The sequence below is a fragment of the Phodopus roborovskii genome, unplaced genomic scaffold (assembly GCF_943737965.1).
Source record: "Phodopus roborovskii unplaced genomic scaffold, PHOROB, whole genome shotgun sequence".
Taxonomy (NCBI): domain Eukaryota; kingdom Metazoa; phylum Chordata; class Mammalia; order Rodentia; family Cricetidae; genus Phodopus; species Phodopus roborovskii.
Window position 1 is genome coordinate 5372779 of NW_026126639.1, and position 70799 is coordinate 5443577.

The following is a 70799-nucleotide window of genomic DNA, read 5'->3' on the forward strand; positions in this document are numbered from 1 at the left end:
CCAGTGCTGGGACTAAAGGCGTGTGCCACCAACACCCGGCTCAGACTTGTTTTAAAAATGTTTTCTTAATACTGTTTTGTTCTTCCCTTGCTTAATAAATACTTGATGTTGGCAAGTATATTATAGACAAGCATATAATAATCAAGATACCAAACCTGTATCTATTCATTTATTTAAAATTACATGTGTGTGAGCAAGTGTGGATTTGTGCATGAGTGAGGAGGGCTGACTTACCTGGCATCCCCGGAGCTGAATGGATGCTGGGAGCTGAGCTTGTGTCCTCTGTCTACAAGTGCATCGCACGGTTTAGCTGCTGAGTGAGACTTTCCTCTCGTCACTATGCCTTTGTTTTTTATTGTTTTCCCAAGACAAACTTTCTCTGAGTAGCCTTGGCTGTCCTGGAACTCACTCTGTAGATCAGGCTAGCCTTGAACTCTCAGAGATCTGCCTGCCTCTTCCTCCCCAGTGCTGGAATTAAAGGCGTGTGCCACCACCACAGCCTGTCTTTGTTTTAATGTGTTACCATCTTTTAATATTATACATGCCTTTGAAACAGCCTTTTTAAAAATCATCTTTTTAAATTCTGTGTTTAATAGAAAAAGTTACGCCGATCACAACATGCTCGAAAAGAAACAGAGTTCTTGCGGCTCAAGAGGACCAGACTTGGCCTGGATGACTTTGAGTCCCTGAAGGTTATAGGGAGAGGAGCTTTCGGAGAGGTGAGCTACTTTGTTCTCATTGCCGCTATTGAAAGTAGACGCCCTACGGGGTTTAAACACGGTTCCTAGGCTCCGAGGTCAGGCCAGTTGGTAGCAGTGCTTGCTTAGAATTTGACTCAGCCTCATAGAAACCAGGTGTGATGGCACACCTCTATATATACTTCTAGCATTTGGGAGATGGAGTGGGGAGAATCAGAAGTTCAAAGTCATCCACAGCTACATAATAGCACGTTCATGGCCAGCCTGGGCTGCATGAGATCCCTGCTCCCCAGGTGCACATGTATGCGGGTGTGTGTGTGTGTATGTACACGAGTATGTGGGTGTGTGAGTGTATGTGGGGGTGTGCGCACATGTATGCATGTGCGCGTGTGTGTACATGTGTATGCAGGTGTTGGGTACATGGGAATGTGGGGGTGTGCTTGTATACAGGCGAGTGTGTACACACATGTGTATGCAGGGTGTGTGTGTGTGTGTGCATGTGTACACGTGTATTGTGTGGGTGTATTCAGGTGGTGTGTGTGTGTGTGTGTGTGTGTGTGTGTGTGTGTGTGGATGCAGATGTGCTTTCTTTGGTATTACTGTGGTGAATTCCGAGGTGCAGTAAAGGAAGCTGTTTCCAGGGTCCCAGCACTTACGTTTGCACTCTAGGTGCGGCTGGTCCAGAAGAAAGACACGGGGCACATCTATGCCATGAAGATCCTGAGGAAAGCGGACATGCTTGAAAAAGAGCAGGTGCGTCTCCCCACGTGTGCAGGGCCGAGGGCCTCTGTGAGAGGGCGCAGAGCAGTGTGGATGTTGAAAATTATAAAAAGAAGTCTCGCTTCCTAGAGAGTACACTTGTAGTCTGTTTTAGTGTTGTCAGTTGTTGAGTTCAGATTTCAATCGCTCCAACTTCGCAGCCTCTGTTAGTTTTGTCACGGACCTCAGAAGACATTACTCTCTCCAGGTTCTGTGCATGGGCAACGCGTTCAGTAGGTTTTAGTTTCTGCTGGTTGCTGTCTTGGCTGCCTTCCTTCAAAGTACCACACTCCCTGTCCTTGGCTACTGCAGGAAGAGCAGACACAGGCTCCCGTGAGCACCTCTGCGTCTCCTGTCACAGCAAACGAGAATCTGCTGACTGCAGGCTTAAGGAGAAAAGACAAGATAAACCGCTTCCTCGGTTCTGCGTGTTTAATGAGAGTATGGACGGCTGTGTCTCAGTACTTTCTAAAGCTATAGACTTCCGGCGTTGACTGTTAGGGATGGATAATTGGAAAAAACGGGTCGATTTTCTTTTCAAAACATATTCATCCAGGTGGCTCATATCCGAGCAGAAAGAGACATTTTGGTGGAAGCAGACGGTGCCTGGGTGGTGAAGATGTTCTACAGTTTTCAGGACAAGCGGAATCTCTATCTGATCATGGAATTTCTTCCTGGAGGTAAATTACAGCAGCAGGCAGACCTGAGCTCACGTGCAAATGTGATAAGTTCTTCTGCATGTGCAGTAATAATGCCAAGTAGTTTTACTACTGAATTTTATTGAGTTTTTTTTTTTTTTTTTAATACATAGCCATCATTTTTTCAGTATTTACTTCCAAAATAATGGAAGATGATTCGGCCACAAATCATGTAATTTTGAAGGACTGTTAGGATGACATTTTGTATGGTACCATTTTGTGTTCATTGCAGCCCACTGTAGAGTTAAGGGAAAAGAGCCTGTACCCAGAAAGACAGAATTCTGGTTTCTAGGTGTCCCTGTTCACCCTCTGTTCTGCCCCTGATAACTTCACATGCTCCCCAACAACAGCACTGCATGCACTTTGCGGTTGGTTTGGGGTGTTCTGGGCAAGTCTCACACCAGCAGAGATTAAAGCTGTTGACCCCTGTGGGGGATGTGAGAAATCAGGGCGGATGCAGGAGGAGAGGTGAGCTGCCTCCCCATCTGCAGTACCTTGGTCCTTTGCCTTGTCAGGGGACATGATGACGTTGCTGATGAAGAAGGACACCTTGACAGAAGAAGAGACACAGTTCTACATCTCAGAGACTGTCTTGGCCATCGACGCAATCCACCAGCTGGGCTTCATCCACCGGGACATCAAGCCGGACAACCTTTTACTGGATGCCAAGGCATGTGAGATGTGAGGAGCAGCAGCATCCTTAGGCGGTTCCTGCTGGTTCCCTGGCTGCACACAGCAGCCATGGCTTAGGATGTTTTGGGGCAGCTACGTTTTTTCATAGTCGGTACCCAAGTGACTGTTCTGGAATAACATCATGGGAAATGGCTTAAAAACAAAAGCTCCCTGGTTTCCATTTTTAAAAATCATCCTCAGACATGCGTAGTCTCACATTTTTAGCTGTGTGTGTTTTAAGGATTTTTATAATAATTGCACCAAAGGAGATTATATTAAGGATTTTTTGTTCTCAGGGGTAATGTAACTTGACTTCACTGGAATTTGTTGTTGTTTTAGGGACATGTAAAATTATCTGATTTTGGTTTGTGCACGGGGTTAAAGAAAGCGCACAGGACTGAGTTCTATAGAAACCTCTCGCACAACCCGCCGCCAAGCGACTTCTGTAAGTTTGCATTTTTCCCTTTGGTTGAAGTTCCGTGGCTTGAAACTTTAGTTCTGTGAGGAATTGAGCTCCCTCCTCCCCCCTGTCCCCGTCTCCCCCCCCTCCCCGTCCCCCTCCCCCTGAGCTGCCCGAGCTTTCCACGTAGGTGTGCAGTTTTATGTTTTGTTGGTTTCCCCTCTGATTGCCGTGGCGTCCTGTTGGAATCAGCGTTTCAGAACATGAACTCCAAGCGGAAAGCAGAGACGTGGAAGAAAAACAGGAGGCAGCTGGTGAGTTCTGAAGACGCTGTCCCACGCTGGCCCCACGCTGGCCCCACGCTGTCCCACCCTGTCCCCCACTGGCCCCACGCTGGCCCACGCTGGCCCCGCCTGGGCACTGGGAAGGTGCCCTCCTTAGTAGCTCTACCTCAGCAGGTGGACAGGGACGGGCCCTCCTTGGCTCACCTGTGCTTGACCCGAGGACTTAGGGTCAGCAAAGGTCGACTGAGACAGTGACCCCAGAGTTCATTTTCTGCAGCCAGTGAAGACTAAAGATGGACGCTTGTGGGTGTGAACCGAGCAGCAGCGTGTTGTGAAGGAGGGTGGAGTGGCGTGCGGGTTCCTGAGGGAAAAGGCTGTTGAGGGATGTCAGGGTTGTGGCACACACCAGTTGCTGAGGTGGCCCGTTCTCTGGGCTGTCATGGGCTGAGCCTGTGGAGGACCACACGGCCTCTTCTCCCTGGCCCACCAGGAGCTGGTCATGGGTTCTTCACATGCTGCCCACCCATGTAGTTGGGGTTGAAACCTCTCTCTGTCTCTAACTCCAGCTTCATTAGTTATTGCCAGTCACTGCCGGGCACTTGACCAGCCTGCTGCCCTCCACTTCCAGGGATTACACGAAGGTGTTTGTTCCCACAGCCACAGAAAAGAAAGGCAGTTATGCTTGGTGAAGTGTCTGCGGGGTGGGGCCTGAGACAGGCGTGGTTTTCTTGGAGCTGTCTCCACCTAAACTGTAAGTTAGAAACAAGCAGAAAGGAGAGCAGTAAAGCCCAGCTAACATTCCCGGAGGAGAGGTCTCCTGGGGCCGCCACCACCAACACCAGCCTTTCTTTCAGATCCTAAGTCTCTTTACCAGGCCCTTGGCTATCGCATAACCAGCTGCAAGCTCTGGTTCTCTCTAGTGTCTCTGATTTGGCTGTTTGCACTTGGGTGGCTTCTGCAATAGCGCCCCCGTTGAGAGCTGCTGACTGAGAATGATTTTGTAGGATTTGATGTGGATTGAGGAGGAAGGTGCACAGAGCTCCTGACATAAGGCGCCAGAGTTAAGTTCTGAGGAGGGCAGCCTGCAGAGCGTGCCTTCTTGTTTCAGCCTCACATCAAGCTGTAGGTTCTCCTACCTGGATCTCTGGTGAGGAGATAGGCCGACGCTCAGAGAGCAGCTCACACGAGTAGTGAGCAGCAGTCAGGCCCGCTGGATGCAGCCTTTTCCTCTTGCAGTGGGCGAAGGGCCTCTCCTCGGCCCAGCATCCTGTGTCCTATGCGCAGTGCCTGGCTCCGCACACGTCACTCAGTCTTACGTGTAACACACAGCGTCACCAGCAAGGGAGAGCTTGTCCTGTGTCCAGCGTTCCCTCCTGTCCTAATCCACACTCAGATTTTGTTTAAGAGGTCGGAGTGCCAGTTTGACAGGCTGCTCCTTTGTAGGCATACTCCACAGTCGGAACGCCAGACTACATTGCTCCGGAAGTCTTCATGCAGACCGGCTACAACAAGCTGTGTGACTGGTGGTCCTTGGGAGTGATCATGTATGAAATGCTAATAGGTGGGTCCTGTTTACATGGATGATACATACCCCTGTCGGGGCCATTGTTAGAACACACTACAGCTGTTAACAGACAAAAATAGCAGAGCTTTGGAATCTATTCTCCCATTCTTCAGTGCTACTGATAAATAAACTGCCCAGGGACCCTGTGACTGCCTTTATCAAATTGCAAATGCAGGGTTCGGATAAGAGGAAGCAGGGCCCTAACCCCCATGGACTTCACTAGTAATTTTATAGTAAACCAGTTCCCATAGTAAGCTGGGGCTTCAGAACTGTGGTTCTTTGGTCCCTTGTGGCATGGACTTGTAGATAATTTCTGTTTCCCTGACACCCAGGCTTCCCACCTTTCTGCTCCGAGACACCTCAGGAGACATACAGAAAAGTTATGAGCTGGAAGGAGACGCTGGTGTTTCCTCCAGAAGTGCCGGTCTCTGAGAGAGCCAAGGACTTGATTCTCAGGTTAGTGAGACAGGAGCTGGTGTCTGCAGGGAGAATGCTGCAGATCTTGTCAGTTTTAAAAAAGGATTTGCAAAATTCAAACTTAAAAAAAAAAAGATTTTATTTATTTTTATGTGTAGGTGTGTGTGTGTACCACTTGCTCGTGGAAGCTAGAAGAACCCTTGGAACTCTACTTACAGGCAGTTGTGAGCCTCCTAGTGTGGGTGCTAGGGATTGAACTCAGGTCCTCTGCAAAAGCAGCAAGTACTTTTAACTACCGATTTCTCCTTCCCTACAAAATGCAAATGCTTTAAAAGAAGTTTGTGGGAAAATGGGGTTGAGACGAGAGAAGAGGTCTTATTGGACATACTGGTGCGATTAGCAAAGTGTCAGGTCTGTTAGACTTCAGGGACTCTGTGTGTCAGAGACAAAAGGAGGGTGTATATATTAGAAGCAGAAGCCCCTGCCGTGAGTCTCAGGCATCCAAGCAGAGGACGGCGGGAGGAGGTGGCTCAGTACTTCTGTGAGGGGAGGAAAAGTTATCATAACGAGCCTTTTTCCGTCCCTCTGGCCAGCTCCCAAATAATGACGGAGAGACTCCTCGTTAATGAAAGCTCAGCCTGTAGCTTAGGCTTGTTCCTAACCAGTCCTCATAACTGAAATTGACCCATTTTTATTCATCTGTGTTCTGTCCTGTGGTGTTACCTCTCTTCCTTTGACCAGCAATTTTATTTCTAGGAAGTTAATAGGTCATATCACCATGTAGTAGCAAAGAGTTAGGCGTGTTTCTTGTGTTGTTTTAGTTGTGAAAAACTGGAACTTACCTAAGTCTTCAGCAGCAGCGATGGATGTAACACTCCGATGTCTCCACACACGGGTCTCAAAAAATTACCTTCACAGGAAATACTGAACAGCATTGGGGAGTTTTCTTAGTATATTAAGTGAAAAAAGTCTTAAACTGGTCACTACCAGGCGAGCAGCGCTAGCATATTATTATTACAGGGGATGAAAAGAAGTCACTGCGGTGTCTGGGGATCCGAGTACTAGGGCTGTGGGTGATTTGTACTTCCCCGTGCTTCCCCGATGAACTCAATAACTAAATTCAGACGCTTTCTAAAAACACTCGAAGAGATACGTTAGAGCGCTGTAAGTGAAAATGTGGCTGATAATTGGTTTCCCTTTCTAGATTTTGTACTGACTCTGACAACAGAATTGGGAATGGTGGTGTGGAAGAGATCAAAGGTCAACCCTTCTTTGAGGGTGTGGACTGGGGGCACATAAGGTACGTCCTGAGGCCGGGCTCCTGGATCGGTGGTTAGTGCACCTCTGAGTCTTGTAGACCGGAAGTTCTCAACCTGTGGGTCACGGCCCGTTTGCGGGGTTGAACAACCTTTTCACAGGGGTCGCCTAAGGCCATGGGCAAACACGTTCATAACAGCAGCAAAATTTACCATTTTGAAGTCGCAATGAAAATAGTTTTATGGCTGGGCACACAGCATGAGGAAGCGTAGGTATTAAAGGGTCACAGCGATAGGAAGGCTGGAGCCTGGCTGCCTAAGCTCACGTGCTAGTTAGGGACAGGAGAGGCTGGGTCACAGAGGCCAAGGTTGTGGCTCTTTCCACTCTGTTGAGTCTTAACTCGGCTTCCCGAATCATCATGCCTGGGTGTAGAAAGTCTAGATAGGACACCATGGACAAGATGTTGTTAAGAGCTTACCTCAGGGTGAGATGAGAAATGTATGGTATATACTCTTGAAAGTCCTGGGCACGCAGTGCCTCTAGGGAAGGCACATACTTAATTACTTAATTTAACACTTAATTAAATACTTAATTACATAACTTAAGTAAGTAACCCTTAAGTTAAGAATAATTATTGTATGGACATGGACAGTGTGTGCTTTTTCATAACGTGGTAGGCTTAGCACCTCATAGATCCTTTAAAAATTTGTTGAAAAAAGTAAATAAAAGCTGATAAGGGGCCTTGGGGTGATTTAGCAGCAAAAGCTTGAACATCTGGGTTCAACCTGCAGTCCGCATGGTAGGAGGAGATATGACCTCTACAGTTGTGTGTGTGTGTGTGTGTGTGTGTGTGTGTGTGTGTGTGTGTATGTGTATAACCTAAGTTTTAAATATAATTTAAAATTTTTAAGTGGTAGAGCCAAATGTTGATGATGCACGCCTTTAGTCCCAACACTTAGGAGGCAGAGGCAGGCAGATCTCTGTGAGTTCAAGACCAACCTGGTATACAGAGCGAGTTCCAGGACAGGCTCCAAAGCTACAGAGAAACCCTGCCTCGAAAAACAAAACAACAACAACAAAAAAAAAAAATGTTTAAAATGATAGTTTCTTTTAACTGTTTCCATAGTTAAATGTATTTACTATAATGAGGCATTTTTTGTGGAGGTGTTTTTTTAAACTAACCTCTCTGATTCTCTTAAATTTTGTATGACTGACAAGTTTGTCCCTCCCTCTTTTGCAGATAGACGTCTGTGTTCACTAACCCTCACTAGAACTGTAGCCCTGACTCACTTAGGTCGATCTCATTGTCTCCCACACACTCACTCACTATCACCATAAATCTCCGTACGGTGCCTTCTCTGAGCCAGGCTGCTGACACACACCCTTAGTCCTGGCACTCGGGAGGCAGGTAGATCGCTGGGTTCAAGGCCAGCCTGGTCTACAGAGCGAGTTCCAGGACAGCCAAGGCTACACAGTGGAACCCTGTCTCAAAAAACTGATAACGATGACAACATCAACCAAAAAAAAAAAAACAAAAAACAAAAAAACACCAAAATTCCTTCTCTCCTAATTTTCCTTTCATTGGGTCTTGTTTGTTCACCTAAAAAGAGAAAGTCCTTATCTCAGTGGCAGAGTATTTGCCCAGCTGTTGTTCAGCCTGCAATCCTGTGGGGGGACGGAGCATGGGAAAGTCTTCATGCAAACGGGTACAGCTTTCAAGTAAATGAAAACACTATAGTGGAAAATCACTCAGCCATCTTGGCACCCTCTTAGCTGTGTTCAGGTGCATAGCAGGCCTCTCCTGTCCCCTGCAGTGGTGGGCAGGGCTTTCAAGAATGGCTTGGTGGACAGTGAAGAGTTAAGGAAACTTACCTTTTCCAGGGAAAGGCCGGCAGCCATCCCTATAGAAATCAAGAGCATTGATGACACCTCAAACTTTGATGACTTCCCTGAGTCTGACATCTTACAGCCAGGTAAGATGGGTCCACAGCAGAGCCCACATGCCAGTCACCTGCGAGGTGACAGACATAAGTGCTAGCCAGGTCCCTCTGCCCTTCGTTAACTCTTCTCTCTCTCTCTAGCGCCGAACACCACAGAGCCCGGCTACAAATCCAAAGACTGGGTTTTCCTCAATTACACCTATAAAAGGTTTGAAGGGCTGACGCAGCGCGGCTCCATCCCCACATACATGAAAGCTGGGAAGTTATGAGTGGCGGTCACAGTCACCCACCGCCAAAACTCAGGTAGCGGCATCTCCAGGCTGGACATTCCCGAGGACGCTGGCGCTCCCCCGCCGGAGGGACTTCCACAGGGTCGGATTCTGAGAATACTACGGGGAATGTTCGGCTTTCCTTCCTTTTTTTTTTTTTTTTTTTTTAAATATTTTATTATTTGCATTAACTTTATCATACAAAGGTACTGGACGTCCCCTCCTATCTGCACGGTCTGCGCGCATGCTGAGGCCCATCCTGCACACGTGCGGAGCTGCCAACCGCAACACTAATCCAGCCAGAGCTGCATAGCACCGACCGCGCCGTGGCAGCCCACGGTCCTCACCCTTGGGGTCCCTGCTTCGCTGCACAGCTCGTGGGTCTTGAATCAGTAAAAAAAAAAAAAAAAAAAAAAAAAAAAAAAAAGCCATGTGTAGCCGCTGTTAGAACCCTCGCCCTGTCGGTTTGGACACTGTAGGCTCTACGTGAAGACAGTCTCTGTGACAGTCCTGAGGAGCTGACTTCAGCGTTACGAATTTCCCGTAAGAGAGGGGAGGTGGGCTTCTGCTTCTGCCAGGGTGAGGACATGTCTCGCCTTCTTCACTCCAGCATCTTCCAAGGCTGACTTCGCTGAGAAGTAGGGACGGCTGCTTTTTTAGACACACAGAGAGGTGTACCACTGTGTTTGAGCAAATGTCACTTATTTTTCTTGTGACACAAGGACTCCTTTTATAGTAAGAGGACAGGCATTATTTTAACTGGGTGATGGTGAGTTGCGTTTCAGAAATGGCCATGAAAGCTGCTTGTAGAGCCTAGTGTATTTTTATTAAACTATTTTTTTTTAAATGTCGAACTTCTGATCATGGAGGACAGCGTGTGATTGATTCCCTCTGACTTTCTGCGAACTTGGTATGTGTCGCTGCTGGTAGGTAGCGTTGTGTTGTCGTCCGCTAAACCAAAGACCCAGAACATGGCAGGGAGTGGAATTCCGCTTTCCAGAGGGTGCTGCACCCCGCATGCACGACAGACCTCTGAAGAGGCCAGCCCTGTTCATGGTTGGCTCATCACTGTGTCAAAGCCCCCCTCCTGCCCCCCAGTGGAGTAAAAGGAAGCTGACGGCAGGAACCGGCAGGAACCGTCAGCATCTGATTCTGGGGCAGGAACCGTCAGCGTCTGATTCCCTGAGTGGTTCCCTGATGGTTACATCTTTTCTTGCTCAAAGTTTTAATTCTAAAACAACTTTCATCTCCTAAGTCGTAGTTGAGAAGTAACTTCTCAGAAAATGGTGAATATTTATCATCAGTGATGGAGGATGGAATGAGGATTTATTGGGGGGGGGGAATAAATGTCTCTCCTGAGGAGACTGCAGATTTCCTGAAGCTTTTTTGTTTTAACATTGCTGCTGGACAGCCCCTCTTTCATCGAGGCCTTGGGCTCTTGAAGTATGTTGGTGAATCGCTGGGTCTGGGGAATACCAACCACCTGTCAGCCTCCTGGCTCAACCGTAGCCTGTGACTGAGAGTTGGAGCAAGCATCTCACTGATGACTTTAATGAGCTGCCTTAATTTATACGGGGTGTGTGAGCTTCTCCAGCTCACCTGTTTCAATGCAGCAGGGCGCCCCCCCCACACACACCCCGCTGTGGAATGGGACTTTACTAGAGTGGGGTGACCAGGTTCAGGGTCAGTGTGGAGGTCTTGCTGCATTCTCTAGCTCGGGTACAGTGTCTACCTAACGGATGACCGCGTTGCCAAGCTCAGGTGAGCAGCGTAGATTGAGAGAAGTGTAAAGAAGCATTCCCCAGTTCATACCTCGCGGTGTAACCTCCCTGCTGTAATCGGGAGGAGGCGCTGAGGCGCAGGCTTCCTGGTAGTGGAGGGTGTTTGGGAAGTTTGCTTTGCTGGATTTAACACAAGATTCCGTAGTAACTAAAGACTGTGCCTTGCCTGCCCCTCGGAAGCTAAAAATATGAGTCGTGGTGCAAATTAAGCAAATAATTTGCAAAGATTCCACGAGACTCACTTTTTCCCATTATATATCCCCCGTATCTTGGGGGGGGATTGTGTAATTTAAGTGACAAAGGCCTGTCTAATCACTGGGCATAGCGACAGACATTTTCTCTGGTCTCTATTTTGAATCAAAGTTTTACCATAAGCTATGTGATTTGGGTTTTTCTAAGAGTATAGAAAGTGTGTATAATCCAAATGTATTTCCTGTTTTAATTTCAGTCTCTTTCATTAAAACCTTTGTGTTAAAGCAGTTTTTAACAGTTACGTCTGCAGATGTGTGAAACTCTAGGCTGTCCAGAAGCAGTGGCCACTTAGCCATAGATCAGCTGTTAGTTTAGTGGCAATGCCAGCTGTGGGATATTAAAAATATTCTTTGGTTCCTCAGGCTTAAGATAGGGATCATTTATTCCTGTAACAGCATAGCTTTTTAACACATGCATAACTTTGTACAAGCTGTACATTTTTAAGTATTTTGAAGCATATTTTGGTGTTTTGGTGTGGAAGACCTTAGGAAGTCTTTGCTGTCAGGAGTTACTTGAGGGTTAGAAAAGAGTCCCGGGCGGGCCACCTGATACATCCTCTCTTTGAATTGTTAAAACCTGGAAAATTCTAAAGCAAGTGTGCTGCTATGATGACAGTTATTTCTCATTTTATTTCAAATCCATTTTCTCTGTAGAAGTGCACTTATTTCTGAAAAATCTTATGGAGCCAGCACTTAATAAATATAAGACATTTGGCACTACTAGAAATATTTTAGGTTTTTATTACAAAATATGAGCAGACAATGCTGCTTTAAAAGGAAGAAATAAATAAAAGTGTATTGTAGTTATTTTTTTAAAGCAGTATCATTCAGCAGTTGTCCAGAACTGTCCAGCTTCAGAGTTTTGAAGGCTGTTGGGCAGCAAGAAATCATAGTGAGACTAAGAACCATGTTTCTGAGCGCTCTGCTGTGGGATTTCTGTCTGTCTTTCCTTTTTTCTGTTTTTGGTTTTTGTTTGGTTGGTTGGTTTTGGCTTTTTGGTGTTTTGTTTTGGTTTTGGTTTGGTTTCTTGTTCGCAGATTGGTGTTATCCAAAACTAAAATACTATTTTGTGAATGAAATTACCAAATAGCTCTTACACCCGAAGTTCACATCACGAGAAGGTTAAGTATTTGGAGTTTGAATTGTATTACATTTAAACAATCAAGACAGCTGAATAAGTCTGTTTTAAGTTGCTCAGGTCCGTGTCTGAAAACATGCACCTTTGTAAGTTGTCATTTGTAGGGACTTGCGGGGCGTGGATCTGATATGCAGCCCCTCCAGTGAGTCAGAACGTGAGTGTATCACCTGAAGATCCTCATGAGTTCAGAGTTAAAATGTGGAAGCCCACAAAGAGCCAGGCGGAATCCCCTGTGCCCCAGGCAGCCCCACTCCAGCCTGGCTGAGATCCACGGTCCCCAGCACACACCATTTCAGGGATGCTGTTGTGAGAACTTCCGGAACACAGGAGGTCGGGATTTGAGGAGAGCAAACGTGCAGACTCTCTCTGACAAGTGTCCAGTGAGACAGTGTTGCTTTGTCCTCGGTCAGAGAGAGCCTGATGGCTCAGACTTAACCAGTCCTCATACAACTTCAAGGCTCAAGTTTTTAAGAGAAGCTGGGGTTGCTGAAAGACACCTGAGCAGTCAAGAGCGGGCGTCGCTCTCACAGAGGACCCATGCCAGGTGGCTCACAGCTACCCGTAAACTCCAGGGGATCGGGTGACTGGCATCTGCAGGAACACACACACATAATTAAACATAATAAAATCTCTTTGCTGGAAGGTGCCGCCATGTGTTACTTACTGGCTGTGATCTGTTAATTAACTGGTACCTGGCCTGGCGGGTTGACTTAGGATTCATGTTCTAGTACCAGGGTGGACCTCATTACACATCCATGGGTACCCGAGACCAAATTGGTGTTCTTCTAAGGATCTAAAATGTGCTATAGACATCTGCAAGCCAGGTCTGGATCCACGGTGAGACTCCAAGGAGAGGAGTCTGTCAGGGCCAGTGAGCTGCAGGCCAGGCCTGGCCCACCTGCAAGGCTGGAGCCCTGACAACCGCTGTGCTGGGCTGCTCAGATCCCAGGGGAGTCCCCGAAGTGGATCATTTCCTCTTGTGCATGTGCGTTCCCAGCCGCTGTCCTCAGAGATGCATTCCCTCTAAAATGTTTATGAAGAAATACAGAGTTCCACGCTTAATTCCTAACCCAGCCAGGGTGGGTGTTCCAACTACTCTTGACTCAGGTACTGTGTCTACATTAGGAAGGAGGGTATTCACTAACCTTTTCACTGAAACATCTGTGGTCCCTTCCCTAGGGTGAAACTTAACAGGAGACGCCGACTGCTTGGGGCCTAGCTTTGACTGTAGGTGGTCTTGCTGGTAGAGTATCGTCTTGAGCAAAACTGGAAGTTTCCACTTTAGGAGGGACCAGAACACCGTGGCTGATTTCAGAGTGTCCAAACCCTGGAAAAGTATTAATTATTTGGAATTTGGATGCACACATCTCTCTCTCTGTCTCTGTCCCTCCCTCTCTCTATCTCCCTCTCACACACATAGCCCTTTATGACGACTCCCTCATTCTTTCAAAAGAAAAACTTTACATTTGTATGTGTGGGTTTGTATGTCCCCAGAGAGCAGAAGAGGTCTTCAGGAGTTCACAGGTAGTTGTGAACCTGCCCAGAGTGAGTGCCGGGCCCTAACTCTGTCCTCAGGAAGAGCAGGGTTTGCTCTTAACCACTGAGCCCTATCACAAGCCACATTGCCTTGCTCTTGCCGACCATGGCTTTCTCCGGACTTTAATGTTCTTTTGCTTAGAGAAATCATCTCCCCTTCCCCTACCCACCACCTAGACGTAGTAAATTTACGTTTTCAACGAAGCACTGCATCCTGGTGTAGGGTGTTCGGCAGCCAGGGCTTACTTGAAAGAACTCGGTAGTGTTAGTGTGTCTCCCTAAGAACAGAACCAGACTCTTCTGACTGGGTTTGGGGCTACTCTCCAGAGTGTGTGATTTGTCGCTTGTTGGTTATCGTGAGAACACTATAGAATGTAAGAGGGTGTGTGCAGATGGTCGGAAGCACAGGGAGCCCCGCACAGGATAAGCGCTGGGCTGCTCGACTTTGTACCCACCACCACCAGTTTCAAGGTGTTTTGGCTTTTAATAAAAACAACTCCAAAACATTGAAAGACAGAATGAAGCTTTGCCGAAGTTGCTTAGGTTAGCAAGCAATTCAGGGTGTGCACTACCCAACAGGACTCCCTAAACATACCCTTTAAAGGGGTCTTCCTCCAATCCCTCTGTACCCTCCAGTTCTCTCCTCTGCCTTGAGCGATCGGACCACTCTTCACTCCCAATGTCTTCTCTGCCACAACCTCTGCCTTTGGTCAAACCCAAGCCCATGGTTTTATCCCAGAAGCCCACAGTGGGTCTGTGTCTGTCGGTCTAGACGCGCAGAGGAATTGTGCCCCCATTCCCCATACTGTCCTCTGGACCCACTGCACAAGCCCAGGAGTCCCCAGGGTTCCTTCCAGGACTGCCGCTGGAGGCAGAAGGGAAAGGTCGTTTTAGGTGTTATCAACCTCTTCAACCTCTTTTAAGAGCTCAAAATCGGGTATTTGTTATTTTTACGAACCTTGGGAAGTATCTTAGGCAAAATTAACCATGCTGTTGCTTGAAGGCAGTTGTTGGGAAAGGTCCCAAACATGGTTGTAGAGTGGACTCCTCCTTCCCAGGTGGGCAAATAAATACTGGCTCTGCCTTGGAAGCTGCTCTTAACGGGATTTTTAGCAAGGAGGCGAAATTACTGCCCCCTAGAGGTGAACAAGGGTTCCTGCCACACAAGGCCGTTCTTGGGCTCTGAGCTGGGAACCAACAAGTGTTGACCAGAAAGTCAACCAGAAAGAACGAGCCGGGATTCTGTGTATTTGGGTTTCAAGTCTATTTTCTCAAACATTTTCTAAGGAGAGAGTTAAGGGATTCTCTTGGCTAGAAATGAGAAATCACGTTTCTGTCTTTAAGACAGGATCTCACGCAGCCCTGGCTCGCCCTGAACTCACTCTACAGCTGAGCAAGGGAGACCTTGAGCTGCTGATCACCCAGCTTTCAACTCTCCAGCACCGGGACTGTGTATATGCACCGTCACTATGGCTCTATGGGGTTCTGAAGATCAAACCGCATCCCCAGCTCTCCCTACACCCCTCAGCTTCTGTGGATTGAAGTGAGACAGCCTCAGCCCAGGCTGACCTCCAGAAGGACTTGCAGCCTAGGTAGCATAGACCACCACCACATAATCCTCCTACCCCTACCTCCCAAGTGCCAGGATTACAGGTGTGAACCCCAGCGAGGCTTTTACAGAATGAACCCCGTCTAGAAAGAAAGTAAAGCTTGCAGGCAACCCCAATTGGTGGGGGTGGGGCACTAGGCAGAGAGCGGCCACCCCAAGGAACCCCGCCTTGCCTAGGCCCTCAGCTGCCTGCTTCCTGGGGGAGAGGGGGATGGCTGCATTCTTTGTTTTCAGGCGCCAGGTGAAACGAACCTTCATTTGAAGGAAGTGAGGCCTGTGCTCACTCACAGGCAAGCCCCTTGGGCGCCATGCAGGGTACGAACTCTTGAGGAGACCTGACCTGCGACCTCCTTCCTGTTGTCTATGAAGGACCTTGCCAAAATACTCATTTAAAAAAGAAGAAGAAGGAAACTTGGAGTATACTCACTGCACATGGTTTCCTAAGGACATTGTCATCCAAGTATGTAAATTACTTGGATCACACTCTGTCATCCCTCTGCTATCAGTTCCCTTTGACCCTGTAGGCCGTTTGCTGTCTCTACACACATGCCGAGAAATGTAGGGTCCACGATATTTTTCTCAGTTAACCCAGACTTGATTTGCTCAATACGATTAGGGTCCAGTGGGGTCGTACTGTGCATAGAAACCACATTTCCCCTTTCATCTGCTGACAGTCACAGGTTGGTGGCAAAGCTCGTCTATATGAGGGTTACAGTACACGCGTGTCTCTGTGCTGTGTTCACTCGGCGGTAGCTGGGTCATCTAGATGCTTCTCTATGCTGAGGTCCACAGTGGCTGGGCTGGTTAGCTTCCCACCAGAAGTGCATTGTCCACATCCTCAATGTTTTCTGCTCTAACCCAGCTGGAATGTCTAAATTTGCATTTGTGAACACTTTTTCATGTTTTATGGCCATTTGTACCTCGTCTTTTGAAAGCTGACTATTCATTTCTTTAGTCAACTTATTGGCTTGACTTTAAAATCATGTGTTTGTGTGCTTTGCCTGCATGTAGTTATGTGTACATCTGGAACCTGTGGAGGTCATGGATCTCCCTGACCCTGGAGTTCTGGTTGTAAACCTCCCTGTGGGTGCTGGGAACCGAACCTGAGTCCATGGCAAGAGTCTCGGGTGCTCTTAACCACTGAGCCACCCCTCTAGCCCCTTGATGAGGTATTTTTTGTTTGTTTGTGTTTGCTTTTCATTTCTTGGCGTTTGGTCTTCAGGATTCTTTATGTGTGTAAATATGAAACCTGTCAGATGTTTAGTTAGTAAAGATTTCCTCCCATTCTTCAGTGTTCATGTTGATTGAGCCTCTCCCCCACTGAGCAAACAGGAATGAACAGGAAGTTCTTTCAGCTACTGCGGTGGCTGAGGGAGTGGCTGGATGACAGGGGTTAAAAACGGCCATTGGGGCTCTGAGAGAGGTTTTGATGGGTGGGTGTCTTTGTGTGTGACAGGCGCTGAAGCTCGGGAACCAGCTCGCACAGCGTGGTAACTAACAAGGGCCGCACCTTCTGCCCTCTGGACCCAACTGTAAGAGTCTGGGACTGCGACCTTGGAGATCCAGGTGGCTCGAGCCAAACCTTGGCGTTGTCACTATTGCGGCTTTACCTGGGCAAACTACCCAAGGAACCCACCTGGCGCCCAGTGGGCTGGAGCCAGTCCGTGCGTTCTGAGGGTACTGCCGTAGGATGGAGGGAGGTCTAGAGCTCCACGGAGCCTTGATGGCATGCGTCCCTAACTGTTGCAGGAGTCCCCGAGACAGCTGTCGACACCCACACCCGAACGCCCACAGCTAGGCGCTTGCCTAGAGCCAGAAAAGGGCCGGGCCCATGGGCGTGTCTTCCATGCACCACGCCGGGGTCTCCCCTGCCCACCTCTTGCAAGCCTTTCCGCGGCCTCCCGGGGCGTGCCGGCTGCAGCCTGTGGGCTCGGGCTGTCGGCTGAGGCTCCGCCTGTGCGGGTGCCTGGTCCCGCCCCGGGCGGCGAGGGCTGCCAGGGCTGCGGTGGCCGAGTCCGCGCCCCGCTCCGGGTGCGCCCGGATCGCACGGGGAGTCGCGCGGCTGCGGGGCGCGCGATGACGGCAGCCAGGGCCGAGGCGCCAGGTGAGTGAGTGGCTTGCGGGGACCGCGACGCCGCCGGGGGTCCCCGATGGCGAGCCAGGACCCCACCCATTGCGGGAGGACCCTGATGGCGAAGCCAGGACCCCACCCCAGGCTGGGGGCTCCCGCACGTCTCCGCCGGGCTCTCATCTGAACGCAGCGCAGGTGCAGCGCTTCGGGGGCTGAGTCCCGCCCGGGTGTGGGGTCGGGTCCCGGCCGCGCCCTGAAGAGGGTGAGCGCGGAGCCCGGCGTCTGCGTGTTCTGCAGCCCGCGGCTCGGGTTTGCTCCTCCCTGGAGGGAGCGGTAATCTCGTCACAGCCTCGGTAGTGAGGCGAGCAGTGGACTTGCAGGGGTGGTGGTGGTGGGGGAACAGCTCCTTATCTTCCGGGGCCAGGGGTCGAACCCAGGACTCCAGGCCGGCGCCGGCGCCTGCTCCTTTTCGTTCTGAGTCTTGCTGGGAAGTTTTGCCTAGTTTGTCCTCAATTGCTCTCAGCGGTAAAACTTGGAGGTGTCTTCTCTGGAACACTGCGGACAATACTTCACAGAGGATAATCGTAAAAAGCTGTTCTTTAAGGAAGGTGGGAGGTAGAGGGGGAAAATAAGTAAAAAACAGGCACAGAAGTCAGGACGGAGTTATTTTGATCGCCTGGCTGACTGATTTCTTGCTGTGTAGTCCTCGGCTGGCCTGGAGCTTGCTGGAAGACCATCTTAACCTGGACTTGCATCCCAAGTGCTGGCTGCAGGCTTGTCTCAACACGACCGGTGTAAATTTAATAAACCGTGGGGATGTCTGTGTGTGGCTTTTCAGAGGCTTTGTGTGATCCCTCCCACTCCGAGCTCTGCCTCACTCTCCTCTGGGAGCCTTGGTTTCCTCTCTGTAAAATGGGGCTAATACAGCCTCGATGGTCGATGGTGGCAGCTGTCAGGATTAACAAGCCCAAGTCCCGGGGTGGGGGGCCGGGGAGTGGGGGTGGTGTCTCCGAGAGCATTAAGTAACCACACCTTTTAGTTTAAGGACATTTGTGCATTCATTCCACTACGCAAGAGTCATCTAAGTGTGTCGACAGATGGGCTAACACTACGCAAATCTGGGCTTGTTTGGTTACAAGAAAGTGAAAATTGGTAACTAAAACCCCAAACGAAACGTATCAGACACCAGGGCCCATGCTATTTTTACCTGCATTAGGAACTGGGTGTTCACTGGGAAACAAAAAGTCTAAAATATACTGCTGCTGGGACAGTAGGACAATCCAAGTTTGGCTTACGTTGTATGAAAGAATAAAACAAACCTTACAACCACAGGGCTGTTTTGAAGGTGTCCACAAAAAGTGAGGTAGCACAAACACAATTGCTTGCTGACTTGTCATGAGCCCAGATTAAGCCTGATTGCCCAGCAGCTGTGCGTCTTCCCGGAATGGTTCCCGAACCCTTGGAGCTAGGGAGAGGGCCCACAACTGTAGTGGCTTAAATTTGTGCTTGTGACTCACAAACCCAAACTGGTGTCCCATTCTGCTTTGCATAAGCAGCTCTTCCTGGCCCCGTGGCCTAGGCAGTTTCTTCCAGGAATGCCTGACATGAGCTAATCCAGGATGGGCTTGGGAAAGCTGCAGTTTCTTTTATGCATGGGATCTAGGTCATTAGTCAGCGCCAGAACCCACGCAGCAATATCCAGGACTCGGTGTTAGCCTGCATGGCCCAAGGGAAGATGGGCATCTGCCTGCCTGCCCTGCAAGGTTCCACTCTGCTTCCAGCTTCTAGCGTCCCCTGTGGAGGATGGGGCAATGGGAGCCTGCATCATGGGACCTCTGGGGTTGGGTGAGATGCAGGTGCTTGGTAAGGGCTGGAGAGAAGGCCCACATGTGAAGAGTGCCTGAGTTCAGTTCCCAGAACTCACGCAGTGGCTCACAGCCACCCTTAACCCCAGATCCAGGCGGTTTGACGCTCTCTTCTGGCTTCTGTGTCTCGGAGGGCGCACATGTGGTGCAGACACCTCCGTACAGGCAAAACACTCGGACACAAAACTCACACACAGTCTTGCAGAATATGTCGGGGTATTTTTTTCAGGGTTTGTATGTGTGTGTGTGTGTGTGTCTGTGTTTGTCTGTGTGTTTGTCTGTCTGTCTGTCTGTCTGTCTGTCTGTCTGTCTGCCTGCCTGCCTGTGTGTTTGGTGCTGTGGATCAAACCCCGGACCTTGTGGCTGCCAAGCTCATGTCTTACCACCCCTCCACTCCCAAGGCCTGGGGGATCTCACCAGACTCTGGAATCCTGGGCCACAAACTTCTTTTTTTTTTTTTCCCCGTGTATGTTTGCGGTAGAGATCTGTTTATGGAAAACCTTTGTTTACCAGCTGTGTGATTTTGGCTAAATTATTTGTTTCTCCGAGCTCCAGTCTCCTTATTTATAAAGCTGGGCTACAGATCCCTGACTCTGCAGGTGGTGGCGGTTGCGGAGTAATTGACTACAAACTCGCGGAGGATTCCAGCTTCCACACGTGCTTATTTTCCTTTTTCCTCATGGCCTTTTCCCAGGAAGTGGTCCCTACCACAGACGCCCTTCCTCATTCCTGTCTTCACATTGCAGCCTCCCCCGCCCCGCCCCCTCTGGGGGCAGCCTTTCTGCCGGCCACAAGTGTGTTGGTCTCATGCTGGTCCAAGGAGGGCAGTGGTCGCCTGTTCCACTGTAGCTCTTAAATGAATGAGACTTAAGATGTCCACAGGGCTGGTTCCCTCTCAACCGACCCATCAAGTGTGCACAAACGGTGAAAGCCAGAGTTCTGCCTAGAGAGCGCAGTTTTGGCCTCCGTCTGGCTGGACGTTTACATTCCTGACTCTTCTCCTTCCAAAAGTGTCGTGGTACAGAAGTGACTCAGAAGCAGGCTTAATCTGGCTCTCAGTCTGAGGGGACACAGCCCACCCCAGTGGAGAAGGCAGACAGGAAGTGTGACCTGGCAAGGCCCCACCTCCAAGGGGAACAGTGCCACCACCTGGGGATCAAGTGCTCAAACACGTGAACCTGTGGGGACATTTCACGTCCCAACCCCAGCAGAAACGGGCTGTGTGAGACCTGACAGTGTGTTAACAAGCAAAATCAACAGGGCTGACCACCGAGAAAGAGCCCCCCTGTCAAACGGGGGCGGCACTGTCTAATTTATGAAGAGGGGACACTCTAATACCCGTGGGTGGGTCTCGCAGAGGGGACAGACAGAACAGGAACAAAAACGGAAAATGGCGGGCAGGCTGGCGGGGGGCTGGAGGACGGGGCGGTCTATTCTTTGCTTTGAGTAGAATGTGGAGAAGGAAGGCCAGCTTTGCTGAGGTCGCCTTGCTGTGAGCAGTTAAGACTTCCCCTGCCAGGAGGAAGTTAACCCAGAAAGCCCTCTGGAGGGGCAGAGATTTCCAGCATTAAAGGCACAGGCATCTTTTATTTTGTGGTTCCTGGTTGGCAACAGCTTTCTCATCACTGTGGAATGGGGTGAGCTGGACCTGATGCCGAGGGAGAGGGCCGGAAAACAGAGGAAAGCCCTTGCACACACACAGGACGGGCTGGCCTCCCTCGCACACACACAGGGCGGGCTGGCCTCCCTCGCACACACACAGGGTGGGCGGGCCTCCCTCGCACACACACAGGGCGGGCTGGCCTCGCCTCCCTTGCACAGGCATCTTCCTCTCGTTTTCTTTTTTTCTGAAAAAGCAGCTACATACGTCTTTCAAGCTACTTCACACTCGGTCTTTCCGAAAGCATTCTCGGAACTATTAGTTTGTCCCCGTGACAGGCTTTTGGGAAGCAGGTGCCTGCCCCTCCCTGTCTGTCCACGTCGGGGGTCACACTGGCTCACTGCTGTCACCATGCCTGCCTTTCTTGTGTGGTTCTGGGGCCTGGGCACATGCTGGGAAAAGCAGAAAAACAAAAACACACATGGCACTCAAAGACCCTTCCCATGGCGCTCTGTGCGGCAGAGCTGGGACCCTCAGCCTTGACTTCTATAAACCAGGCGCCCGGGCCTTCAGGGTATGCTCCTGTGTGGGAACCCCCATCTGTGGTCAGGCCAGAGGCTCTGGGCTCACCGGTTACTTCAGAGCTGTGGCTGTGGTGCTACAATTGCATCTGTACTCTTAGCGTTCAAGAGGCAGGGGAATTACTACAAGTTTGAGTCTAAGCTAGGTGAGTTCAGAGGCTACTCTGGGCTACACAGAGATACCCTTTCTCAAACAGGAAACAACCCCAAATTCCCCTAGTATTTATGAACAAAATCACCATAGGCATCCCAACTCATCTTCATTTCGTAGATTTCGTAGTAGAAGGCTGTTCAGGACCCTGCATTACTATGCTCGGAGAAATGTCCAAGCCATGTGTGTCTTTCATAGGAATACAGATCTGGGAGCTGGAGATGACTCAGTCAATAACATGCTTGTAAGCGTGAGCACCTGAGTTTGATCCCAGAACTCACGGGGAGAAAGCCAGGTCTGACGGAGGATGCTGAGGATGTAGAAACAGAATTCCCAGGGCTTAGTCAACCAGCCTAGCAAACTCAGCAAGTTCCAGGACAGGGCCACTGTCTCAAGAAGAGGCGTTGTCACTCGAGGACACCTGAGGTTGTCCTCCGGCCTCCGCACACAGAAGAATCTGAGCACATATTATAAGATAGACATGGATTCCCACCCCATTTCTTCTTATTCAAAACCATATCACTACATTTCTCAGGCTGTCCTGGAACTCAGGATGTAGCCCGGCTCGGCTTTGAACTCCAGATCCTCCTGACGCAACCTCCCGGATACTATGACTACAGGCGTCCACATCTGGCGGTTCAGGTGTTTGAAGCTAGTATTCGATAGATGCAGTTGACGTTGACTGAACACTTGGGACAGAAGATGGTTGGGGCTGGAGGGATGCTCTGATGAAGTATTAGGCATGGCAACTCTGCCCTGGGTCAGCCCTCACTCTATACCAGCTCCTTGTTTGGAGATTTAAACTTCCTGTCTGAGTTTACATGGCAGCCAAAGGCCAGTTACACTTGTGTTACCATGGAGACAAATGGGGCCCACGCTCTAGCAGGCTCCCACGGCTTTAACTGGTCTCCCAGGCAACCACACTGACTTAGAGAGAAGAGGGACCAGACCCAGATTTTGCCTTGTGCCATGGCACTTCAGGGTTCCTTGGACATTAGCACTTAACGCTTCTTCAAAGGGTTTGCACTTTTCTTCTTTAAAATTTAAACTCGCTTATTTATTTTGTTGCTACGGACCGAAGAATCGTGCAGTGAGAGCTCAGCTGACAAAGCATTCGCTTTATGAACAGTCTCTGTCCTTACCGTAAATTCCCTGTGAAGCCATGGCGCTCCCTTCCTATGGTGGGATTCATCCCCAAAACTCCAGCAGTGCATCGATCATTTACCGGGCGCATTTCCCACTATGCATTGGTGTATTGGATGACTCCCCTTAGCAATGTGTGATCTTGGCAAGAAAGAAATCACAGTCAATACCCTTAACTCTCTCAACCAGGTCTTTGCATAAACTTAGAAGCCTGCCCCCTGCAGTTATCTTCCTCGGCAGACAGTTGGTCAGTGTGAGTGTCCAGGCAAAGAGACCTCTGTTGAGACATTCACAGACGCCCAAGGACAAGGATTACGGCATGTCTAAGTTGTCTAGCCATAGCTGTCAGAGAGACAGAGAACAAGAGTGTCCTGGATTCTCCCTGTCAGCAGATAGGGATGCGCTGTCCCAAGCCGACCTCGCATTGACCTTCAAGCATAGCTGTTCTTCACTTGCCAGTCTGCTAACATAGATCTGTGTCTTCAGGTTGTCACTGGGCACTGTGCCCTCCCTGTCTGCTAACATAGATCTGTGTCTTCAGGTTGTCACTGGGCACTGTGCCCTCCCTGTCTGCCAACATAGATCTGTGTCTTCAGGTTGTCATTGGGCACTGTGCCCTCCCTGTCTGATCTTGGTTTTGCTCCTATGGCCTTGGATCCTTGTGTTGCCATGGCAAAATGGCTCAGCTCCTTATTGCTTGCTCTAGGAATGCACTTTTGGCCAATGAGAGAAATTTCTTGATCACCTCAAGGCTCCTGAAGGTGAAGAGTTTTTAGAATAAGAAGCACGGAGAGGTTGGAAGCAGGACAGGATTATTAAAGTAGAAACGGAAAAATAAAGAACACAGGAAACAAAGAGCTCGCCCCTCAGACCGTGTGTGAGGTTACTGCAGACATCTTTCACCTCCTCCTTCCCTTCTGAGAAGCCTTTCACCTCTGGAACCCGGGGTAGGGGCCGGGGCGGGCCTCATGGCCCTCGCATTTTGTGTGTGCACACTTGTGTGCGTGCACACGTGCCATGGCACACTTGCGGAGGTCAGAGGATGACTTCCAAGAGTAGAGTTTCTCCCTCCACCGATGACCCCAGGGATCAAACTCAGATCTCAGGCTGCTGCTGCTGCTGATTTTACCCGCTGGGCCATCTGTGTGGTCCTTATCACTTCCTTCACAGTCACCACAGTTACCTCTGGGGCACGTGACAGGAAACGAGGGGGCGTCAAATGCTGTGGGGCCAAGCTATTTAGGGAAAGATTAGGAAATGATTTGTTATTGATTTCTCTAGGAGCTGACAGTAATTTTAGATTCTGGGCATCACTGTTACCGTAGTAACGGTGGTATTAAGGATGTAAATGATAGGGTTGTTTTATTGCTTTTAAAATATTTATCAGGCTGGGTTTGGAATTGAGCAGGCTGAGGCCGGATGATTTCACGTTCATGGTCAAGGTCAAGTTTTGCTATACATAAGATCCCATCTGCAAACAAAACAAAACCACAGAACATTCCCACTGTTTCGAGGTGGTGTAGGTTTCGTCTTCATCTTTTTTTCAGGGTCCTTCGTATTTTCATAATGGTTGACCATTTTGAAAAGGCATGCAAACGTTTTTATGAGCACTGATGAGTCCCGCTCCTGCCTGTGAAGTTTAACTAGAGTAGTCCTTCATGGGTTCTGTTCTGAACTCGGCGTGGCTCTGGGGCCTGTTTCGCTGTAACTATCCCAATGCCCGCAATGGCCTTCTGTCTACTCAGAGCCCGAGGGCGCTGTATTTGTGGGGTTGGGTTTCTCATGTCAAGTAGTGGCTCTCATCTAACTCTGAGAGCGGTCCTAGGCCTTTAAAACAAACCCCGCTGAAGCTGACCTGCAAGCCAGGGTCTCACCAGGTCTGGGTCAGGCTGGAGGACTTCTCTGACCTTCTGAGGAATGCTTTGTCCTGGGGTTAGGTGGGATGCTTTTTCTAAAAGTCATCATCAGAGAGATGTCCTCTGGGCTTGCGTCACTCTGACTAGATTCTGAATCACAGCTCAGCGGTTTCTCGTGGCTCAGTCCCGCAGTCGTCAGTTTGCCCCTGCGTCTCCCCTTTGGGAACACTGAGTGCATCAGTCTCGGGTTCTCATGGGGAGCTCTGAACACCTTCCGCGCTGTAGCTCACCGACTCCACAGTAGCTGCTTAAGGACAGCGCTGTTTTATTCTGCATTCCAGATGCTGAGAACTCAGGCTCCTTGCCTACGGGGAGGCTGCCAGGTCGAGGCTTGAACCCAGGCCAACTGGCCTCCAGAACTTGTGACCTTTTAGCCTGGCCTTCGATTACATTCCTTCAACACCCACACTGCTTCCAACGGCACCATTTCTGTGACACGCTGATGTCCAAAATGGAGCCGGTCTGTTGGGAGGGTGGAGGGCTGGCCTCCACGGCTTCGGGGGATTCTGAACTATTCCCGGAGGAGTTGAGTGGTGTTGGGCAGGGCAAGTGTCAGTACACAGTCAGAGGAGCAAAGGTGTGGGAGGCTTCTCACAGTGATGGGCGGGGAGCTGGACCAGTCCGGAGCCTGCTGGGCGGAGTGAGCACAGGCAGGCTGGGGTCTCGGCTGCTGCTGTCCACTGGTAGGTTCTTCTCCAGGGAAGTCTCAGGCCCTTCGATGGATTAGATCAGGCCCTTCCAGTCTATCCTCGCCGATGGTGCACTGGTGGTGGAGATTTGTCGCATCTACAAAGGCTATTGTTTGACTGTGTCGTTGAGAACTGTGGCCAAGCCGAGCACACACAGCAGAACAAACACAGTCACTGTGAGTTTTCCCATTTCTCTTTGCCGGTCTCTTGGGTGTCAGAAGCAGTGAGCACCGTGGGTTGATTGATGAGAGACTTAGAGAAAGAAAGCGATGTTACCAGGATCATCTAAGCCTACCTCGGGAAGGCTGAGTTACAAAACAAAAGCAGAATTTCGCTAAAGGTGTGCTTGGGGTGGAGGAGTGCACCGAGCTTAGGATTGCCGAGGAAAGGTTTCTGTGAAGACTGTTCGCCAACATGCCACCAGTTGGGTCCCCTTCCTGGAACAAACAGTTAGGCACGGCTATAGGCCACTGCCCAGGACAGTAGGTGTGGCCTCCCTTGAAGTACTTGGCCAAGTCCAGGTTTGTCTTTGACAGGACTGGCTCCTAAGTGGCTTGCACACCACGCTGGTGGTGTAGGAGGATGGGAGGCCCCGATCAATGAGAGATGACATCGGGTCAGAAGGTTTTGCTGCACTGTTCTGGCCACATCGTTTGCCTTCATGACACCCAGAACCAAAGACGCTGGGTAACCCCGTGACCTCACTCCCTCCCATTTGACCTTGTCCCCAGGACGTGACAGTTGCATTTGGCTCACGTGCATTGCCTGATTTTGACTTTTCCTTTGGTCCTGTGGCTTAACCAAGGATGCTAGAGGGTCTGGTCCCAAAGTCAGTTGTCAGGTGTGATTTCCTGTAGCCCAGGCTATCCTCAAACTTGTGATTTCCCTGCTGCTGTCTTCCGAGAGCTGGGGTTAGACGTGTTCGAGTTACTCTCAGCCATTGTTGCTGTTTCCCAGCGTCACTTAACTTCCTCCACGCTGGACTGGCTGCTCCTGCACTGTGTGCTCTCCAGACTCTTGTTCTAGTGTCTTGTACAGTCAGGTAATGACAATAAACTTTCAAACATGGATGGACACACCATTCAAAAATGGATGGGCACATGATTCAAACATGGATGGACACACATAATTCAAACATGGATGAACACATGATTCAAACATGGATGAACACACACCATTTAAACATGGATGGACATACATGATTCAAATATGGATGGGCACACACCATTCAAACATGGATGGACACACATGATTCAAACATGGATGGACACACACAATTCATACATGGATGGACAATTTGGATTCCCTGTCGTCTAAATTGCGTGATATGATAATGCATAAGATGGAAGTTAATGTCTGAAACATGTCTTCTTGTGCTTTCTCACTCACAGGTAAAGGGCTGATAGAGAGCCAGAGCCTTGCTCTCATGGGTTCAAGTCACATGAGCCCAGGGACAAAACTCAGGGCTCCTGGACCTGTCAACTCTCTTGTAATGGAGTTTCCAAGGAAACGCAAAGGAAGTGATTCCGAGTCGGCCCAGTGAGTGCACATTGTTTCTAACCCCATGAAATCCATCAGTCGGCAAAAGGGGCCATGCTCACACCATCATTTCTAAGTCTATGGCAGTGTGGCAGCTGGCCACCACCCACCACTACCTGTCACTGCCCCTGCCTTCCAGGGCTCGTGATGATGGACGTCCGGGGGAGAGGGGGTCCGTTAGAATCTGAGGGAGATGATGGCACATAATCAGTGTCACTATGCAATGCTCACTCACGGTCACATCCAGCTACCCTCCTTCCTCACCGGGAGCAAAACGTTCAGCAATGCTTCACTCAGTTCACAGTCGCAGAACAAGCAGGCCTTGGTGGTCGCCGGTCAGCTTAATCTTACGAAGCTCTTGTTTCCATGCTTACTAAGCCAGGAGGATGATGAAGACGATGGTGAGACCATGATTCCCCATGTTACTCGATTGTCTGTTTTTGTGTTGCTGGAGACAAATCCAGGACCCCAAGTGTGCTAGGCAAGATTTGCGTTTTTGAGCCACACCCCAGATCCTCACCAGACGATCCTAGGCAGGTGCCCTAAACACTGAGCCACACTCCAGCTTGCACCCCCCCCCACACCCTTATGCATCTTGTGTCCTAAAATATTCTTTAATTATGCCCCCAAAGCTAGGCTTATGTCGTAACATTGTTTGGGACAAATCGTAGCATGGCACTGTATGTGAATGGGAAAGTTGGGAACCAGTTTCCCACCATACCTGAGAGGAGAATGCAAATAAGCTTCCTGGGTCTGTTTAAGTCAGTTCTCAGCAGGCTTCTCCAGGTTTGATCCCCAGGACAATGGCACTGGCGTGATTCAACCGTATGCCTCAAAGGACTTTCCAGGCCAATTGTGCGTGACTGGGAGATTTCTTCCTGAGTTAACTGTCTGTATTCTGCACCCCTCTCCCATTAACGAAGGACAGCTGGCCAAGGACAGTCACCTTCATCTTGAGTTATCAGTTGATAACAAGTAGTAGTTCCTACTAGGTTGTTTTTTGTTTTTGTTTTTGTTTTTTTTTTTTTTTTTGTTTTTTTGTTTTTTTTTTTTTTTTTTTTTTTTGCATGTGTGTGGTTATTTTGTTGTTTTTTAATCTTCTTTTGCTTTTTGAGACACAGTTTCTGTGTATAACACTACTTAGGCTCCATAATTCAAGGAGGGTTCTCCTTCCTCCCTTAAGCCTTTCTAAGAATAGTCTCATAGACATGCCTGGAGATGTGTCTCCTAGGTGATTCCAAATCCTGCCAGGTGGATGCGAGATTTAACATCCCAGGGGTGGCCCAAGGCCTCCTTCCTTCCGGGTCAGAATTCATGCATGACAGACACAATGGTGGAAAACTTTCCCAGAACCCTTTAACGCCCTTCTTTGAACAAGAATAGAAGTAGCAGCACCCAGTGGCGGCAGGCCGGGTATCCCTGCAATGTGAAGAGGGTGTGGCGTGGGTGTGGCATGTGCAGGAAGCAGGCTTTGCTCCCTGTGTCCCTTGGAGTTTCGCCCTGGCCTGGTTCTCCTTTGCTCCTATCCTGTTTCAAACTGCGGTTCTTGCTAAGTGCTGGATATGTGTGCTATCTCTCTCAGGGCGAGAGAGCCAGCCCGTGGGCATATGAACAGCTCCGTTCCCTTAGCCCCAGACTGTTTAATACTTGTCAAGGAAGCCCCGTGAGAACAGTCGCTTTCTGTGGCACTGATGGCTTTGGGTGGATAGCGGATCCCTTCAAAGGGACTTCAACCAAGAGCCTATGCTCCTTGCTGTGTAGTTATTCAACATTTACTAAGATCCTACTATGTGGGACTCAAGAGATAAATCAGCAGTTAAAAACACTTGTTGCTCTTTCAGAGAACCCAAGTTTGGGTCCCAGCACCCACAAATGACTCACAACTACCTGTATCTCCAGCTCTAAAGAATCTGATACTGTCTTCTGGCCTCCATGGGTGTCCCCTCCAACACACACACACACACACACACACACACACACACAGAGAGAGAGAGAGAGACACACACACACACACACACACAGAGAAACTCTAAAGATTCTGATACTGTCTTCTGCCCTCCATGGGTGCCCGCTCCAAGCACATACACAATACACAGACACAAATAATCTTTCAAAACAGATTTATGTCTATGAGTGTTCGCCTACATGTATGTATGTGCACCACATGTGTGCAGTTTCCACAGAAGCCAGAAGGGGGTGTAAGATCTCCCAGAACTGGAGTCACGAGCAGTTTTGAGTCACCTGTGGGTGTTAAAAGCTAAACTCCAGTCCTCTCCAAGAACAGAAATGCCATTAACCACTGAGCCATTTCTCTGGCCCTCAAAAAACAAACAAGGAACCAAACTACCATGTGACGCCTGGTAGAATATGCCTGAGAATCAGATGAGACACATTGCGTTTAAAAAGGAGAGCAACATGGAATGGGTGAGGATTGTTGAACAGCGATTACGGAAGTGTGGATAGCTCAGACCAGCTGAAGAAAGCACTGGAAGGAAGTTGGATTTAAAAGGCGTTGGAAGCAGTGCAGGACCCCTGTGTGAGGCTGATGGTGGCTGAACGAGAGGAGACATGATTGTGGAATATTATAAAAGCTAGACTCTCCTGAGCTTCATGACTGTTTGACCCTGAGGAAAACAATGGTTGAGAATGAATCGCCCTGTGCTGCCCACCAAGGCCACCACACAGAGTGGAGGAGACCAGAGGGGGCAGATGTGGGAATGCCTTTGGTCTGGAATTCCTTTAGGTGCAGGTTTCCCGGGCAGAGCTGCTTCCAAAGGCTGGAGTATGACAGATGTTTTGGTAGAACATAGCCAGGGAGCCACGTGGAGCCTTAGGAAGGTGCTGTGCACGTGGGAGACAGGCACCGAGCAGGGGATTATGAAGACTCCGATATTTAAGGAGAAGGGAAGCTGGGCCAATTGTCTAAGGTGCTGAGCTGAGTAAGGAGAGCCAATGAGGATGAGGGGCAGGAGGGATCACTGAAGCCAGGCGTGAAGGAAGACGTCCAACCAGCAGATGCCCAGGGGGTAGAGACCTCACAAGCCTGGCAACCTACCCTAGTCCCAGCCTCAGAACCCATGAAAATGAAACAAGGCCTGACTGCACAGGGCGTCATCTGAACTCTGTGTGCGGCGGCGGCGTGCACCCCAGTGGTGATGGTGATGGTGGTGGTGGTGGTGATGATGGTGATGGTGGTGATGATGGTGATGCTGGTGATGATGGTGGTGGTGATGGTGGTGGTGGTGATGATGATGGTAATGATGGTGGTGGTGATGGTGATGATGGTGGTGATGGTGGTGGTGGTGGTGATGGTGATGGTGATGATGGTGATGGTGATGATGGTGGTGATGATGGTGATGGTGGTGATGGTGGTGGTGATGATGGTGGTGATGGTGGTGATGATGATGGTGGTGGTGGTGATGGTGGTGGTGGTGATGATGGTGGTGGTGGTGGTGATGATGGTGGTGGTGGTGATGATGGTGGTGGTGATGGTAATGATGATGGTAATGATGGTGGTGATGATGGTGATGGTGGTGATGGTGATGATGGTAATGATGGTGGTGATGATGGTGATGGTGGTGGTGGTGATGGTGGTGGTGGTGATGATGGTGGTGGTGATGGTAATGATGGTGGTGATGGTGATGGTGGTGATGGTGATTGTGATGATGGTGATCGTGATGATGGTGGTGTTGATGATGACAACGATGTTGATAGTCATCATAAATAAAATAAAAATTGTGAAAACCTTACTGGGGTAGTGGGCAGAAGTGGAGGCTCTCCTTGGCTTGTGCTTTGGAGAGAAGGTCTGGGTGCACAGCTCAGGCTAGTCTTGAACTTGCAGTGGTTTTCCTGCACCAGTCTCCAGAGTGCGGGGATTACAGGCTTGAGCCACCATGATTTAAATATGGAGAAGCTTCAGTGGAGACTACGTGCTTTCAGAGAACCAATTGGAAATGGAAGACTCAGGGTCAAAAACCACAGCAACAAAACCAGAGTCAGTGCTGTGTCTTTCAGATAAGGGCCGCAGAATTTTCTAGACACAGTCCGGAGCTGGATGGGAATGAAGTAAGGGTGGCAGCTAGGCGAGTGTCGGATCATTTCTAATGAGAAGAGGCCACTCACGGTCCCATAGGGGAGGGAGGAAACCACAGCCCTCAGACCTCACATGTCTTAGCTCAGGAAGCTCATGGTCAAAGCCATTGGACGTGGCGGAGGTAAGATGATTTTACGAGCATTTCCCCCAGAAGCTCCAGTTTCTCACGTAAATGCAGTTGCAGTAGGAGCATCCTGAATGCAATGCCATGGGTCCCACACCCTAAGTGCCTCTGGGCAATGGGGTGAATATTAGCCAACAAGATTCTTCCTCCCTCCCAGGGAAGCTCACAGCCAGACAGAAAAACGGCGGAGAGACAAGATGAACTATCTGATTCAGGAGCTGTCATCTATGATCCCTCCACTCAGTCCCGCTGCCCGAAAACTGGACAAGCTCAGCGTCCTGAGGAGGGCGGTACAGTACTTGAGGTCTCTGAGAGGTAAGTAAGCATGAGAGATGCCCCAGGCTGGACTCCATCTCTACATCAGAGAGCTCTGTTACTCTGTGGTTGGTCCTGGCTGTGGTATGTCTGTCCACCTTACCATGCCCACGCAGAATTGTACCCATTGTCTTCACATGAGAAGATAGGCTGTCAGACACCAAAAATCCCAACATGGATGTGTGGACCAGCGGATTAGGAGGTCAAGGCCATCCTTGGCTACAAATGGAGTTCAAGGCCAGCCTGGGCTACACGAGACCTTGTCTCAAAGCAAAGTATAAAACAGATGTACACCTTGTGGTTCCTGCTTAGATCTCTGCCTTTAAAGCCAAGCCCAGAGCAAGGGTTTCAGAGAACAGGGTGTTTGTTCTGTGGGCTCTGGCCACAACCCTGCCAGGCTGGGGTTGCTGGAGAGAGCAGAGCCCTCTGGTATTTCCTTTTCTGTGCTTGGAGATCTGCGTTCCATCAGTCTGTTGAGAAATAAGAGTCCCTTTTACCCACTCTCCAGGCTGCCACCAGTCTGTTGAGAAATATGAGTCCCTTTTACCCACTCCCCAGACTTGCATACGTTACTTGGTTTCCCTTGAGTCTTTAGCAATGAAAACTTTCAGGCTCTACCAGGGTCATTTGAGTCCATCCCAGAGATTACCCAAGGACCTTCATATTAGCCTTGTCCCAGGGGGATGTGTAGTCAGCTAATTCAACACACATGAATTGAACATCGGCTACAAACCTATTCTCTACTAAAGAGAAAGAGGGAGGGAGGGAGAGAGAGAGAGAGAGAGAGAGAGAGAGAGAGAGAGAGAGAGAGGGAGAGAATGAGGCAAGGTCTCTGCCCTCTGGATGTCTCCGCTGACAAGTGGGTAGACCCACAACGAGGTCATTGTCACCTGGTGTGGGGACAGTGAGGTGGCTCAGCAGGAAAAGGTGATCGATTGTCACCAAGCCTGACAACCTGAGTTTGGTCCCTGAGACCTACATGGTGAAGGAGAGAACTGACCCCACCCCCCACCATGCACAAATAAATCAATGTTTTGAAACACAACAATAAAACCCCCTCGTGTGGTATGTGTCCCAGCAGAGGTGTGCGCTGGGAGGAACGATGGGAGCTGAGCAGGACAGACGCTCTCTAAATCCATCACCACTTCCTGGAGCTGATGTATCTGGTGCCATAGCCCCTTCTCAGCCATCATGTGGCCAGCTTCTTGTCCACACAGCCTGGCCAAGCCTGGGGCAGAAAGTACATTAGTGAGGTTCTGTACTCCAGTGTGCCCAGTACAGCACGGTCGTACTGGTTCTGCAAAACCTTAGACACTGTGTGGGTTGTGTTATAGATGCCACAGTCAGAGGGCGGCCCGTGGATTGTGTTATAGACATGGCAGTCAGAGGGCGGCCCGTGGATTGTGTTATAGACATGGCAGTCAGAGGGCGGCCCGTGGATTGTCTTGTTTGGGTCCACAAAGAATTTCTCTAAGGGATGATGAGATATTTTCGGCCTTACTGTTCCAGCTGTTAGTTATTTGCAAACTAAGGGAGCCAAAATCAAATCCCCTATCCCCACTCCGTGCCTGGTAGAAAGTTAGTCAAGGGCTGGAATGGCACAAAAGTGTTTGCCCCACACAAACGTTTTAAACGCTTCTTTAGTTTGGTTTTGTGTCATTGAGACAGGGTTTGAACTCAATGTAGCAATGTAACCTTCTGCTTCTCCTGTCTCCATGTCGTGAGTGCTAAGCTGATGCATGTGCCCTATACCCAGCTATAATAGCTTATTGTCATCAGCATCATTATTGCCCTATACCCAGCTCTAACAGCTTATTGTCATCAGCATCACTGTTGTCCTATACCCAGCTATAATAGCTTATTGTCATCAGTATCATTATTGCCCTATACCCAGCTATAATAGCTTATTGTCATCAGTATCATTATTGCCCTATACCCAGCTCTAACAGCTTATTGTCATCAGCATCATTATTGCCCTATACCCAGCTATAATAGCTTATTGTCATCAGCATCATTATTGCCCTATACCCAGCTATAATAGCTTATTGTCATCAGTATCATTATTGCCCTATACCCAGCTCTAACAGCTTATTGTCATCAGCATCATTATTGCCCTATACCCAGCTCTAACAGCTTATTGTCATCAGCATCATTATTGCCCTATACCCAGCTATAATAGCTTATTGTCATCAGCATCATTATTGCCCTATACCCAGCTATAATAGCTTATTGTCATCAGTATCATTATTGCCCTATACCCAGCTCTAACAGCTTATTGTCATCAGCATCATTTTTGCCCTATACCCAGCTCTAACAGCTTATTGTCATCAGCATCATTATTGCCCTATACCCAGCTATAATAGCTTAATGTCATCAGCATCACTGTTGTCCTATACCCAGCTATAATAGCTTATTGTCATCAGTATCATTATTGCCCTATACCCAGCTATAATAGCTTAATGTCATCAGCATCACTGTTGTCCTATACTCAGATCAATGTCATCAGCATCACTGTTCTTCTGTACCCAACTCTAATAGCTTAATGTCATCAGCATCACTATTACTTTTCAATACAGGGGTTCTCTCTGTAGCCCTGGCTGTCCTGAAACTAGATTTGTAGATCAGGCTGGCCTTGAATTCACAGAGATCTGCCTGCCTCTGCCTCTGGAGTAGTGGGATGAAAGGCGTGTGCCACCACTGCCTGGCTTCACATTGTTTTTTTTAAGTCTTTTAGTGTTTGTGAAGAGTTCCAGAATTTTCCCCTTTAGAGTAATTTACTTGAGTTTTAATAAACTAAGAAATTATCAAATATGGGTATGGTTACACTCTCTGTGTATTTGAATATTAAAATGAATAGGTTTAGTGGTTCACATCTGTAATCTCCTTATTCTGCAGTGTGAAGCAGGATTGCCATGAGTTCATGGCCAGCCTGGGCTGTAGAGAGAGTCTGGCTGGGGATGTAGGTCAGTTGGTAGAGTGCTTGCTTAGAACACGTGATGCTCTGGGTTGGATTCTCAGCACACATAAACTGGGCATGGTGGCACACACCTGTAATCCAAACTCCTGGGAAGTGGGGGCAGGAAGATCAGGAGTTCGAGGTCATCCTGGGCTACATAGTGAGGTCAAGGCCAGTCCAGAATACATGAAACCCTATTTAACAAAGGGGGGGGGGAGAAGGAGGGAGGGAGGGGAAGGGAGGAAGAGAGGAAAGGAAGAAGGAAGGGGAAGGGAGGAAGGGAGCGAGAGAGGGAGAGAGGGAGGGAAAGAGGGAGGGAGGGGAAAGATGGACGAATCCCAAGAGTCAGCCTGAGGTGTTACAAACCCCACTGTCAAGGTAATATCAGCACCAGCTCATGGACAGCGTTCACCGAGCAATTACTGAATTTCTCTGTTTTCAGTAACTTTAGTTTATTTGATTCTAGGCATGACAGAGTCTTTTTTAGGAGAAAATTCTAGACCTTCATTTATTCAGGATAAGGAACTCAATCACTTAATCCTCAAGGTGAGTGGCTGCACCTGGATTTGGATGGGAGTGGAGGTGGCCAGGGTGGGGATGGGGTGGGGTGGGGTGAGGGTGGGGTGGCCAGGGTGGGGGTGGGGTGGGGTGGGGTGGGGTGGGGTGAGGGTGGGGTGGCCAGGGTGGGGGTGGGGTGGGGTGGGGTGGGGTGAGGGTGGGGTGGCCAGGGTGGGGGTGGGGGTGGGGTGGGGTGGGGTGGGCGGGTGTTCAGGTCTTCAGGTCACCTCTTTCGTAGCCATCAGAGTCTGTGTCTCACATTTCCTCAAAGTAGGCATTGAAGATAATGAAATGTCCTTATGAATGAATAATGCCTCATTAGTTTGGGAAGAGCAATGGACACTTCCCAAAGGAAGTCTCCATTGCAGACCCCTCACGCCTCCTCAGGGCCACCCTGGAGTCCAGTTCTTAGACCTCTGTCATCTGAAGACTAGGCGACGATTCATTCAGAGCTCTGCTGCTCTGGCCTCATCCTCTCACAGGCCGGGCTTTGCAGACCCCACAGCAGAAAATTTGTGCTTGATTGACGGTCTTGTCACGTGCTGTGACATTGGTACATGTTGTTGACTTTTCTTTCTCTTCCCCCCCTCCCCCCCCCGCCGAGACAGAGTTTCTCTATAACTCTGGCTGTCCTGGAACTCAGTTTGTAGACCAGGCTGGACTCAAACCTAAAGATCTGCCTGCCTCTGCCTCCCCAGTGCTGGGACTAAAGATGTGCACCACCACTGCCCAGAGCATTTTTCTTTAACTTAAAAAAAAAAAAAAAAAAAAAAAAAAAAAAAAAAACCTTACTGTTTTATTTTAACTTAATCTTTAAGATTTACTTTTTATTTGTGCATATGTGTTTGTGTCCCCCTGTCTCTGTGTGTCTGTGTGTGTGTGTCTGTGCCTGTGTGTGCGCACGTGTGTGTGTGTGTGTGTGTGTGTGTGTGTTTGGGGTGAGGGTGCCTTGGAGGACAGACAGATCTCTTGGAGCACAGGTTATAGGCAGTTTGAATCACCTGATGAAGATGCTGGAAACAGCTGAACTGTATCTCCAGCTCCTGGAGAGTTAATTTAAAACATGTTATTAAGCTGATCTCTGTGTGTGTGTGGGGGGGGGAATGTATGTCCTGGCATGTGTGTGTGCATGTGTGCATAGATCACACAACAGCTGGTCAGACTTGATCTCTCCATCCATTTTGTGGGTCCCAGGATTCATGCATGTGTGTGTAGATCAGAGAACAGCTTGGCAGCAATTGTCTGTCCTCAATGCCATCTCACTGGCCCTGAACAGTGAGTTTTGTGGATATGGAGTGATCTTTAGGTTGGATAATCATGCCCAGTGATTTGGAGGCCACTGATCATGGAGGGTTTTCCTCCTTATTACTCCCTGTTTCTCCCCCAGTACATGTCTGCCCGTCTCTTCTCCTGTTTGTTGTGAGTCCCAGCACTGGGAAGGTAACTCAGTTGGCAGAGTTCTTGTCTAGCAAAACCTTGGGCTTGCGGCCCCAGCTCTGCACAAACCAGGTGTGGTGGTGAAAGCTTGGAGTCCCAGCACTTGGGGTGGAAAAGGCAGGAGGATTTGGAATCCAAAGTCTTCCTAGACTATATAGCAAGTTTGAGTCCAGCCTAAACCACACAACGACTATTACAGAAGAGAGAGGGGCTGCTCTGTAGAACGCCACACTTGCCCCCCTGTCCAGCCATCCCTTTCTGGGCAAGTGGCTTACCTGAGGGATTTGCTGGCTGAGCAGGATGGAAATACAGGCTATATTAAAAGATTTAAAATGTATTTTAATAGGTGGCATTATAATTCAAAAAGAATAGAAAGGGTTCGTACCAAGAGTGTCCATCCTGGAGAGATGGCTTAGAGGTTAAAAACACTGGCTGCTCTTCCAGAGGCTCCAGGTTCAATTCCCAGCACCAGCCTCCTGGCTTACACTCATCTGTAACTCCAGTTCCAGGGGATCGATGTCCTCTTTGCCTCCATGGATACTGGGCACGTATTTGGTGCACAGGCGTAGATGCACCGCCCCCCCCCCACACACACACACAGTCAACCCTTCCACTCAGCTTCCACAGCATGGGCCATAGCAGCTGCTGCTAGTGATGTGTCTTTGGGGGTCTTTACGGGACCCCCAAACCAAATATTCTGTAGCTAAAATTTTCATATCAACAACTTTAGAATTGAATCTGACATCCTCTATACATCGTATAAAAACTTTAGACTGAAATCTGCCAGCTACCTTAACAGCTGTATTTTAATGCCGCCGTGATTTCCTCAACAGCCAACCCGGTTTTGGTTTTGTTTTAATCCTAGACGGCGGAAGGCTTCCTGTTTGTGGTTGGGTGTGAAAGAGGGCGGATTCTCTTCGTATCTAAGTCCATCTCCAAAACCCTGCAGTATGATCAGGTATCAAACCACGGCGGTGTTCTGATTGTTTTTGTTTTTTGTTTTTTTGTTTTTTTTGTTTTTTTTTTTTTAACAAATCCTAACCTGAAGCTGTGTCTGGGCCCTCCCTTCTCTTTACCACTAAGTCAGAGCTTGGAGAGAGATGGAGGACAGTGAACTCTTATGGCCGCCACCTGTGTCTCCTTCAGACACTAAGAGATGATGTCATTTCCTGAGCCTTAGCTTTGTCCACTGTCAAGATTGGTCTGCAGTCAGGATGAAATGACCAAATAAGATGTCACGCTGGAGCTTCTTGAAAGTGTTGGTCCCTTCCAATAGGGACACCACCGCTCATTACTAAGTTATAGGCATTGAATAAGAGCTGTGGTCCTACTGCTAATGACACAGCAAAGCCACATTGATCGTGTAGCCAGCCACACCCCTCTTGCTTCAGGAGGCTACTCGGAAGCTGCCCCCAAAGCCAGCCTGCAGAGCACAGCTTTGATAGCAATGCCTCCCGCTGGCTTCGCTGCTGCCAATTTTAGGTTAGCAGCTAATGAGACAAATGATAGAAAGGGAAGTCAGAGCCTCTATGAGGGAGGCTTGGGACCTAAGAACCCCAAGCTGGAGACAGCTGGAACACAAATGGTGTCGGGACAGATGAAAGTGGAAAATACCATCACACTCACACTCACATACCTACACACACACTCACACACCTACACACACCTACACACACATTCACACTCTCACACACCTACACACACACTCACACACCTACACACACCTACACACACACATTCACACTCTCACACACATACACATACACTCACACACCTACTCACACCTACACACACATTCACACTCTCACACACATACACACACACTCACACACCTACTCACACCTACACACACACATTCACACTCTCACACACATACACACACACACTCACACACACACATTCAGGAATGCATGGACACACCCACACACAAACACACATATTCAGAAAATGAGATCTAAATCCTAATGCCTTAGAAACAATTCTGAGTAACAAGATTTAAAGGAAAATCAGAAACCAGTGTTTGTATGTGTGTTTGTATGTGGTTTATTTGTAGCTATCCTGATATGGTTTCAAGTGCATTTTTAAATTTTTATTTTACGTATATGAATGTTTTGCCTGTGTGTGTGTGTGTCCGTGCACCACATGTGCGCGCGCGCGCGCACACACACACACACACACACACACACACACACACACACACAGAGGCAGGGAGGGTGTCAGATCCGCTGGGACTGGAGTACAGACAGCTGTGAGCCGCTCTGTGAGTCCTGAGTCTTCTGGAAGAGCCTGTGCATCTTAACGACTGGACAGTTTCTCCAGCCTCAGGGTGCATTTTTGTTTATTTCACAAATGTCACCCAGAAGCACAAGTTAAAGTTCCTTGGCGTGATGCATGCATATTTAATCATAAGGAAAACCCACCTCTTGGGGTTGGAATGCGGCTGAATGGTTGAGCACCCTCCTGACACACACAAGGCCCTGGGTTTGATCCCCAGCACTGGGGGACCAAAAAAAAAAAAAAAAAAACCAAATCAACCTCTAACAAGGAACGGGTATCTATCTTTCTATCTTACGTGTGTGAAGAGATGTCTGAACGTGACGAAGCTGAGGTTAAGTGTGTCTGCTTTCTTAACAGGGCAGCTTGGTGGGACGGAATTTGTTTGACTTTTTACACCCCAAAGATGTCGCCAAAGTAAAGGAACAGCTGTCTTGTGATGTTTCACCTGCAGACACCAAAAGTAAGTTCTCCCTCCAGGGTGCTCAGCTCCGCCCGGGTGCATTTCTGTAGATGAGATGAGATGTTGGCCAAAGCAACCTAAGAGAAAGGGTTTTTGTTCTTAAGTTTACTCTTTCAGAGGGATAGAGTCAGTCATGGTGGCAGGGACAGGAAACAGGAAATAAAGAGAGGAATAGAGGAGGGAATAGAGGGAGAGGGAGAGAGAGAATTCCTTTACAGACATATACAATAAGTATATTCATATGAAGTTGATGTGTGGGAATCTATGATTGCTTATAGTTTTCAATCCAAATGAAACATTTATAAGCCAATATTATTTGAGGTTAAAAAGTTCCTGGAGTTTTATTCTCTTCTGTATACGGCCCAGACTTTTCTCATATGAAAGATCGCACACAATTGGGCTTGGGAAGTACACATGTATTCATTATTCAGATATATCTGACTTGAGAAAATGCTTAGTGCCAAGCAATTATTTATCACATAGAAACAGTGACTTAGGGGCCAGAGAGAGGGCTCGGCAGTTAAGAGCACTTGCGGCTCTTGCAGAGGACCCAGGTTCTGTTCCCAGCACCCAGTGCCACTCACGCTTAACTGTAACTCCAGCTCCAGAGGGTCTGATGTCCTCTCTTGACCTCCATGGGCGTGCACAGGCATGCACATGGTGCACATACATCCACTCGGGTAAACACACATACATAAAATAAAAATAAAAAATTTTAAACATTAAAGGAAGAAAATGACCTAGTTAGTTTTTATTTTTTTTTAATTTTTGGTTTGTATTTGCTTGCTTGCTTGTTTGAGACAGGGTTTCACTATGTAGCTTTTGCTGGTCTGGAGCTCCTTAGTAGACCAGGCTGGCCCTTGAACTCACAGAGATCCTCCTGCCTCTGCCTCTGCCTCCCAGGTGCTGGAATTAAAAGCATGTGTCAATACATCTTGGCCTGGCCAGATTTTTGGTACACTCTACAATCCCAGCATTTAGAGAGGTGAATCATGAAGTCAAGGCTAGCCTGGGCTAGAAAGTAAGAACCTTCCTCAAAAGCAAAACAAACAAACAAAAAAACCAACTATGGAATAGTCGTGGGCTAAGCTGGGGACCATTGTTGCGCTTGAGTTTTTCTCATTTTTAAATTTCGTTTCAATTAAACCGTATTGTCTGCTCCCTCGAGAAAATATTAAGGTAAATCGCAAGTGCTTTGAATTGTTGGGTGTGGTGGTGTATGCCTCCAATTACAGCACTCTAAAGGAGGAGTAAGTTGGGAATGCTGAAGTTCAAGGCCAGCCCGGCTGACACTGCTGGGCCCTGTCTCAAAAAGGAAACCCCGCCAAGCAAGCACTAGCTGCATAGTAAGATGGTGTTCGGGAGCATTAGAAGGGGCTGAAGGTGTAGCTCAGCAGTGAGAGCGATTGCTGCTCTCCTAGAGGACCTGGGTTTGTCCCCGGCACCCACCCCAGGCAGCTCACGTCCATCTGAGACTCTGGCTCCAGGAGGTCTGGTGTCCTCTTCTGGATTTCTCAGGCATCTCTCCCTCCCCTCCCCCTCCCTTTCTCTCTCCCTCCCTCTCTCTCTCTCTCTCTCTCTCTCACACACACACACACACACACACACACAAAGATTATTCTCTTTTTTTGTTTTCTCTTGTTTGAGACAGGGTTTCTCCACATAGCCCTGGCTGTCCTGGAACTCACTCTGTAAACCAGGCTGGCCTTGAACTCGGGGAGATCCATCTGCCTTTGCCTCCAGAGTGTTGGGATTACAGGCTTGCACTGTGGTTGCTCTTTTTTGAAAGGAGGGAAGAAGCGAGAGCGGGAGGAGGTGGGTTTTAAGCTCGTCCGTCCGTGATTCTTGTTCTCATTCCCGCTGCTGCGGAAGCCTCTCTGCAGGGTTATAGCCAAGGCCACCCCGGGCGACCAAGCGTGCATTCTGGCTCCAGACGGTCTTTCTTCTTTAGAATGAAGAGCTGTAAAATCCCCGTCAAAGAAGAGCTTCGATGCTCACCCTGCTCAAAGAAGAAAGGTGGGACTCCTAGGAGAGCCGGTGATCAGAGCCTGGTGTGAAGCACAGGTCCTAATTAGTTTCTCTGGAAGAACATGTTGTAAATTCAAGGCAAGAAATAGGACGCAAAGCATCTGAGCGAGACTGTTTTAAACCGGGATTGTTCGTGCTGGCTCATTCTGCTGCCTGGGTTTCCATGATCCCACTGAACCTGTAGCAGAAAGAGACTAAGTTCGATTTGGGGCCAGATCCAGTGGCCTCGAACCTCAGCACTCAGAAAACAGAGGCAGGTGGATCTCTGTAAGGTCAAGGCTAGCCAGGGCTACATAGCGAGACCCTATCTCAAAAATAAAATAAAATAAAAACTCAGATGACAACAGAGTTCCATCTCTGTTTTAAAGTTTGTTTCTGTTTTTGTTGGATCTCACTTTGTAGCCCTGTCTGTCTAGGGACTCACTTGGTAGATCAGGTTGGCCTCAAACTCACACAGATCTGTAACACACACACACACACACACACACACACACACACACACACACACTAAAAGACCCGGAGATAGATATTGGGGTTCAAGCTTCAAGCTGAATACCAGAAAAGCAAAGCAGCTGGCCACTAGCTCTCACCTCTAGCTCAGGCTGAAAGGGCTGATCCTGTCTCCATGAGCTCTCACCAAAACCCAGACTGTAACTTCTCCTCTGCTGAGTCCTGACACTGACTCACATTCCTTCATGAGTCCTGGGATTAAAGGTGTGAGCTATGATTCTCTTTTAGACTGATTCACTCTTATGTAGATCTGGGTGTCCTTGGACTCACAGAGATCTGTCCATCTCTTAACCCTGAGTCCTAGGATTAAAGGTGTGTAGCACCACCGCCTCCTAGCTTCTGGCTGCCGGGATAAAAGGTGTGTGCCTGGCTTCTATGGCTTGTGGCTGACTTTGCTTTCTGAATCTGCAGTCAAGCTTTAATAAATCATAAGTAATATGTCATCACAGAGATCCACTTGCTTCTGCCTCCTGAGTGTTGGGATTAAAGATGCGTGCTAATGTGCCCTGCCCCATAGTAATTTTTAAATCTTAGTTTTTAAGTGTGTAAGTGTGTGTGTGTGTGTGTGTGTGTGTGTGTGTGTGTGTGTGTGTATTTAATTTTTAAAGAATTCTTAAGTTAACATAGAAGGTACCTGGTGTCATTGTGAGCATCTTTATTCGTGCATACATTATATGTTGGTCGTTTCCCATTGGCTGCTCTCTTCCTTATGCCCCTCCCCATCCTCGGTTCCTCCCTCCCTCCTGTCAGCCCTCTTGAGCATCCTTATCACCGGCCACCTCCCCCCCCACCCCCCGCCGCCCCCAGCCCCATGCAGACACACAGTTTTTAGTTCTCGTTAACTGACTTATTGGCTCATCCCATTGTGACCAGCAAAGATACAGGATATGATCTAATTATGCACGAATTTGTTAAGACTCGTTTTGTGTCCCAACACACAGTCTGAGAGAGACAATTCCCCATGCGACTGAGAGACGAAAAGACGGTGAGCTGCACCAACGCTCAGAGGCCGAGCTCTGGAGCCGGTCTGTCTGCCCTGGACGTACTGAGACTGTAGCCCCTGTCTGCTCCCGAAGACAGAGCAGAGGCTGTGAGAGCTCCTCACAGAACGATTAAGGTTAAATGAGTCTCACACAGTCACAGCCCTAAGACCGCCTGGCGCATGGCTCACCCTCTTCATGTCTGGCCTGCTGCTAACTGTAACCCTTAGGGCAACCTACAGCATTTCCTGTTAAAAGAAAAACAAAGGTTTCTTTGTAAAGGTTTAGTGTTGGGGACCCACAAGACGGTGTGATGGTGAAGGCATTTGTGGCACAAGCCCAGTGATAATCCCACATAAAGATGGAGAGAACCAACTTCTCAACGCTGTTCTCTGAGCTCCGCACGCAGGCTACTGCACATGCCCACACACGTGTATCATACACACGGTATAGTGACGATGAAATCCATTGTCCTATCAGGCTTCCTGAATAATGCCAATTTAAGACATGGCTGCTCTCGTCTTCTGTAGGTCCAATCGCAACCGAATGTTTCAAATGACTTGTCTTGGGTTTTTCTCTTTCTAACATTTAAGTCACCCTTCTCCTAAGCCCGTGTGGTAGTTCCTTGTTTTCGTAAACTTTTCTCGTGTTTGAGCGTATGAATGTCTTTACATTTTGGTGGTCTGGTTTGACAAGCTGTTGCACAGGAATTAATTGCTTAGAATTTTTTCTGAAAAGTCAAGGTTTGAGTCTTTTTTAAAATAGCTTTATTATTATTTTATTATTGTGTTTCTAAATGCTCATCAAATGTTTCTGCGGTCCTGCAATGACCATCACAAACAACAGTAAGAATTTTTTTTTTTTTCATAATAGACAGACATGGTGGTGCGGGCCTGAAACTGCTCGGAAGGTTGAGGCAATAGTTTCAGGAGTTAGGAGATAGCCTATTATACTACATAGGGAGCTGGGGGCTAGCCTGAACTACAGGATGAATTTGTCTCAAAAAAAAAAAAAAAAAAAAAAAAAAAAAAAAAAAAGAAAGAAAGAAAGAAAGAAAGAAAGAGGAATTGGCATTCATGGTTGTCTAAGTGTATTTCTGTGACTCTTCATCAGACCACAGGAAATTCTACACCGTCCATTGCACCGGATACTTAAGAAGCTGGCCTTCGAGTGTCGTTGGCGTGGAGAGCGAGAGGGACGGTGAGAAAGGTCCTCTCACCTGCCTTGTAGCCATGGGACGGTTACACCCATACGCTGTCCCTCGGAAGAGCGGCAAGGTCAAAGTGAGGCCAACCGAGTTTGTGACCCGCTTTGCCATGAATGGAAAATTCGTCTACGTGGACCAAAGGTAGGCAACCCAGGCTGTGGTGATGAGCAGCCCGACCCTGGGGCAGTTGAGGCTGTCCGAGGTGTGGCTCCGTAGCTCTACTGGATTTTCCTTCTAGTTGGGGATGGAGAATAGGAAGGGTACTGTAAGTGACATAAGGAGCTGGTGGTTGCTTTTGGTCAAACTGGAGGACAAACTTGCAAGAGTGCCTCTCAGCCGTGGTGCCGAGGCTGGGCCTGCCCCATGGCCTCGGTGTTGGCTGTCCCCTTGTAAGGACGTCAGCCGGACTTCATGGGGCCTCACCTGAGTGGCCTGTTTTGCAGCTCCGGTCTGTGGCTGGGGAGGATGAGGCAGCCCACAGGAGCCCAGGGTCCCCCCAGGCTGCCGACCCAAACCCTCACCTGTGCTGGACTTGCTCGACCCCGGGAGCCATCACCTTCAGCAAGTGCCATGCTTATTTTTCTGTTTCAAAACCAGGGCAACGGCAATTCTAGGATACCTGCCTCAGGAACTTTTGGGAACCTCGTGTTATGAATATTTCCATCAAGATGACCACAGTAATTTGACTGACAAGCACAAAGCAGGTGGGTATCACATCGAGAGGGTGACTTAAAATGACAACTTCAGCCAGGGGTGATGACTCGCACCCAAACTCTCAGGACTTGAGAGATAGCAGTAGAAGGATCAGGAGTTCCAGGCTAGATGCCCTGGGGCTGCATCTCAAGTCCCTGTCTAAATAAATAAATAAATGAATGATGACAGTGTCAACTCTCAATTTCCCGTTCCTTATGAAACCCAAAACTGGAGTTGATACTCAAGGCATTGGTTTTTGGTTTGGTGTTTGCTTTTGGCCTCGGATTCAGTATGGGCCCCCAGATCCAGCAGCTACCCTCTCCTCAGCTTCCCGAGGGCCGGGTGGGATTCCAGGCAGGAACTATGACACCTGGCTCGAAGGCCTTTTCATTCTAAAGGCTGCTCTGCTGATGGTTCTTTTCTTGTGAAGTTCTGCAGAGTAAGGAGAAAATACTTACAGACTCGTACAAATTCAGAGTGAAGGATGGCTCCTTTGTAACTCTGAAGAGCCAGTGGTTCAGCTTCACTAACCCTTGGACCAAAGAGCTGGAGTACATCGTGTCCGTCAACACGCTGGTTTTGTGAGTAGTCGTCTTCTTAAGACCTTTGTCCTGATTTCAAGTGAGTGTTTCTGCTTTTCTTCAGAAGCCACTAAAACTGCATGGTCTTCTGCTGTGTGGCAACTCAGTTTTGGGATGGGTGCCAGGAGTCAGCACAGAGGCCAGAATCCTTTAGGCTTCTCCCATCCCCATCCCCAAAGTGTGTCATCGTTAGTTACAAGCCCTGGGACAATGTAAAGTCATGTAAATGGCCGTTGTATCAGATCGTTCAGGAATAATGACAAGAAAAAGGTCCCTATGTGTTTGGGAAAGATGCAGGTTTTTCTCCTCAAGAATTTTTTGGTCCACAGTTAGTGACTGAACAGTCAAAGCCGGAGTCTGTGGTGGCCAATGGTGTCTGAGAATTTCCTTTACTTTTCATTGATGCTAGTTGCTCAAGATAAGCTGAAAGTTTGCCCTTTGTAATCTACCCCTTTGTGCTTGATAACGTGTCTGGTGGTAAAGTTAGGTATGGTTTGCTCACCTGTGATCCTGGCGCCCCAGAAGTGGAGACAGGGGGATGAGAAACTCCAAGTCATTCTTGGCTGTGGAGGGAGTTTGAGGCCAGCCTAGACTACGTGAGAACTTGTCTTAAAACCACAGCAACAACAAACCTCCCCAAAACAAAACAGAAGACGAAGGAGCCACTGATTCAGTGGCAGAGTATTTGCCTAACACGTGCACGGTCCTGGGTTCAGTCTTCCCAGCACAGGTGGGGGAAGGTGAGGCCAGGCACACATTTCGTGTCAGTACTAAATAAAAAGAGGTAGGCAGATCTCTGACTTTGGGGTCGACCTGGTCTACGTAGCATGGGCAAGTCAGCCAGGGCTACATAGAGAAGACCCTGTCTTGAAACAAAAACAAAACAAAAAAGAGAAAAGAAAGATGTATGTTCTATGCCTGTGTGCCAGGCGCACGGATGTAAGGGCCACTGCTGTGGGATGCTTTGATCACCCTCTAACACTGCCAACAAAGTAGACTTTGAGTCAGAGGGCAGAGCTAGCTACCAGCTGACCAAAGTTAGCCATAGAGACTTTGGAGGACCCAGGACATATAGAGAGACACAGGAAGTGGTAGGGAGGGAGGAAAGGGGAGTCACTGGTCATTTCTGTGCTGTTTCTCTCATCAGTCAGGTTCTTACCCCGATATCTGACTCTGAGTTTTTGTGGATAGAGAATAATTACATAAACACTTCACGTCACACCAGTTCTGTTCGCTTATCTGTAAGGTTTAGTTTAAACATCCCTAGGAGGCGAGTGTGCCCGAGTTCCCTGTCAGCCATCCCGATACAGCTGTGGACCTTAGCACTAGACTGGGAACCGAGCTCCGTCACTGTGAGATGGATTTGGCACAGATCCCAATCTTAGCCGATGGCGTGAACAGTAAAATGTCAATGAGTAGAAACTGGCAGATAGAACACGCGAACCCGTGCAGATGCATTCATGAGTTTCGCCCACCTCAGGGGTCACCTGTGCTGTCTCTGACTTCCAGGGAGCGCAGTGAGACCAGAGCGCCGTCTATGCTTCGCTGCAGCTGGTCCTCGGAAGGTAAGCCGGTGCTTCAGGTCGGGTTGCAGCTTAGATGCATCATCCAGCACGTGTTGTATGAAGATGTGGTTTTCTGTCTAAGAGAGATTTCCAGGGGAGGTTAGGTTATTTATACACTTGTACATATACATCATACAAACATATATACACATACACACAAACACATACATACACATGTATCATACATGCACACATATCATATTATATATAAACATATACACACAAACACACATGCATATATACATATACATACACACATTATACATACATACAAATATATACAACAACATACACACACATCCACATCCACATGTCATACACATATACACATGTACACATGTACATACATACACACATACACATATCATACACACATTATACACACATTATACACACATATAAAATATATACATGAACATACATACACATATACACATACATGCATCATGCACATACACACATGTACACACATACATGCATATCATATACATACATGCATATATAGACACATACACACACACACACACACACACACAAACCCAAAAACCCAAGGGTCTGAGAGAGAGCTCAGCGGGTAAAGGTTCTTGCCTCCAAGTCTGACAACCTGAGATCAGTTTCCAGGACCAACATGGTAGGGCGAGAACAGACTCACACACATGGTCCTCTGACCTCCAAGTATGTGTGAAGGGTGGGTACAGCCAGCCACATACATCATTTACACACAAAACAACGAATAAGAGACTATGTTGAGCGGGCACGTGGATCCCATAAGAAACTTTCAGGAACACCCCACTATTCCCCTGAGTTGTCACAGTACGTGGCTCACACCTCCACCATAGTGTAACATGCTACCACGCATAAGCAGGTGTCCACAAGACTGATTTCCCCTGGGTGGAGTCCCTCATGAGCAGGACTGGTGTCTTCCCATGCTCTCCCTGCAGCTGGCATCCGTGTTCATTACATGCCACTAGACAGGCGAGGGACAGTCATGGAGGGTGTGTCTTTGCATCTCCCTCCCCCTCTCTCTCTCTCTCTCTCACACACACACCATGAGGATGTGCTCATGTATTTTATGCAAAATATTTCTTTAAGTATCTGCATATGGTGGTGACACATGCATGTAATCTGGGAGGCAGAGTGTGGAAGATTAGGAATAATCCTCCTCAGCTACCTGAGATCCTCCAGGAGGCAGATCTGTGAGTTCTAGGCCAGCCTGGTCTACAGAGTGAGTTCCAGGACAGCCAGGGTTGTTACCCAGAGAAACCATATGGCAAACAAACAAACAAACCAAACCCCTGTGGCTAGAGAGGTGGCTTGATGGTTAAGAGCACTGGCTGCCGTTGCACCAGACCTGAATTTGGTTCTCAGCATCCACGTGGTGGCTCAGAACTGCCTGTAACCCTTGGCACTGTATGTGTTCAATACACCTACATACATGCGAGCAAACGTTCATACACATAGACTAAAACAAAAATAAACAACAGCACAAAAGGAACCATGAGCTATAATGGCATCTGGCTCTGCTGTAAAGGTCAAAAGGAAAAAGACCACGCTGAAGGCCGTGGGGGGTGGCTGCGCCCTTGGTGGCTCCTGTGCGTCCATGATTGCTACTAAGGTGTCTCCAGCACTGGGAGTTATGTCAGGAAAGATGAAGCGCTTTCCTGCATCTGAAGGCGTGGCCAATCTATTTCTTTCCAGGAGAAAGTAGGACATTATTTAGAAAGAAAGGAAGCCACTGACTGTGTATGTGTACCCTTTAACAGCCTCGACTGAATTTTCTGCTGTGCTGTTGCCTAGATTCATCCAGACAGTCCTGTGTCAGTGTGCCTGGCATATCCACGGGGACCGTACTTGGTGCCGGGAGCATTGGAACAGATATTGCAAACGAGGTTCTCAGTCTACAGAGGTAAAAGTCTTCTCATTGCAAATATTCTCACGTAGATGGCTGTCTTAGTTACAAACCAGTACACAGATCAGTTGCTCGTGTGTGTGTGTGTGTGTGTGTGTGTGTGTGTGTGTGTGTGTGTGTACGTGTGTGTAAGCATTCGGGAGGGTGGGGTAGAGGGTGGGTGGGTATGTGCATATGAGTGTCACACCTACAGGAACATCAGATACCTTGGAACCAGAGTCACAAGCAGTTGGGGGCCACCCACATAAGGACTTTTATAGTCTTAATTTGCCAAGTTATTTCTAAACATCACACCAAATACAGAATTCAGGAAGAAAGAATTGATTAATGTGATTGCATAAAAGTTTAAAAATTGAAGCATAAGCATAAGTTAAAAACATAAACTGGAAAATGTGTGTATTTTGTATAATAACAGACCATCTTTAACTCATAAAGAAGTTTACATCATAAATGTATTAAAATATATAAATTTTATATAGCTATATGTAACTTCATGTATAGCATAAAGAAGAGTTATTCAGAACTTTGTAGATGTCTGGAGAGATGGCTCAGCAGTTAAGGGCACTCACTGCTCTTGTAGAGAACCCATGTTCAGTTCCCAGCACCCACATAGTGGCTCACAAAGGTCTGTAATTCCAGTTCTAGGAGATACAGCTCCCTCTTCTGGCTGCAGAGGGCACTGCACACATGTGATACACATACATGCACACAGGCAAACATGACTAACCATAAAATTAAAATGAATAAAAGCAATTTCTTATACTGACCAAATTATATTGAGGCTAAATAGTGGACATGAGGAGAAAAGTGTAAGAGAAATAGCCAAGAAAATTTAAACTTATTCATTTCCACTAATATTTAAATATATTCACACATAATTAAGCCATGGGTTAGGTATTTTTTTTCACTTAAGATTATCAAAGATTTGAAAGTTTGATCATCTTTGGGCACAGTGTAAACAAACAAACAAACAGATCCCCAATTCTTTCCAAAATATGAATTAGTGGAATAACCTTGGACAAGATGCATAAAAATAGAAGAGTAAACCAGATGTGGTTGGGCATATCCGTCCTCCCAGGACTCAGGCAAGATCATCCTCCTGAGTTAGAGACCCCTGGTGCTGCACTCAGACCTTACCTTTAAAACAAAATGTACTTAGGTGCCGTGTAGTGGTGCAAGCCGTTAATCCCAGCGCTTGAGAAGTAGAGGCAAGAGACAGTCTAGTCAGCCAGCGCAACAAAGTATATTTAATCTGAGGCTCAGAACAAGCTGTCTCAGCCAACTGTGCAAGAATGAGGCTTGACGTTGTTGCTGAAGTGGGGCCTTACACAGCTAAGAAATTCAATTCCCTCTAATGCGTCCATGTAGTAGAATGCTCTGCATGTATGGTAGGGTCAGGAGTGATGGCTCAGCAGTCAGCAGGGCCCGAGTTCAAATCCCAGCACTCACATGGCAGCTCACCACCATTTAAGCCTCCAGTCTTGGGGTATCTGCTGCCCTCTTCCGGGATCCAAAGGTACCAGGCGGGCACGTGGTGAACAGACATACATACAGGGAGTCATTCATACACACTAATATGTACAGTATACGGAAAAGGGTATAGAAATGGAGAAATAGAAAAAAGGGTAGTGTGTGTGAGCCCGCACCTTGCTTGTTATATTTCCCTCTATTGAAGGTTTGCAACCAGGGGTCGAGGTAATGGTGATCTGCTTGTGTGTCTTACTTTTTAAAACATTACAGCCTGACTACTTGTTTTGTGTATGTGCATGTGTGAGGGTGAGTGTGTGTCTGCGTGTCACAGCGTGTGTCAGGATCAGAGGACGACTTGAGGAAGTCGGTTCTCCTGTGAGTTCCGGGATCAAACTCCGGTCATCAGGCCTAATGACTGGAGCCTGTGCCAACTTAACCATCTCTCTTGCCTGCATTTCACTTTGTAAACAAAATAAAATGCCATAAAAGCATTTGCTACCTTAAAACACACGGGGGCTAAGAACATTTGCTGATCATCCAGAGGACCTGGCTTTATTCCCCCCAACCACACCGGAAGCCCACAGCCATCTGTAACTCCAGCTCCAGGAAACCTGACACCCTCTTCTGGCCTCTGCAGGCACCCGAACACACATGTGCACACACACATACACACAACATAAATAAAAACAAAATCTTAAATTGCACAGCTCAGCAACACTTGGTGCGTCGTGGTCCTCGCTCTCGGGAGGCATCTTCCTTTAACGGTCCCCCTCGCTGCCTGCTGTCTCACAGCCACAGCCACCTCCTATCTCTTCCCATTTCCCATTTCTTTCCATGGTTTCACCACACCACAGTCAAAATAACTCTGGTACCTAAGAGACTTACCTGGCTGTGAAGACGAGGTATTCCAGTCTGGAGTTCCTTGCCGTAGTTTATCTGTCAGTCATGTGTGATGCATTCAGAAGAGGAACATTCCTTCTGAAGTCCTGTCAGAGGGATAAGCATCTCTTGTCTGCCTTCTCAGGTTACACTCCTCATCCCCAGAAGATTTAAATCCTTCAGAAATGGAGAGAGATAACCACCGTGTGAACTGCGGGACTGCCGGCGTGCCCGTAAGTGAAGTAAATGTTCATTGGTCATTACTTCCTTTGAGGAAGAGGCCAGTCTATAAAAATAAATGGGCCATTCTGCTGACTTGGGAACCTGAAGAGGCAGTATACAGGTCAGTGGTCACAGGAGCTATGGTTAGAAGAACGCAGAAGGACTCCAGGTTGTGACTCTGATACCTAGTCTCTGTAACATTGGGTTTGGAATTTGAACTCTGAATTTGTGAGGCAGGTATGGTAATACCATCCCCTGGATGAATATGAGAATTAGGTAATGGAATATAAATCAAAAACACCTTTTGAGATGGGGGTCCCATGTAGCCCAGGCTGACCCCAAACTCACTGTGTAGCTGAGGTTGACCTCAAACTCCCGAATTTCCTGCCTCCACCGCCCAGGTGCTGGGATTACAGGCATGCACCACCACATCAAATAGAACCAAAACCCCTTCAAATGGTGGTTGGCATGCCTCTGAGCGCTCAGTGGGTAGTAGCTGTTATGATTGCCACGGATTCTGCACTCAAGTGGTTTGAAAGAGATTTAAGTAAAATAAACCATGAAGTAAATGCTGGAGGCCATGTGTTTACACCGACAGACTCCAGCTAAAGGAAATGCCTGTTGCACCTGTAACAATCACTCCCATGGGCTGGTGGTACACACCTTTCACCCCGCGGCTTTAGAGGTGGAATAAAGGGTAACTTCAAAGCTAGCTATGCAACTTAGTGAGACCCTGTCTCAAAATAAAAAGTTTTAAAAGTTAAAAATGTAAAGGGATGGATGCAGAGCTTAGTAGTAGAGCTGGTACCTGACATATGGAAAGACCTGTTTGGTTCCTGTAATCGGGAACGCTACACCTTGTGCTATCTGGAAGTCCAAAATAGGTTACAATCCTAGCAAATGCCATGAAGTGTGGAGTCAGCTCTGTGCTCTGAGAATATAGGAGGAAGAGGACGTGTGACCAGGGGGAGCAGGGGCCTAAAAGTACAAAAGCACATGATACTTGTATGAAAATATAACTATTTATTTATTTCTTTATTCACACATTTAGTGAATAAAGTGATCCCATAGGAACGGACATATAAGTCATTGTAATAAAATCTTCCAGCCTCTGCATATGCATAGCTGTGCACGCATGCATGTCACACACACACAAACATGCACACATGTGTGCACACATGTGCACGCACACACACAAACATGTACACATGTGCACACATACTCATACACACACAAACGTACACATGTGCACACATACTCATACACACACAAACATGCACACATGTGCACACACACAAACATGCACACATGTGCACACACACTCACACTCAGATCTCAGCTTTGCAGTGGGTGCCTGGTTTGCAATCTGCTGGCAGTAGCCAATGGCTCTCTGCTCTTTTCGCTAAGGAAGGTGCATGGGCTGTGCAGGCTGTGCAGACGGGGTGACCTCAGGAACTGCCGACGGAGGTTCTGGTACCAACTGACTCTGAAACCACCAGTGCTTCTCACCGTGCTCAAGAGTTGCTGACTGCTCCTGTCCTGTCTTTCCAGGTGTCCACGAAGGAGCACTCTTCACTGAGTCCTGAAACAGGGGGCCTGGAGTCTGCCAGGCAACACCAGATCTCAGAAGCTGCCCATAGTCACGGGCCACTCCTCGGTAAGTTGTCCCTGTCACCGGCCACCATGTGAACTTTCCAAAGCGTCTTTCTTCGTCACTGTGTTCTTATGCACAGGAGATTTTTGGAGAAGCAAATGGTTTTTAAAGTGATATTTTTTCCCTAGCAGGCATGGTGGTGCATCTATAACCCTGAGACGTGGGAGGTTTGGGGCAGAGAACTGCTATGATTTCAAGACCATCTTGGGCTACATAGAGAGTACTAGGCCGGCCAAGGCTACATAGAAAGAACGCCACCCCCACCCCACAAATACCCCCAAGGTTTCTCCACTTGGAATCCTGGCACAATAATCAGCAGGCATTATTTTTTAAGATTTATCTTTATTTTGTGTGTATGTGTTTTGCCTTGCATGCATGTCTGTGTCTCACATGCGTTCTATCCCCTCAGAGAGGGTGTTGTCTCCCCTGGACTGGAGTTACAGGTTGTGAGCTGCCATGTGGGCGCTGGGAATCAAACAAGGGTCTTCCAGAAGAGCGGCCAGCGCTCTTAGCTGCTGAGCGCTGTCTACAGTTCCAACCAGCTATTCTTCGTATGAAGATGTGTGTCATCCATGTATGAGAGACTTGCCTGCATGTATGTCTGTGCACATGCATGTGCGGTGCCCACTAAGGCCAGGAGAGGAACTGGAGGTCCAGGCTGCGGAACCTCCCTCTGTAAGAGCAGCCGGCGCTCTCACGCCATTTCTCCAGACTCCCCTGTACCCACTCCTAGCCTGTGTTTTCACTTACAGGTGGCACCGCCCAGCTGGATTTTGATACACTGTGTGACAATGATGACCCAGCTGTGGCTGCCTTCATGAATTACCTGGAAGCAGAGGCGGGTCTGGGCGACCCTGGGGACTTCAGCGACATCCAGTGGACACTCTAGCATTTGAACCGGAAAAATGAGAATCATTTCAGAGTGTTCCATTCACATGCACTATCGCTCAGCCTTGTATCAGTACTTACCTTCCTATCTCCTGTTAATGACAGTCTACCGATTTTCGTACATCCGCACCTTGCTCTCACAGGACTGTGGGGCGCGTAAAACGTTTCCCTCCACAGTGAAACAGTCGCGTCCATCGGACTCTCAGTGAGCTAGCCTGGGGTCAGGCTGCCATATTTCAGCTAAAATGTTCTGACCAAAAAAATGCTGCCAACCATATTGTTTGGGCTTTGCTCTTCCTCCTCCTCTTCCTCCTCCCCCTCCTCTTCCTCCTCCTTTTTGTATAGTTTTGTTTTTGAGTTTGCGATTTTAACATATTGACTTTTTTTCTTGTCTGTGGCCTAAGAGACTGATAACGTGAGCTTGCGTGCTGTGGCATAAGAAAGGCTCGAGCCTTTCCCTGATTGATGAAAGAGTTTGGTGCTTCTGGGGTGTGGAGGGTACTAGAACATTTAAAGGGGCAGAACAGCCCAAGGGCATGCTGACGATGAGCTCTGTACTTCCAGCCTCTTTGGTAGGACTTGGCAGGACTTGCTAGGGGTTCCTTGCTGAGGTTCCTCTTGGGGGTCAAGACGGGCCACAGGGGAGAGGACTTCTTGAAACACAGAAAGAGCCAAAGTTACAGATTTGTTGCCATGAGGGCCCTAGACCTTGGCAATGAATCTTTGCAAGCCGATGATGTAACCACTAAGGATTTTCACCGCAACTGGAAATGCCCTGCTAGTTTCCACTGCTGAAGCCCTAGATTCGGCCTGGAGGGTAAATCAGGCAGATGAAATGCCCTGTGGAATCCATAGGTCGTTAGTGCTTAATGTATATAAGACAGTTGCACACGTGAAGGCAATGGACTCCCTAGGTACCTGACGACCGAGCTGACCTAGGAAACAGCTGTAGCCCTGCTAGATAATTAATTAGCGGTTAGTCATCATTGCCTGCAGCCAAAGAAAAACAAACAGTAAATGTAGTTATTGGTTATGGTTTTTTGTTGTGATGGGTTTATTTGGTTTTTGTTTGTCTGGTTTTTTTTTTTTTTGAGACAGGATCTGTGTAGCCCAGGCTGTTCTAAAGCTTACTATGTAGGCCAGGCTGGCCCCAGGTAGAGATCTACCTGTTGCTAACTTGCAGGCACTGGGATTAAATCCAAACATCACAATTCCCACCTCACACAAGGAAAAAAAATCACTTAAAAGCCAACTTCCTCGTAATAATTTAATTTTTAGAAGGCATTTAAAAATGATAATTAACCCAGAGATGCTTCAAGTGGAGGGTGAGAATTAAGATGATTTAAAGTTCTGGCCTAGGAGTGCAGAATCTCCACGCTTGCCTAGCGTGGAGAAAGCCCTGGGTTGGGCTCCTGCCATTGTAAAACGGGTGTGGAGGTACACACCTGTAGCCCTAGCACTTAGGGGTAAAGACGGGAGGATCGGAAGTTCAAAGTCACACTGGGATCCAAGAAACCCCGAATTTAACAACAAATGAAATGAGAATGTTATTTACATGTCTATCTGCCTTCCTGAAGGATCATACTTTGCTCTATTCTGCGTGCACGGGTGTTTTTGCCTGCACGTATGTTCACGTGCCACCTGGAACTGGGGTTGCAGACGGTTGTGAGTTGCGCCGTGGACCCTCTGGAAGTGACGCCGAGGCTCAAACCACTGAGCATCTCTCTGTCCCTAGCGGCACTTACTAGCTGGTATCTAACCGTCTTTGCTGAGCACTCCCAAGGGCACTTTTCTGTCACAAACATGAGTCACACAGGCTGGGAAGGAGCAGGGAACCTCGGGCTCTAATGCAGGAGCTGCCTCCCAGGGCTGGCACTCTGAGCCCCTCACCCTAGTGACCTTTTGTGACCTTGTGTGCCAATCCTTCACGCTATCCATGATCAAGCAGAACTTTCACCAGGTCTGCCCATACACTTCCTTAGGGGACAGACAGACAGCTCCATGGTCATTCTGGTTTCCAGCAGCCTGTCTTACCAGTGTTAGAAGATATGTCGCCATGGTGATGTGTCCTCCGGAGTAAGTGGGCCTGGTGTTGAGCATCTCTGGCCCCAGCACCAGTGGGGCTAAGGTAGGACAGCTGCCGGTTTGAGGTCTGCCTAGGCTGTGTAGAAAGTTCTAGATCATCTTAGGCTGCAGTATGAATCCAGTCTCAAAGCAAAAGCAGATGGAGCAAATACTCGTGGTCTGAGAGAGACGCTCTAGGGGCCGTGACGACCTCTCGCAACAGCAGTTTCTCCTCTCAGAGAGGACAGGCCGTTCCCGAGATGCATGGGCAGATGGCTGGCTGTGTTCGTGCTCTGTGGGTATCTTCACATTTTCAGCCTAGTGAAACCCTTTCCTGCAGATAGATCCCGCTGCCCTGGGCTCGGAATCCACTCCCCAGCCCACCCCGTGCTTGGTGAGACTCTGCCTTCCCGTGTTTAATGTTTCTTCTTCTGGTGCATCCCGTTTGTGTTTGGTTGGTTTTTCAAGACAGGGTTTCTCTGTGTAGTCCTGGCTGTCCTGGAACTGTAGACCAAGCTGGCCTCGAACTCACAGAGATCCGCCTGGCTCTTCCTCCTGAGTGCTGGGATTAAAGGCGTGTGCCACCATCAGCCAGCCACTTGCCACATGTGGCTCTGAGTCCCTGTGTCTGTATGGTCAATAAAGACATAAATTTATTGGGAGACAAAGTCACCAGAAAGTGAAGTCAGAAGAAATAGGGACTGACGGAGCAAGGAAGAGAGGGTTGTGTGTAGCGTCCCACTAAAAAAATGCCACACCTGCAGTCCCGGTTTTCATGAAGTTGAGGCAGGAGGATCACTGTTAGTTTAAGGCTGCTCCTAGCTGTGTGATGAGGCTGCGCCTCACTGAAATCAGAATACATAATAAACTGGCACTGTAGTCTGCAGGATCTCTGGGCTCAGCAGGGGTGTGTGTGCCCTGGGGCCATATCAGGACTGATAGCTAGAACTCTCCAGAGGCTACCAGAAAGAGCTGGGTAGCTGCTAGGCGCCTCCCTCCCTTCTCTGAGGGGCTTTCTTTGGATTCCTTCCCAGCCCTGGGGCCTGGGAGGGGCATTGGTGGCCCTTTGGCTGTGAGGACTCTTGAGGGTTCTTCTCACGCTGTAGGAGAACTTCCCAGATGTGCCAGTCAGTGCAGACCTCAGAGAGCCTAGCTGGCTGTGGTGCCCTCTGACCTCTGGGGAACTGTCAGAACCCAGCTTCCTGAGTGAGGATTTGTACCCCAAGTCCAATGCTTTCTAACTCGCTTGTTCGTGTCTGTGTGTATTAGTATTTCTTTAAGGCCTGTGGTAGATACTGAAAAGAGTAAAATTAAATTATATTTTATATGAATAATTACATTATGAGTTTGTGGGTTTTTCAATTTAACAAACTTTCTCCTCTAGTTTCTAATGTAGAAACACAGATTAAGGAAGGGATTGGCATTAAAATCTTTGGGCAGAACAGTGCACAGTATCTGTCCACATCACACAATAATCACTGCCTGACCGTGTAGATTACAGTTTGATGTTGGATTTTCCCCGCTGGACCACATTATTTCCCCTTTTCTTATCTTTTCCTTCTGGAAAGAAACCCCCCAACTAAGACAAGCGACTTTTTCTAACTTCATTTCCTTTTTGAGTTACATACATGCGTGTACACGTACTTGGCCACCCAGTAAATTAACTACACTGGGTTGCACTTGGGAATGGTTTCAGCGTATTTAGCATCCTGCCTGTATTAATTGGCATTCTTTAGAGTAACAGAACTTGTAGAATGACTCTCCTTATATACATAGAAAAGGGGTTTATTAGAATGATTTACAGGTTGTGTCCAGGTAGTCTAACCATGGCTGTCTATGCATGGAAAGTTCAAGAAGGTGCTCAGTTCACAAGGCTGGATGTCTTCAGTATACACTAGAACCCCAAAGAAGTAGGTTCTATCCACTTAAGAATGGATTTACTAGTGAGGAGAGGGCAGGCAGGAAAAACGAAAGCTTCCTTCTCCTGTGGCCCTTATCCAGGCTTCCAGCAGAGGGCTTGGCCCAGATCTGGATCAAAGGCATGTTTTCCTACCTCAAATATCTGGATCAAAAGTGAATTTCCCCACTTCAAATTAAGCAGAAATCCCTCACAGGTGTGCCTTCCATTTTTAGGTTTTAGTTAATTCCACACGTAGTCAAGTTGAAAACCAAGGATAGACATCACACAGCCCAGACATTTAGTATTTGTTCAACACCACTTCAAGCATGACTGTGCTTGGAATAGCCCACCCAAGTGCCACAGTGAATTCTCTTGGTGCTTGGAATTGCCTGCCCAGTACTACAGCTTTTGAGTTGCTGATATTCTGGGGAGACTAACCTTATTTGATTTTTTTCTTACTTCAGGCTCATACTAACCCCACTGAAGATGCATGCTGGCATCACCCTGTGATGGGAGATGCCATTCTGTAAATGTGTTTCTCTTATTGGTTAATGAATGGAGCCATGTTGGCCAATAGGAAAGCAAAATAGGCGGGACTAGGAGACAAGGAGGATTCTGGGAGATGTAATAGAGGAGATTCAAGATGTGGAGACTTGAGAGAGAAGAGGTGTGGATCCTCTCTCTCCTGTAAGATGAGACCACGTGGAAACACTTAGATTAATAGAAATGGGTTAATATTTAAGACAGAGCTAGCCAATAAGAAATGCTAGTAACTAATACAGCATCTCTGTGTGTTATTTGGGGTTGATGAGACTCTGGGACCAGGCTGACGGGAAAACTGCTTGTAACAACCCTGTTTTACACAAGAGGAACCTGGAACTCATAGTTAAGCATCTTCTCAGGGTTATCCAATTCAGGTGCTGGACTGGGGACCCAGACCCAAGCAGGACAGACTGCTGTGCTTTTTAAAAATATATCCATTTTTGTTTTTTTTTAATTATGTGTACATGTGTATGTGAGTGTGCACGTGAGTGGAAATATGTGTGTATGTGTGTGTGCACACATGCACACTTGAGTGAAGTCTCCCTAGGAGGCATCAGATCTCCCTAGAACTGGAGTTTAAGCATTTGTGAGCCACACCCACTTGGTGCTGGGAGCAGAACCTGGGTCCTCTGCAAGAGAATTACACACATTTAACTGACACCTCCAGCTACCAGGCTGGCGCTCCTAAGTGTGTGCTATGGTCACTAACAAGGAAAGACACCCATGGGTCTTCCTACCTTTCCCCACCCCTTAACTCAGTTCACAGTTGTTTTGTTTGTATGGGGTGAGGTCTCACTGTGTGGCCCAAGCTGGCCTTGCAATTCTTCTTGTTGGTGCCGGCACTGGGAGCCCGGGTTGCTCCATCTGCCTGCCCACTTGCAAAATTTTATAGTGTTTTCTAATTGTGAAAGACATAAAAATATACTATCCTGCGCATCACAGGTGCAGTAACCACGCCGTTCCGTGATCTCTAGGGCTTGTCCGCACACCATGAATGAGTCGCTGTCCCCAGGCACTGGCAGCCCCCTACTGTGTGTGTTCATGTGCCAGGCTGTTTTTAGGTACTGTACGAATCCTCTGTGAAGTAGTTGTTCTTTTTGAGTGGCTCATTTTACTTACCACACTACCCTTGAGGTTTTCTCTTTTGAGATTGAGTATGTCTGTTGTGTGCACAGACCACACTACCCACTCATCCACTGATGGACAGTTGGGTATTTCGAGCTGCTCCATCTTAGCTTCAGTGAATGTGATGGAGGTGGGTGTGTAGACACGTCGTCTTCAAGATCCTGCTTTCAGTGTGTGCGTACGTCTACCTACCTATCACCTACCTCCATCCGTATCTGTCATCTGTCCAAATCTACCTACCTCCTATCTATTCACCTACATATGCATCTATCGTGTATCTAGTCATTTATCTATTATCTATCATCTATCTAGTCCTTTATTATCCTTCATTTATGTATCTATCACCTATCTATCTACCATCTATTCATCTATTATCTATCTATTCATCTACATATGTATCTATCATCTATCTAGTCATTTATCTATTATCTATCATTTATTATCTATCATCTATCTATAGAGAGAAACAGATGAAGTGGGATTCTCTTATAAACGTTTATGAGGCACCTCCACACTACTTTCCATACAGATTCACTATTTTATATCCTGACCAGCAGTACGTAATGCTGCGAGTCCTCCACCCTCTTGACAACTCTAGCTATTGGTTTCTTCCACTAACTGCGTTCATCCTGATGGGCCTTTGGTAATATTCCATTGTGGTTTCGATCTGTGCAAATCTTGTCGTTTGTATGTGTTCTTTGGAGAAATGTGTATTCAGGACCTCTGACCACATGTTGAGTTTGTTGTGTTTCTAAATTTTTATTTTATGTGTATTTCTAAATTTTTATTTTATGTGTATGAGTATTTTGCCTGCATGTCTGAGTACTTTGTGCATGCAATGCCCACAGATGCCACAAGGGGGCATCAGATCACCTGGAACTAGACTTATACATGGTTGTGGGCTGCCATGAGGTTGCCGGATCAAACCTGACTTCTCAGGAAGAGCCTCTAGTGCTCCTAACTGCTGAGCCATCTCTCCAGCCCTTTTTATTCTGAGTGTTTTGATCTGTGAGAGCACGGGCGTGTGCCACCAAAGCCTGCCCATCCGTGTAGTCCGTGAAGCCTCTGTGTTCTCACAGCTGTGGTGAACATCTTGGGGGCCGGTTCTTTTTTAAGAGATTGGAGGAGACAAAACATTATAAACGACACCGGTAGTTACTGTGGCCAAGCAAGGCAGGAAAACAGCTTCAGACTTAGGGTTTTGCAGGCACCTAAGTTCATGGAAATAACCAATTAAAAAGTTACTGTGGCCTCTTTTGACTGATTTGTTTTTGCCCATGTAGCCTAGGATGGCCTCTTCCCATGTAGCCCAGGATGGCCCTTTCCCATGTAGCCCAGGATGGCCCTTTCCCATGTAGCCCAGGATGGCCTTTTCCCGTGTAGCCCAGGATGTCCTTTTCCCATGTAGCCCAGAATGGCCCTTTCCCATGTAGCCCAGGATGGCCCTTCCCCATGTAGCCCAGGATGGCCCTTCCCCATGTAGCCCAGGATGGCCTTTTCCCATGTAGCCCAGGATGGCCCTTCCCCATGTAGCCCAGGATGGCCCTTCCCCATGTAGCCCAGGATGGCCCTTTCCCATGTAGCCCAGGATGGCCTTTAGCTCAGTCTGCTACTGAGGATGACCTTGAACGTCTGATCTTCCTGCCTTTATCTCTGGGTGTTGCTGCTATAGGCCTGGTGCATCTCGCCAGCCGGGCTGTTCCTCATAGCATGTGCTATGTGTGTGAAGCACAGGGCTATTTATTGTAAACAGATTTCATTAAGAAAAAAACAAAAGTAAAACCAGGTGTAGGTGTGTCTATACTTCAGACACTGAGGCTACACGGGAGGGAAGTAACATCTACAGCTATCTCGGGGCTGTGCCATCCGAGTCTGACGGGATGGCTTTAGGAACACAGGGTGGCAGCGTCCAGGGCCCAGCGTCACTCCCTGCAGGCCCCAGGGACATCTGTGATGAGATTGGAGCAGCTCCTCCAGCTCACCAAGGCTTCCCTTTCTGCGTGTCTTGGGCGTGGCTGACTGCTGCAGTGGCATGTGGGAGGGCACGCCTGAAACCCTCTCATTCATGGGTCGTAAAGACAGGAGGCTCGAGAGTTCAAGGCCAGCCTGGGCTACATAGCGAGGCCCGACCTCAGTAAATAAATAAATAGGCAAATTTGAAAACACAAAATTCCCCACTGTTCGGGGTGGCCTTCCCAAGAGAACACACTAAACAAGCAATGGATGACCCTTCCGCCAGAGCACCCAAGTTGTCTTTGTACTTTCAGACCAAGGAAAAGAAAACTGGCTGGCATTTAGGGAAAACAAACTTGAGCTGCGTTCTCTTTAACCCCTATCATTAGACTCTCATGCCAGAAGCCCAGCAGGAATAGGACTCCATAGAGTTGACTAATGACTGTGATAGCTTAATGGGGGAAGAAAGCAACAGCATAGCCATTCCTATGAGCCGGTCCAAACTTACAAAAGTAGAGCAGGGGCTTTCTGAGAAGTGGGCGCTGCCTGGCGTCGGGCAAGGGGACCTCCTTGCTTTGCCTGTACCCTGCACTCGGGGGCAGAGGCTGACATCTGCCTGACATTCGGAGGTGGGGCCTGGCACGAGGCCGTTAGTGGCGGTGTCACCCTAGTCACCTGCTCCCGAAGCCCAGGCGCACCCTGTCCATAAACGTTCGTGTTTAGTGTGAACCGGGCTCATAAACTGCCTGTTCGCTTCGCACTTGCGGAGCGCTCACGGTGGCGACAGTCTAGCGTTTCTGTGTCAGCGCTGTGAGCATTTGAGTCAGTCCTGCTGAGTGGTGCGGGAATCTGCCCGTGCAGCCAGAGAGGGCGGCCACTAGATGCCACCAGCAGCTCGGTGTGGTGCGCACAACTGTCTGTGTGCTCTGCCCAGAACCCCGAGGGACCCCGAGTGCCCCAACTGCAGCTGGTCGTACTTTCTTATGTGGGCGAGGGAGAGGAAGGTGCAGGAAGGGGAAACCAACCCCCTGCCCTCCCCGCCCCCACCTCTCCCTCCAGTGCGTGTTTAGAAACGTGAGGTTAAGCCGGGTCTCACCATTCCATGGGGGCCATTGCCCTGGCAGCCAGCCTGCCTGCTTGTCCTGGTCTGACCTGGCCTTCGGATGTGTGATGGATATCCCACTGGTGAACTTGTCCCACGGAGACTTTATAAACTATCAGAGGCATTCCTTTACTGCTGAGGATGACGCTGCGTGGACGGACATTCATCTGCCATCCGATTCTTCTCGGGAATCGTTCTTCAAAGGCAGTAGATTACCCTGAGCCAAAGTTCTCAGACAAAGAAAGCTCTGCCAGGCACAGCCGAGTCACAGGCGTAGATGCCGGCACTGTGAGAAAACCTCACCAGGCTGGTGAGGTGGCTCAGTGGATGGAGGCAGCTGTGGCCAACACTGACAACCTGAGTTTGATTCCCCAGGACCCACTTGGTGGAGGAGGACACAGACCCAGGAGCTGTGTCTGAGCATGTCCCCCTCCATATAGATAAGTGCAGTACAATTGTCTGCAGGAAATGTGTGGCTCTAGAGAAACTAAATTTCACGCACATGAATGTGTCATGTAAATATAAAGAAATGGGAGAAAGTTAAGGCGCCGTGACCTTGGCCTTTGTAGGGAGAATGGCTTTCCTGGCTTGGTATGTTCGGCATTACCCCCGTGGAGACATTTCCTAGGGGAAGCGAAGAAGGAGGAGTTGTAGAATTTCCCTGAGACATTGCTCTGTCTGAAGGGGTTCTTGATGTTGGTAGACTCTGAATTGCCACGCCAGTCCTCGGCCATCTTTTCTCCTGTGGATGACAGAGGCACAAACACATCTGTGTTTTGTTTCGTTTCCATTGTGTGTGCTTTGCCATTTTGGGTTCCCCTTTACAAACATTCAGATAGCAGTCAGTTATCACCCCTCTCTTCTTCCCACCTCCGAGATGGTGGTCCCTGGAGAGCTGCAGGGTCAGGGACACCGTGTCCTGTCCCTCTGCCCACACCATCATCCACTGATCACTCCATAGCCTTGGTTTATGTGTGCTCCTATTTGAAGACATATTTAGTTTGTATGTACCCAGCGCTGACCTTGAACTCACGATGTAGCCCAGAATGACTCTGAATTTCTGGTCATCCTGTTTCTATTTCCCAAACGCTGGGATCACAGGCCAGCAACAACATGCCTGCCTGGCTTCTAGCATTGTTGATTCATTGGCCTTGAACTCAGCAGCCAGCGATGCTGAGTGAAGTTTATCTCTGCCTTGTCACCCCGAGGGACACTAGCCAGCAGCCCAAAGCTGAGCTTCCAGATGCAGAGCTACAGAAAACAACAAAGAGTTTGCGCACTGACTAGGCCAGGGGAGAGAAATGTGTTCACAGCAGAACTGAAGGAAGATGCTGGTGATCCGTGTCTGTTTTTTTAAAGCAGCGGCGTGTGTGTGTGTGTGTGTGTGTGTGTGTGTGTGTGTGTGTGTGTGTGATGGTGTCTTTCCTTGGGGAGTCAGTTCGCAGATATAGAATCTGAACAGTGGGTTGGTGAGGAATAATGGCTCACCCATGTCCTTGTGCCCAGCTATCATGCTCTGCCAAATGCTCTCATTCTTAGCCTTCTCTTCTAGAACCTTCCTGGGCCTGCCTTCCTGAGTTGTTGTGTTCTTAGTGGAAGCCTCTCCCTCCCCACTGTTAGTATCTAGTCCTCTCCACATGAGTATTTGCAAGCCAAGAAGAACTGGATACAGTAAATGCAGTCCTAATAAAGAAGTCCTAGGTTGTGCACGCCTTTAATCCCAGCACTCGGGAGGCAGAGGCAAGTGGATCTTTGTGAGTTTGAGGCCAGCCTGGTCTAAAGAGTGAGGACCAGGAGAGGCTCCAAAACTCTGTCTCAAAAACAAACAATAACAAAAAGAGTCCAAGCTGGTGTGGTGCTCGTAGTTTATAAGGAACCTTCATTTTTACCAGCAGGGCGGGGAGGGTTCTCAGTAAAACTTATTCCTCACATCATGGTATAGAAGGGACTGAGTAGTTTGAGAATTTGAAATTTTCTTCCTAGGCCTGCGGTTGTAAACTAGGTCCTGGAGTGTGATGTCAGTGGCCTCAGAGCCCACTCTCTGGACATTTCAAGCTAATAATACCTCGATGTCCAAGGAGAAGCACAGACATCCCAGGAGAGGTATCTATGTCCAGGGAGAGGTACCTGGAGTCTGGCCTGGGTACTCAAGCAGGTGAAGTTCTGGGGCTGAACTTCTAATGTCATAGCTCAGCTTCTAGGAACTGACTGGATGGGAGGTGACATTCTTCCCACATGGCCAGGGTTCTGTAGCACGACTGTCTACGTTCACAGGCTCACCATCCTGAAGAGAGTTCTCACCAGACCCTGCCCAGAAGAACCTACTTCTCCTCTGGGCTTCAGCAGCTGTGTGCAAGCTCTGATAATCCTCACAACAGACTGAAGCCCAGCTAGAGAATGGAACTCGCTCATGCGCATCCCCTAAAAAAGTCACAAATATTCAAACACCAAAGAGAAAGCCTGACTCGAGCAGTCTCCCCATGCTTAAAAGCTGTCTGCAGCCTATGGAAATGAATTGTCTGAATAGCAGAAAAACGGGTAAGGGTTGGCTGCACATCCTCCCTTCTGCCCTGTGGGTCTGCCACGCCTTCTGGGCTCCCTCTGCCTCCCTCCCCAGGGAGACACAGCTGAGCAAGGATGGCAGCTGTCCTAAGAAGCCAGGAAAGTTTGCCTCTTCTCATTGAATGTTCATTTTAGTCTCTTTCTGACACCCATTTCCCCCAATTACAGCAGTTGTTAAGCTCACCGTGGAGATCCCCAACCTTCTGAGAGGTACACGGTCTGGCACAGAACAACAACTCCCACATGTATGCTGCGAGGGGAAAAGCTCAAGTAACACATAAAGGCAGACCTCTAGGAGTACACCTGACTGCTCAACGGAGAATCTAAAATCCAGAAGGGCCTAGACAGACGTGCTGCGGACTCAGAGACCGTGGGTGCCAGCCCAGACTTATAGGCAGTGAAACTTTCAATCACTATAGATGAAGAAAACAATATGTATCATGACAATCAAATGTAAACAGTATATATCCACAAATCCAAGCAAATGGACCCAAGAACCAAGCTGGTGTAAATATCCTAATATCTAGCAAAATAGAATTTAAACCAAAATTAATTAAAAGAGATGGAGAAATCATTTCATACTCATCAAGGGAAAAATCCACCAAGATGATGTTTCAATTTTCAATACCTATGCCCCAAACACAAGGGCACCCATGTTTGTAGAAGGAATATTACTAAGGCTTAAATCTCACATGGACCTCACACATTAACAACTGGAGACTTTGATACCCACTCTCACCAGTGGACAGTTCATCCAGACAGACACTAAATGGGGGAGGGGAGTGAAGTAATTTAACTAGATATACATCCATTTCATTATTTTTTAATCTTCGAGTTTGTGTTTCTCCAAGGTAACCCCACGGTCATATAAGACCTGGTCACGATGGCCTTTGAGAGGCTGATGTGTGCTGTCGCTAGAGTTCCCTGGCACATCAAAAGATAACTAACATAAAAGCAAACAAAACGAGTCTCACGGAGCTCAGCTCATCAAGGAAAACCGACCTCTCTGTGCCCAGGCATCTCTGCTGCCCTTTCCAGCAGCTTCCTTTTCTAGACCCCTGAGTCTTGTAGCTTATCGTGTTCAGCCATGTGCTGTGTACAGAAACTTCTCCTCTACATGATGGTAGCTTGCCTGTCTCCCTGTAATCCTTACTTTCTAAAATCTGGACTGTAGAGAAAAATCACAAAAAATTTCAGACATCCTAAATAGCCCCCAGTGTGTGTGTGTGTGTGTGTGTGTGTGTGTGTTGGGGTGTGTGAATGTGTGTGTGCATGGATCAGAGGAGGGGCTAGAGGAGAATGTTGGGAGACCACTCTCTGTCTTGTTCCCCTGAGACAGGGTTTATTACTGAACCTAGAGTGAGGCTGGTGAGCAGGAAAGCCATGGTGACCTTCCCGGCTCTGCCCTTTACAGTATTGGTTACTGGTATGCAAACCATGGTTGGCTGCTCACATAGGTTCTGGGGATTTGAACTCAGCCTCATTCTTGCACAGCAAGGACTCTTACCAACCAAGCAATCTTGCCAGCCCCCATTTCTCCACAGCAACTTTTAAAATTTTTGTTTATTTTTATTTCATGTGCATTGTTGTCTTGCCTGCATGTATGACTGTGTGAGGGTATTGGGTCCCCTGGAACTGGAGTTGCAGATAGCTGTGAGCTGCCGTGTGGGTGCTGGGAATTGAACCTGGGTCCTCTGAAAGAGTAGTCGGTGCTTTTAACCACTGAGCCACTGCCCCATTCCACAATAGTCACTTTTAGTCTTGGAAGAACACACTACAAGTCCTTTGTAATATATTTGTAAAGACAAACATATGGATATTAATCCATAGTTAAGTAACTGTGTTCCTCATGACTTTCATTCCTGTTTAAGTTAAAGTGATAACTGGCTTACAAATGAGTAAAAGGCACAGAAGTTGTCAAAAAACAAAAACAGAATAAAACTAAAACTAAAACAAAACAAACAACCCCCCCCCCAAAATTCTATCATCTCATCAAACCTTGCCTATGTTTCAACGTCTGACCTTGGCATATTCTCCATAATCTTCATCTACTTGTCAGTTATTTGACTTGAGTCCCATTTCCTGTGGGAAAGCCTTCACAGGCATTAGAAAAGCCACCCATCACACGCAGTTAGCCGTCCTCCTACATTCCTGCAGTGTTTGGTAGGCCATCCATCACATTAGGCAACACTGGCATGTTAGTCCTGGCTTTCTAAGTGAATGGCAAGCTGGTCTTGGCATCAAATTGCCACCTGCCTTACTTAGCACTCTGTCCTTAGATCCAGGAAGCACATTTGTATCTGAAAATAGAGATGAGGTTCCATTCCTAAATATGTAATGTAGTGGGCACTATTTGCCCTGATTTTTCTCCTGTGTGCTAGAAATTTCTATAGTTCTGATGATGACATGGCTGTTCTTAGAGTTGATTGTGTAAAGGAACTTCTGCATCTTGACTCTCTCCTAACATTCAGGATGGGACATCTCCCCCAATCTCTGCCATCCTGTTCTCTGAACACAGTTTTCTTAAAAACAGTGGCCTTGTTTACTAAAGGGATGAGAACAGGGGCTTCCCAGATGTGGAGGGCGAACCCATGCTTCCTGGTGGTCAGACCCTCACTTCTCCACGGTGCCTGTGGCATGGTCCATCCAAGTCTGTCTAGTTGGATGCCAGAGCAGACTTTGTAATGTTGAGACCTAACTATTAAAGCACTAGGATCCCCCAAACCAGGGTCTGTCCAAAGGAGTCCTTGTGTGAGTGTATAGACAGTTCTTTCTCTGAGGAAGAAAGAACGTGGGAAATGAAGAGTTAACATGCTCTGAAGGGAGGAAGACTTCAAAGGTGTTTGGTAGTGGAGAGCCCCATCAGCTGGCCTTGGTCAGTGACATCGCTTAGCAGTGGATCACAGAGGGAGCCAGGCCCAGGAGGACAGATGTCAGCTGCCAGGGCTCACATGTTTTGAAGTCAACAAGAGATGCCAAAAAGTTTTGCTGAGTGACATTGAGAAACTGAGTGTGGTGGCTCATGCCTGCAACCTCAGTGCTTGAGAGGTTGAGGCAGGAGGATCAGGAATGCAAAGACAGCTAAATAATGAATTTGAGGCCAGCCTGGGCTTTCATGAGAACATGTTTCCAAAAAACCTAAGTCATCATCATCACTGCCTTCGCCACCACCATCAGCACCACCATCGCCACCACCATCATGAGAGCTTGTGTGATGGGTGGCCACGATACAGTGGTGATCACAGTCATGATCACTGAGGCCAGACTATCTGGATTTGGCTATGAATCACAGATCCCTCTTCTGTCTAATTGTTCTTACCATTTAGCTTTTATATGTGAAGTATATACAAGAATATCCTGCATATTAGTGAACATTCAAAAAGTATCCATTCGCTATTATGGTGATGATGGAATTAGAAGAATTCTTTACCCTAGAGAAACAAGCAGTCCTGAGACTCCTCCTTCCCCCCCCCACACACAAAAGGACAGGGGCAGAGTGTGACATCAGTAGTGGAGTGAAGATTGTCCCCACAGGCCCTGTCATGGGGCAGGGACAGAATCTGACCTCTGAACCAGCAGGGTAAAGTAAAGCCCACAGGGAAAGAGACTCCTGATTTGAGCCTCCAGCAGAGGAAGTGATGGGCACAAACCTCAAAGCTCCTTGCCATGCACTCATCCATTTCCTTTGCTGAGGTCTCTGAGCATCTAGGAGAGCTGGCCCCTTCTCCAGCTGGGGAAGCCAAGAAAGCAAATAACCATTTCTTCCCCCATGAGCTCCAGGTCCTACCAGAAGCTCCAGCAACTTCCCAGCTTCCAGCGCCTTCCCAGGCATCACCTACTCCTGTCGATACATCAGTTAGGTAGACATTGCCAAACCAGACAAAGTAATTAACTCCTGGCCCCAAACAGAACAGCAGACACATGGCGGGACCAAGCTTCAAACACGGATGTGAACCAAAAGGTAAGAAGGTCTAAAAACCATTCTTCCTCATTTCCATCCTGCTCGATGATTTGGGTAGGTGAAGAGGAAAGGCGTTGAGAGGCGTAAAGACGTGAGGTCAGTCTGTTAGATCCTCCCGTGGATGTTCGGGTTCCCATAACAAGATGTGACACAGGGGAATGTAAACTTGGCGCTGAAGTCCTGGGAAAGGGAAGTGTATCTTTCAAGCAAGTAGTCAGAGGAAATGTGGGGTTTGAGGGGCAGAACCATGGCTTGCAAGGTCAACCGTTCTGCTGAGCGGAGAGCTGAGGCTGGGTTCTGCAGGTGGCAGGTTTGAGCGCCTGTGAGGCTCCATGGTAAAAGGACAATGGGAAATGGGACTAGAGTTGAAAGCGGTGAGTGTGGTGGAGGAGCTGAAGTCAGAGTGCATTCCAGGTCTCTGTGTGTCTGAGGCCAGTTGATGGATGAAGAGACGCCAGGATGGGAGTCGGCTCTAGCCCTAGAGGCTAAGAGGCAAGCTGGTTAGAGACAGGCTGGGACACTGCTGTCTTCCCTCCCGGGAGAGGGAGTTAGGAGCTGCACACGCTGGGTTCCAAGTAGAATGTCAGAGGGAACAGGCCCAACTGCAAGCCTTCCTGCCCAGGTGTGGACCACACTGCAAGGCCTCTGTGTCTCCGCTGCTAGGGAGCCCAGGAAAACAAGCACTGCCTCCCAGGACTCTGAGGTACAAATGATGGATGGCAAGATGGGGTGGGGCGAGACTATGGGCCCCTCCACACAGTGGTTCATAGCTGAGCTGTTTCAGCAACCCCCTGGTTATTCAAACCATGCTTGGCGAATTTCTGAGGTCCCAAGTTATCCATTGAGTGGGCTCTGAAGAGGGTCATTTGGTGCCAGTGAACCAATCTCTCATGAGTCAACTGTCTTCCAAAGTTGTCGATCAGCTCCTTTGACTGAAACACATTTCTTTTCTTTTCTTTTTTTTCAAAGTGATAATTCTAAATTTTTGGTAGAGAAAGCAAGAAGGGTTCGGTCTCACTGATTGGTTCCAAACAGCCCTGGAGGTCAAAGGTAAAAACAAAGGATGGAGTACAGGGAAGAGAGGGATTGCTTTTAATAAGGACGAGAGCTTCCAAACTTTCCCGTGTACAGGAACCACCCAGGTGGGTCTCGTTGAGATGAGGACGCTGACCCAGTGAGCTGGGCAGGGTGAAGGTTCTGCGTGTTCTGCAAGCATGCAGCTCATGAGCTGCTGTCACAGACCATGCTTTGAGTGGTGTGCTTTTCCCCCCGCTGGATGGAGACTTAGAAATTAGCCTCAGAAGGTGGGCTGCCTCCGGAGGTCCACAGGCTGATGTCAAACCCAGGAAAGCAGAGTGGGTATCGGGTTTTTATGTCCCCAGACATTTGCGAATCAGCGAAACTGAAAGCTTAAGTCTCCCCGCTTCTATCATATCTTAGCAATGGAACTTTGTGCAAATCATGGGGCCATTGCTGGCTCTCAGTTTTCTGATTTAAAAAATAGAAGTGGTTTGTCTACTTCGGATAGGGTGTGGTTGTAAGGATTGAATGAAACAATGTAACGATTTCCTAAGGATTGAATGAAATAATGTAACGAAGGTGCTGTGCTAACCAAAGGCCTCGGGTATGTAACCAATACTGCTATCACTACCACTGTGTCATCTGCGTGTGCACACGTTGGTGTGCAGATATGTGTGTGCCCCCCTCTCTGCTTTTGGTTCTTTAAAAAAATCAGTCAGTCAATGTCTATTCATGTGGTCATTTTCTCTGGTGTGCATGTAGCGGTCAAAGGACAAGGGACAATCAGTTCTCTTCTTCCACCATGTGGGTTCTGGGGATTAACCCCGTCTTCAGGCTGGGCAGCAGGTGCCTTTACCTGCCAAGCCCTCTTGATGGCTGTGGTGGTCTGAAAGAAGATGGCCCACAGAGGGACTGGCACTATTTGAAGGTGTGGC

At 48.3% G+C, this 70799-nt stretch overlaps 2 protein-coding genes across 3 annotated transcripts in view; both read left to right on the forward strand.

Annotated features, from left to right (window-relative positions):
* Stk38l (serine/threonine kinase 38 like) overlaps nucleotides 1-9812 on the forward strand; it is an 18333-nt gene extending 8521 nt beyond the window's left edge. For both annotated transcript variants that reach the window (XM_051173351.1, XM_051173352.1), the window contains exons 3-13: nucleotides 597-719; nucleotides 1368-1451; nucleotides 2014-2137; nucleotides 2671-2825; nucleotides 3167-3272; nucleotides 3480-3541; nucleotides 4955-5072; nucleotides 5408-5531; nucleotides 6697-6792; nucleotides 8631-8722; nucleotides 8831-9812. In XM_051173351.1, the coding sequence (XP_051029308.1) occupies nucleotides 597-719; nucleotides 1368-1451; nucleotides 2014-2137; nucleotides 2671-2825; nucleotides 3167-3272; nucleotides 3480-3541; nucleotides 4955-5072; nucleotides 5408-5531; nucleotides 6697-6792; nucleotides 8631-8722; nucleotides 8831-8958 (1212 nt within the window). In that variant the 3' untranslated portion in view covers nucleotides 8959-9812. The remainder of the gene's footprint in view (nucleotides 1-596; nucleotides 720-1367; nucleotides 1452-2013; nucleotides 2138-2670; nucleotides 2826-3166; nucleotides 3273-3479; nucleotides 3542-4954; nucleotides 5073-5407; nucleotides 5532-6696; nucleotides 6793-8630; nucleotides 8723-8830) is intronic.
* Nucleotides 9813-17177: 7365 nt separating this feature from the next.
* On the forward strand, nucleotides 17178-53650 carry Bmal2 (basic helix-loop-helix ARNT like 2). Its single transcript, XM_051173374.1, has 15 exons — nucleotides 17178-17377; nucleotides 26681-26828; nucleotides 31203-31360; nucleotides 34783-34862; nucleotides 37177-37269; nucleotides 38946-39048; nucleotides 40921-41064; nucleotides 43680-43914; nucleotides 44371-44477; nucleotides 44897-45047; nucleotides 46557-46612; nucleotides 48410-48518; nucleotides 51016-51103; nucleotides 52644-52749; nucleotides 53499-53650. Exons 1-15 carry the CDS (start codon nucleotides 17350-17352, stop codon nucleotides 53633-53635), a joined length of 1743 nt encoding a protein of 580 aa, XP_051029331.1. The 5' UTR covers nucleotides 17178-17349; the 3' UTR covers nucleotides 53636-53650.
* Nucleotides 53651-70799: the final 17149 nt, after the last annotated feature.

Coding starts and splice junctions, on each gene's coding strand:
- Bmal2 (XM_051173374.1), top strand. CDS start 17,350: ATGACGGCAGCCAGGGCCGAGGCGCCAG. Junction 26,829..31,202: donor AGTGATTCCGAGTCGGCCCA/GTGAGTGCACAT, acceptor CCTCCCTCCCAG/GGAAGCTCACAGCCAGACAG. Junction 48,519..51,015: donor GAGGTTCTCAGTCTACAGAG/GTAAAAGTCTTC, acceptor CTGCCTTCTCAG/GTTACACTCCTCATCCCCAG.